Genomic DNA, 72,089 nt, shown 5'->3' with positions numbered 1-72,089 from the left:
GAAATAATCGTAACATATAAGTTTATAAGGAACACAGATGAAGACCAAGTTGTCTAAGTGTTCAGAGGAAGGGGCAAAAAAGAGCAAGAAGAATGGGGAAGAAAGTGATTATTTGAACTCATCTTCGGCCCTGAGGAACAGTTTAGAGCTATGTTTCAAATTGTATAGATATTTAATCAGAGCACAGTTCTATTTGAATCAAGGACAGTGTTCTGAGACTTAAAATAAAGGTACATATTGTTCCCTATATCTTAGACTGAATATAGAAGCAATTTTTCACAGGATACATAATGTGATTCTCACAAAGCTCATTAGAGAATATCTAGAAAGATAAAACAGGGAAATCCAATCATAATCATATTTTTGTTTTATAATGTGTTCTTTATATAAACTTTATGTATTGATAAATGACTACTTATATATAGATTGGAGTTGGAATAAGTGACTACATAATATAAACTCTTTTCTCCTTTTAATGATAAGGATAAAAATATCACCATTAAAAAATAAACTTTTCTTGAACAATAACAAAAAAGGAGCATTAAAAGTTGCACAAATTAGCAGGTCTGGATTATCAGTTTGTCTTTAATATTGACTCTTAAGAACAGCAATTCACAGATCATTCTAATATAGGGATGATTAAATTACTTTGTACTTGTTATTTTCACTTGAAAAGTATAAGTAAATAAGACATTCACTGGTTATGGTGTTTCCATTATGCAGCTGATTTTCAATTTGATGTGTGATTGTGTGATTAATTTATTTAATCTACTGTTTTTATTGTTGTCTAAAAGTGTATTCATAACCTACAGAGATATTCATGTTCTTATCATTATGGACCATAGGTGATAATGTGTATCTACCAAACTTTTAAAAACATATATAAAAATCTCTATCTTTGGTCTGATATTTTTGAGAAAACTTAAACCTTCTCCACAAAGAGAGGAAAAACAAACAAACAAAACACCCAAATACCCAGGCAATATAAGAGATGAATATACAAGTCAATGTGATGAATAGGAGAAGCATTTTGTCTTGGCTGATGTTTTACTAAAGTATAATTCATACATAGATTCAAAAAGAATACCAATACCCAATCTGGAAGCTATGAAGACATGTAATAGTACATAGGTGTTAGCGTTATTGCCAAATACACTTTAGACTCCAACTTTTCTGATAGTTCTGTGCCTTGTAAGGTTGTCTCTGCTAAATACATATATTAATAATACATGTAATATATAAAATATATTAATATTCTCTTAATGCAACCATAAAAAAAGAATTTGCCTATAGCTTATAAAAAAAAACACTGGACTAAATAAAAACTGAGTAAAGAATCTAAAATAAAACTGTTATAAATCTTCATTTTTTCCAATATTTTTCCTAAGAAAAATATTACCTAGTACAGGACCCTATACATAGAGTCACTCAAAAAATGTCTGCTGAATTGAGTTAAATTGGATTGGATTGAATTGAAGAAAATCACTTCTATTTTTTCTAACTTTCATTTGGATTCTGTTGAAAGAACTCCTGCTGGGACTAACAGACCCTCTTTCTAACCACATATTTGCTATTTACCAATTCTTTGTCTTCTTTTAAGCTTTGACAATAAAAAAATAGATAAAGACAGACTGTCAGTGGAATTTACTCATTGAATGAATTTACTCCATTCATTTATTCATTCTTTTATCATTACATTTTCAGTAAAGCACAATGATTCTTTGAAGGGCTTTTGTTTTCGAAAATGTCTCAGGTATTAGTATGTTGTGTTTTTTTTGAGATGGAGTCTCGCTCTGTTACCCAGGCTGGAGTGCAGTGGCGCCATCACAGCTCACTGCAACCTCTGCCTCCTGAGTTCAAGCGATTCTTCTGCCTCAGCCTCCCAAGTAGCTGGGACTACAGGCGTGCACCACTACACCTGGCTAATTTTTGTATTTTTAATAGAGACGGGGTTTCACCATCTTGGCCAGGCTGGTCTTGAACTCCTGACCTCATGATCCTCCCACCTCGGCCTTCCAAACTGCTGGGATTACAGGCGTGAGCCACCGCACCCAGCCAATATCATGTATTTTTGAAATGATTTATCCTATATCTTTTTTTATGATTTTGATTTGTTTCTATAATTATTGTGAAGGCAGGGTAAACTATTCCTATTAAGGCCAAATAATCGGGCCTTAATAGGAACTACATATTGATAATTCCTGTTTGTGTTAAGCACAAGGTGAGGATTCTGCTCTGATTACAGGCAGGAGGTTTCCAATCATGAATGTTGTTTTTAAGAATTCTGACACTACCTTGCCACATCCTATGGCTAAAACATGAGTCTTTGACTTATCATGGGAGGGTTTGGTACTCCAAGCAACTATGTACATAACTGAGAAGACATGGCTGTTACTAGGGTGCTTCTATGTTATATTTCTATGGTATCCTCAAAATATCAGTTGAGCTATCAGAAAAGCTATTACTTCTCTTATCATAAATTTAAATAATGCTGCTCCAATGTGTGTTGCCTGCCCCAATTACACTTGTTTAAAAAACATACTTTTAAAGATTTTAGTTTAGCTTATTACTAATTTCTTAAGTATATTTATCTATATTCATAGGTGACATTTTCATAATTAATCTTTCTAATTTTGTCATGTTTTGTATCAAGATTGAGATAGCCTAAAACAAAACAAAACAAAATCTTGTAGAGTTTTTTCTGTTTCTATTCTTTTCGATAGTTTTGAAAAATCTTTTTTGTAAAAAACAGTTTTGTACAATTTCTTTCCGATGGGTTTTGTAGATTTTACTAGGGATTTATCTAAGTTGGAAGTTTTCTACTGCTTATAGTTTTTCAAGTAAATTTCATTACTTAATAATTATAGGGCTATTCAGATTTAAAATTTTTTAGCAATTTCACCAGTTTATCTAAATTTTTAAACTTATTTACATAAAGCTCATCATGATATAAAGTTTTTGTCTTTAATGTGTGTCTGATTCTTAGTGATGGGCCCCCTTGCATTCTGCTTTTACCCTGTGCTTCCCTGCCTCTCATTCTAAAATTTCAGTTGAAAGTATGCTAGAATTTCTCACTCTTTCTTTTGGGTTTTTATTCTCTCTTACGGTTTTTTTGTATTTTTTTTTCTCTTCATGCTATATTGAAGATATTTTCTTTTGACCTATGTTCCAATTCAGGAATCCTCACTTCAGATCTGTATAATCTGTTTTGAAATCTAACCATCAAGTATATGATTCTGTAATTTCTACTTATTTTATGTTGAAATCTTCAAACATGTATTCTATTTTCTTGAAGATATTAAGCATGTTTAGTTAAAAGTGAGTTGCTAATAACTCCAATTTCTAATACTGTTGTTGATTTGCTCCCGTTGTCTTTTGTGTCTTATATCTTGAGATTCTCAATAACATAGTCATTCTTTATTGCATGTTTGTCCTTTTTTATTGTGGACTGGAAATTATATTTGAAGAAAAAAATGAAAGAATATTGTGGCAAGGATAATGTTATGTTTTTCAAATAGGATTTACAATCCAGTCCTCCATATTGGGTAGAAGTCTTTGGGAAATCCAATTCAATTTTAACCATTGAAATGATTTGAAGATGGGTTTCTTTCCCTAGGAAAGCTGAGCTATTGCTTGTTCACTCTTACATTATGGCAATCCCTTTGGATTCCTGTTTCAAACTCTGGAGAGTTGATCAGCTCCCTCCCCACCTCGGCAGATCTTAGACTTCAAGTTACTCTCCCACCCTTGCAAGAACAGCAACAATTCTGCCTGCCTTATCGCTGTCAGCTTCTGAATTGGCAGCGGCCCCTCAGGAGAAAAATTAAACTGCCTCAAATGTGAGCCTCACGTTTTTAGTATTATTCTCAGTTCTTGGTCCCACAATTCTTCAATGGTAAGTTAGTTCTCTGATGTCTTAAAGCACATAAACTCTCTCTCTCCCTCTATGTTTTCCTGATTTTATAGTAGTTGTTAATTAGAAGATTGGTTTGAATTTCCTTTTCTGCAATTACTGAAACTCACAGTCCCATATATACTTAAATACGTAGTAAACGTTCACCCTTAGGACATGGATTTATATAACATTTTGGGATTTTCAGTGTTTATATTAATGAAAAGTTGCATAAACTTAACAAGTAAAAAACCTAATTAAACAGAATAATAGGTAATAATAATAACTACATTTAATATTTCTTGTGCACTTACTTGTGTCAAGCACTGTTATAAGTTCTTTACAAAGAAACGAATTCTTTCATATACTTACCTATCAGTTACACTGTTAATACCCTCACTATACTGATGAAAACCATAGCCCAGAGAAGTAGAACTAGCATTTGAATTCATCACTTTGGTTCCTAAGGTGTCACACATTATGGTATACTCACAATTTCTGAAACCTATTGACATAAATACAGATCACAGACACATATGATACACACATACACACATGTACATATACATAGCACACACATTATTGTAGTTAAACTGTGCTACAGAGGAAGACTAGCTAGCATTGTACAAGTTTTCCTGGATAAGATCAAAATAAGTTCCTCTAAATTATTCATTGGCAGGAAGGGTTAGTTAAACTAATAGTCACCAAATCCTAACTGTTTTCCCTTAAGTGTCACCTTCTTAAGGTTTATTCACATGGAATACTGCTCTCATCACCCTTTCTTGGCCCCTGGGCTATACTAACCTCCCTTAAAAATATCTGGGCATGGTGGTGTGCACCTATAGTCCTAGCTGCTCTGGAGGCTGAAGTGAAAGGATAACTTGAGCCCAGGAGTTTGAGCTTACAGTGAACTGTGATTTTGTCACTGCACTTCATCCTGGGCAACAGAGCAAGACTCTAAGTTAAAAAAATATTGCAATACCAGTCTATTTATGAAAAAATGCTATTTTTCTTTGTCTTCCATCAGAGGCAAGCTGGCATTTTCAAAAGAATCATGCTAAATATATAAAGGGGACAAGGAGGAATGAATAATGTACAAGAGGCATTAAAAATCACACGGGCTTAGAAAAAACAAGTTTCTGTTTCTGTAACATTTAAGTAACTCACCAGACCAAAAGCCCTTGTTCTATTCCCCAGGAATGTGACACTCCAGCCTCAAATGGCTGGAGCCACTTTGCAGGCAATTTACCTGGCTTCAGGCCCTTCTCCCTCCCAGGTTTTCTCCATAGGGGAGAGCCATCTTATCTGCAGGGAGCTGGTCAATTGCCCAACTTGTTCTCTCCATAATAACTGCAAAAAGAAAACATTCCAAACCTGCTGCTGACCTAGGATGCTCCCACTCAGTTCTAGTTTCACTGTGATTGGCAGGCCTACAGCCTTCATAAAGGGAGTCACATACATACAGTAATAAGAGGATTATTCTTTACTCTTTTATAAGTGAGAGGTTGGGGGTGAGCTATATGAGGCAGTCGACTCTGAATCTATATCACAGCTTCACAGCTATAGGAGAGTGACATTTTCCAATTCACTAGCAATAACTAGGTCCCAGAGAACTGCTATAACCAAATTAATTTTATGAGAAGCTAATTTATAAGCCTTAATTGCAACTGTATAATTTTAGCAGAGAAAAATAACTATGGGATCAAAATGACCATGCTGCCACACTGTTCTCATCATCAACACAATCAAAAATCATCACAAAAATGCAAGTTTTTTTATCATGTCCTTGCATTTTCAGTATACACAGTTTGAAGCTTGTGACTTTTGTACCCTGACAAAATCTTAATATTCTAAGACATTCATTACATAGAACTAACAATTATAATGTATGACCAGATTTAAACTATTTCTATTTTCTTTCTAGGAAATTAAAAACATTATGAGGTCTCCAGTTGTTTTTTTAGAAAAAAACCTTTTTTTTTTTTTTTCAATTAGCAGTATCATAGAAGTCCACTGATTTCACTATTACAAATCCATTCCAAGCTGCTGGCTGGTATGAAAGAAAGGAAAATTTGTCAATTATCCAACTAATTATCTGAGTATATGACAGCCAAATCAAATAATCCCTGTCCCCAGTGAATATTCTCAACTGAATTGTCTAGATAACTACCATGCAGATTTAATAAAATTTTTGAGAATATAAACATTTGTGTATTTCTTTCATTAATTCATGAATGAATATGCCTTCAATTTGTTCATCTCAGGCTTCTAGAATAATGACCACAATAAAAAAAATGAGAGCTAGCATTTATTGACTGCTTAATATGAACCAGGCAGTGTGATAAGTGCTTTCTACGCATTCTCGTTTAATTTTACAACAAGCCTATGAAGGCACTGGTATGCGTACCTGGCACAAAATGAAGCCTGCAGTTCCCAAATATCTCTTTAACTTTATCTGTGTAAACAGCTTAGCACATGTATTACTCAAATAAAGTTTCTGATGTGTAATATGTGACCTCTTTTTGATTTAGTGTTTTCCCTTCTCTCAAAAGCAAATGGATTTCCTTTTAGTCATCTTTTGGGCATTTTTCTGATTCTCATATCCCTTTCTTTCCTCTGATTGCTGTCTTCAGTACAGTGCGTGTCGCTATGTTGAATGATGCTAAGAATTCATGAATTTACCTGTGATATTCAGAATGTTACATAAAATTTCATTCCTTTATGTTTCGTGGAATTGTGATTTCTGTTACCATCTAAAAAAGGAAACAACAAATTATGTACAATAATATCTAGTTTTGATAGATTCTGCACACCTAGATAAAGGTATACAGTTATGGTAGGCAAATGGCTAGATGCTGAAGTAGTGTTAAGTGTTGGCTAAAAATAAATCTCTGAGGAATATAGTTTTCCTACAAGTTAAAAGACACCTAGGCACAGAATCTCAATTTATTAAAATTAATGAGTAACAGAAGACTCTTAAATGACCAAGCAAGTTGTTAATAGAACACTTTTAGAAATGATGTAGTGGAAGTTACATGCCTACTTCAGCCTCTTGGACAGTGGTTATCTTTAACATGTTCCTTTAGTTTAATGGAAAGTTATGAAATATTAAAAAATAAACAGAGCTTGAAATAAGACAACCCTGCATTCAAGCCCTGACTAATGATTATTGGCTTTGTGACCTTGAAAAAAGTGTTTAATCTCTAAGTACAAAATTAACATAATAATGTCTGTCCTCTCCTTGCCATTGTTAATTATTCAGAGAAATCGGTTTACTTCATGGAAAATATTTATTTCTTCTTCCTTAGGTACTGCATTGCTAGCAATAATCTGCTAGCCACATTCTTTCTCTGCCCTGGGCAGTCACTTGAATACCAAAGACTATGAATGTCGCCATACCATATCCCAATATTTACATCATATTCTCTTGTTAATCTGTGACTACATAGTATGTTAAAGTTGTTTGAGTAGAGAAGGGATGGAGAGGTTTATAGCATTTTTCGTTCTCAAGAAATACATTCTAGAACATTGAGAAATCGAATTTATTGTGGAATGAAAGAGTGAGTGGAAACTTTGAAGAGAGGAAAAACATGCAAGTATTAACAGAAGAAATATGGTTCAAATATGGGGCTACAAAGTGTCTTAATCAATAATATTAATATTCAAATCAATGAGTGCTTTTTAAACAAATAGAACTTGGGAAGGGATTGTTTATATTCTCTTCTGTGTTTGGTAAGGACAATTATTATCATTTTTAGAGAAAGACTCAAGTAATTGCTTTCTGTATGAATTCATATAAGTTTTTGTTGCCTTTGCATCCATTTTGAATAAAGTTTAACTTTTTTATACCAGAAGCAGGGTGCAATCACCCTTGACACAGGTTCCAGTTTTATGCCACACCTAAGTGGCTCAAGCCAGTGGATGGAAATGAGAACTTACAGGCATCTCTCCTGCTTAGCCGGCTTGACTCTCTACTTTCCTGCTGCTTCCTGTAAGGCTAACATTCGTATTTGCTTACAAACTTAAAGTGACCCCCACCTTATTCCCTTACGTATTTCTAACTATTATGTGCTTTTGTCTCTCTCTCTGCCTGACTCTTCATTTCTGTCTGTGTGGCCTGAGGATGAAGACAAAGGGCTGCCCTCTTGATGTGTGGTTCCCTCTTTGCCCAGGATCTGTAAGTAAAAACTTTGAACTTATTTCTCATGGTGGTGTGTATTGAATTTGCGCCTTCCATCTGGAAGAACCAGGGACTACCAGAGGCAGGATTTTCTCTGGGATGCCAGGCAGAACCCAAGGTTTTACTTTCAGCCCCACAACGATGTCCAGGCATAAACTGGACACTGGCGAGACAGGAGCCATGAGGCTTTTGGCCAGTATAAGCAGATTTCCTGTGTGAGGAACTTCCCGATTGCGGGTTGGAAAACTTGGTATAGGCCATTCTCCAGGTGAAAGATGTGTCCTGTGAAAGGCATATTCTAAACACCTATCCAGCTCCCCTTCACAATTTCCATTAGCGCAGGGCTGCTAGCTGTTGTAGTACTTGAATCCTAATTTAGCTGGAGGCTCCCAAAACACTTTTGTACTTTTTTAAACAAAGATTTTTAAGGATGTATTTCAAGGAATGTATGTACAAAACAAAGTGAAGAAAGTCAACGAATCCAATAACCAGCAGAACTAACCACACTCCATAAACATCTAAGGAGATAGATGTGCCATATGCCCAGTCTGAATTAAAATAGGAGGCCAGTGTTAACATGTCATAGAGAGTAAGAATGTTTTCGAGATCAAAGTAGCATGAGAGTAAATCATAAAATTAACGTATAAGTAAGTGAGGAGGAAAACATGCACAATTTTTCCTGAAAATGAAAACAAAGAAGGCAACCGAAATTCTGGGTAAAACAACAATATTGAAAGAAGTAGAATTTTTATTTTATTTTTTTGAGACGGAGTCTCGCTCTGTCACCCAGGCTGGAGTGCAGTGGTGCAATCTTGGCTCACTGCAACCTCTGCCTCCGGGGTTCAAGGGATTCTCCTGCCTCAGCCTCCTGAGTAGCTAGGATTACAGGCACTCGCCACCACGCCCGGCTAATTTTTGTATTTTTAGTAGAGACAGGGTTTCACCATGTTGGGCAGGCTGGTCTTGAACTCCTGACCTCATGATCTGCCCGCCTCGGCCTCCCAAAGTGCTGGGATTATAGGCGTGAGCCACCGTGCCCAGCCCCGAAGTACAAAAATTTTATAGTCCGAATATGAAGCAAAGTAATATCGTGTGATTTAAAAACACTAGATAATGGAGACAGTATTCACCACACACTATGTATTCAATATATATCTAATTAATAGAATAATTAATTTATAACATAAAAAGAAAAATGTATTCTACCTATACTTAAAGATCATCCTCTTTGAGTAACACAGGGATTGCAAAATTAGAACCACAGGAAACCATGTATACCCAAATATATAATTGGTTCTGCAATAACAATATTTACATAGTAAAAATACTAATAATGTTCAATGTAAACATTTGAATAAAAATTTACACATAGCATGGAAGATAAACTTTATCTTTAGTTATTGATGAGAATGTAAATATGATTTGTCTTGAAAATATTATACTTTAGGCAAAGACTCAATTATTTTCCCTAGCTTATGTGTGTACAAATGCATATGTAACTGATGTTTAGAACTGGAAGCAGGGAATGTGAAAAATTGTAGGAAATAAATAGGCATGGGAATATTCAAGTTACAAAATTCTTATTGATTAATGCTCCATATTCATGAACATAAGAAATAGACCAAAGAGTAGACTATTAACATTTTAACAGTAATTTACAGAAGAACTAAAATGTCAAGATTTTTTAGGCTGTGCGTGGTGGCTCACACCTGTAATCCCAGCACTTTGGGAGGCCGTGGCGGGAGGATCACTTGAAGCCAGGAGTTGAAGAACAGCCTGGCCAACACGGTGAAACCCTGTCTGTACTAAAAATACAAAAATTAGCCAGGCATGGTGGCCGCACCTGTAATTCCAGCTACTCGGGAGGCTGAGGTGAAAGGATTGCTTGAACCTGAGAGGCAGAGGTTGCAGTGAGCTGAGATTGTGTCCCTGCATTCCAGCCTGGCCAACAGAGTGAGACTCAAAAACAAACAACACAAAAAAGATTTTTTAAAAAATTCACTCTACAGTTGATGATTATTTTACCAATGAGACATATTTATTTAAAAACATATTTAAATAAATGTAATAAAATTAAGGCTCATTGTGGAAATTTTAAAACATATAGAAGAATTTACAGAAAAAAATAAAAAAAATCATTTTGTAAATCCATTAGTCAAAGATTACTATTGGTAATGTTTGGGTGCATTTTCTAATAGTTAAACATAAAAATACATTTTGGCTTTACAAGCTTATGATTGCACTATGTATAGTTTTTTTTAACACCAAAATTACATCAAATTATCTTTCTCCTTTTCACATGTTCTGTTCTGCATTTTAATGGCAACTTAATCACATATTTGTATCAATGATTACTGTCTTTACTTAAAATTATACAAAATGTTCTCTTACATGTACCATAACTTATTGAATTATTGACAAAATAGTATGAAAGTTTGGTTTTCTATCCATGTGGAAGGTTTTCTTTCCTGTAATATGTATAATTAAAAAATAAGAACATGGCCAGGCGTGGTGGCTCATGCCTGTAATCTCAGCACTTTGGGAGGCTGAGGTGGGCGGATCACAAGCTCAAGAGATCAAGACCATCCTGGTTAACACGGTGAAACTCCGCCTCTACTAAAAATACAAAAAATTAGCCGGGCGTGGTGGCAGGCGCCTGTAGTCCCAGCTACTTGGGAGGCTGAGGCAGGAGAATGGCGTGAACCCAGGAGGCGCAGCTGGCAGTGAGCCCAGATCTCGCCACTGCACTCCAGCCCAGGAGACAGAGTTAGACTCAGTTGCAACACACACACACACACACACACACACACACACGTGCTTTTGAGATACCACCTAGCCACGAAAACTTTCATACTGACTTTAGCTGAAATAAATTAATTTACATAGTTTTTGAGTAGCTACATTGTTCTTTCAATATATTGGATGATTAGGTGAGTAAAATTTAAATATTGTGGTGACACAGGAAAGTTATGCATCACATTGACAGACAATACACTTCCTACATGGAAGGGGGACATATTTTTACACCAAACCATCAATGTCCTTTTTGAACACTATGACACTTACAAACACCACACGTTAGAAACTTATCAGATATTTTTTTCCTTCCTGCATAAACCCTAGCCCTTACACACAATATTATGAGTTATATAATTTGTACTTCTTGTACACAATGTCTATCATAGTCTGAGATGCAAACGAAGTAATTAAAAAACACAGGTGGCCTCAACATGAGAGTTTTTCAATAAACAAGGAGCAGTGGTTTCACTACTGAGCTGACAAATGCCTAGATCTTTTACCCATTCCATTATTTTCTCAAGTATTTAAGTGGCTTGAGTGTTTGGCTTTTTAAAAATGCAAAAATGGAGTAAAACTCTTCAGATATTAGAAGTATTCTGTTTCACAGTCAATAAAAAGGTCAGGGGGGCTTTTGTACTAAACAAGTCTCATCAGGGTAGTTCATTAACACAATTAGACAAAATGCGTTCTCCAGTTTCAGCTATCTATTCATTTTAAGGCCCTTTCTGCCTTGCTTAATCAAATTTAACATGGGAGACTTTTCCTGGCTACATAATCAACACGTAAATTAAAATGCACAGGGATCTCCAAAGAAAAAAAAGTTAATTATTTAATCGTTTTTTTTCTCTATGTATTGGGTTGGGGATTTTTAATTAAAAAGAGTAAATGAATCTTTAACATATGTTTATTTCTTTTGTATAAAAATGTGACTATAATTAATAGTAAAATGACAACATGGAATGTTGAATTTATTGCCCAGTTACAATAATGAGGCTTTATATTAATCAAAGGTTGTCATTTTAATTGGAAAACCTCATTCATAGTGATAAATATAATTTGTAATGGTTTCTTCATCCTTAATGATAAATATCTATACTACTTATTTTTAAGAATATGAAATAACACATGTTTTCATAAAATATGATAGTTCTAAGTGATATTTTCTTTTATTTAAAGCAGCCATGCATTTAGCAAGTAGCTTTCCTTTGTGAAAACTAAAAATATTGCTGAGGATTAAAGAGACAAATGAAGAATTCATTTGACATTTTATTAAGAAAGTTTAGGAACAGTCCATTTGGAGTTTAATGTGCCATCCATTGAAGTTTATGATGGAGTGAGCAAAAGGCATGACTATTGATTCTAGGTCTATGCACTTTCTATCTACACAGGATTATTGTAAATGAGTAAGTTCATTTCTAGCCTGATTTTTCTGACTTCCCAATGCCTTTTTTATATTCTGAAAATGTTAAAATGTTGAGTTTAGACAAATGCTAATAATCTTTGGTTTTCATTTTTAGTTTGCATAATCCTGCATAAAACAGACCTTTTTTTTTTTTTAATATGGGAAGCTCTCAGGCCACTTATTTTCCTCGAGTGTGACTGCTTTGATTTAAGCCAGGGAAAATTTATTTCCATTGCATTCAGTTATTTACTTAGTGACGCATTTTTGTTATTTACTCTTAGAAATAATATTGTTAACTTTAGAGATGTCAACTAGTAGGTATTTTACCCAACTTTTAAGAAATAAGCCCTATGCTAATGATTCAGAATGTTTTCAGAGATCCCTAGGTTTTCCTGCCATAAAAATACTCTTACATATTACTTCTCAGAAAATCAATATATGTGTTATATACATACAAATTTTATGATAAGTTAACTTTTCTACATGCTGTATGTATTTTTTTAATGGTCTAAAACAAATACAGCATTTATTTTGTTCATGAAACTACAATTTAGGGAGGGTTTAGTGGGGCAGATTGTCTACTATGTCCTACTCAGTATTAGCTAGGATGGCTCCAAGGCTTGCTAACTTCTCTGTTTGGTAGTTGATGCTAGCTCTTAGCTGGAACCTCCATGGCACTATGTCCAGAATACCAAAATGTGGTCTTTCTATGTGGCTCCCTTACTTGGGGGGGTGGCTAGGTTCCAAGGTTGGGTGCGAGGATAAAGAGCCAGGTGGAAGAAGCTACATCTCTTTTTCTAACCTATCCTCAGAAGTCATACAGTGTCACCTTCATCATATCCTACTGGTTAAAAGCAAGTCACTGAAGACATCCGTATTTAAGGGGAATGAAATTAAGACTCTACCTGTCGATGAGAGGAATGTCAAATAATGTATGGACATGCTTTAAAAGCATAAGAGTTTAAACAAATTTCAAAGAATTGTTTTCAGATCAAATTCTCTGACAACAATGCAATTCAGTTACAAATCACTATAAAAATGATGATACTTTCCTACATTTTCTCCTGGAAGCTTTATATTTTTAACTTTCACATCTAAATCCACAATCATCTTGAATTGATTTTTATGTATGGTGTGAGACTGGGAGTCAAATGTTCTTTCTTTTTTTTTGTAGTCCCAGCTACTCGGGAGGCTGAGGCAGGAGAATGGCGTAAACCAGGAAGGTGGATCTTGTAGTGAGCCGAGATCACGCCACTGCACTCCAGCCTGGGTGACAGAGCGAGACTCCGTCTCAAAAAAAAAAATAAATTTTTCTTTTAGAACTTATGGATATACTATTTTTTTATTATACTTTAAGTTCTGGGATACATGTGCAGAACGTGCAGTTTTGTTACACATATATACACGTGCCAATGTGGTTTGCTGCACCCATCAACCTGTCATCTACATTAGGTATTTCTCCTAACGCTATCCCTCCTCTAGATGCACACCTCCCGACAGGTCCCAGTGTGTGATGTTCCCCTCCCCATGTCCATGTGTTCATTGTTCACCTTCCACTTATGAGTCAGAACATGTGTTGTTTAGTTTTCTGTTCCTGTTCTGTTTGCTGAGAAGGATGGTTTCCAGCTTCATCCATGTCCCTGCAAAGGACATGAACTCATCCTTTTTTATGGCTGCATAGTATTCCATGGTGTATATGTGTCACAGTTTCCTTACCGATGGTGTATATGTGTCACAGTTTCCTTACCGACTTTGGTTGGTTCCAAGTCTTTGCTATTGTGAATAGTGCTACAATAAACATACATGTGCATGTGTCTTTATAGTAGTATCATTTATAATCCTTTGGGTATATACCCAGTAATGGGATTGCTGAGTTAAATGGTATTTCTGGTTCTAGATCCTTGAGGAATTGCCACACTGTCTTCTACCATGGTTGAACTGCTTTACACTCTCAACAACAGCGTAAAAGTGTTCCTATTTCTCCACATCCTCTCCAGCATCTGTTGTTTCCTGACATTTTAATGATCACCATTCTAACTGGTGGTATCAATAAGATGGTATCTTATTGTGGCTTTGATTTGTATTTCTCTAATGAGCAGTGATTATGAGCTTTTTTTCATGTGTTTGTTGTCTGCATAAATGTCTTCTTTTGAGAAGTGTCTGTTCGTATCCTTTGCCCACTTTTGATGGGATTGTTTGTTTTTTTCTTTTAAATTTGTTTAAGTCCTTTGTAGATTCTGGATATTAGCCCTTCGTCATTTAGATAGATTGCAAAAATTTTCTCTCATTTTATAGGTTGCCTGCTCACTCTGATGTTAGTTTCTTTTGCTGTGCAGAAGCTCTTTAGTTTAATTAGATCCCATTGGTCAATTTTGACTTTTCTTGCCATTGCTTTTGGTGTTTTAGATATGAAGTCTTTGCCCATGTCTATGTCCTGAATGGTATTGCCTGGGTTTTCTTCTAGGGTTTTTATGGTTTTCAGTCTTACATTTCAGCCTTTAATCCATCTTGAGTTAGTTTTTGTGTAAGATGTAAGGAAGAAGTCCAGTTCCAGTTTTGTGCATATGGCTAGCCAGTTTTCCCAACACCATTTATTAAATAGGGAATCCTTTCCCCATTTCTTGTTTGTGTCAGGTTTGCCAAAGATCAGATGGTTGTAGATGTGTGGTGTTATTTCCGAGGCCTCTGTTCTGTTCCATTTGTCTATATATCTGTTTTGGTACCATTACCATGCTGTTTTGGTTACTGTATTCTTGTAGTATAGTTTGAACTCAGGTAGCGTGATGCCTCCAGCTTTGTTCTTTTTGCTTAGGATTGTCTTTGCTACATGGGCTCTTTTTTGGTTCCATATGAAATTTAATGTAGTTTTTTTTCTAATTTTGTGAAGAAAGTCAATGGGAGCTTGATGGGGATAGCATTGAATCTGTAAATTACTTTGGACAATATGGCCATTTTTACAATATTGATTTTTCCTATCCATGAGCATGGAATGTTTTTCCATTTGTTTATGTCCTCTCTTATATTTCCTTGAGCAACGGTTTGTAGTTCTCCTTGAAGTGGTCCTCCACATCCCTTGTAAGTTGTATTCCTAGCTATTTTATTCTCTTCGTAGCAATTGTGCATGGGAGTTCACTCATGATTTGGCTCTCTATTATTAGTGTATAGGAATGCTTGTGATTTTTGCACATTGATTTTGTATCCTGAGACTTTGCTGAAGTTGCTTATCAGCTTAAGAATATTTTAGGCTGAGATGATGGGGTTTTGTTAATATACAATTATGTCGACTGCAAACAGAGACAGTTTAACTACCTGTCTTCCTATTTGAATACCCTGTATTTCTTTCTCTTGCCTGACTGCCCTGGCCAGAACTTCCAATACTATGTTTAATAGGAGTGGTGAGAGAGGGCATCTTTATCTGGTACCTTGTTTTCAAACAGAATGCTTCCAGCTTTTGCCCAGTCAGTATGATATTGGCTATAGGTTAAATAAAACCTGATCTTGCTCTTAAATAACTTGAGATTAACAGAGAGAAACAAAATCAAATTACTACAAGGGAACCCACCTTCTGGTATGGTAAGGATTGAAAAAGCTTCAGCATGTTTTGAAATTAATAACATTGGTTACCTAAGAAAAATATTAACATAAATTTTATGGCCATGGCATACAAATTTTAGGTATTCCAAAAAGATAAAATGATGCAATTGCACAGTTAAAATGCATGTATGAGTTTATAATTACTTGTGTATACATATATATACTTGTTTGTTTATATTTAATACATGTAATAAGAACAAATCCCAGGCTGTGATGTTTCCAGAAGGTAACATAGCACACCTATGTAACTGAAATAAATATATATATATAAAACAAACATATATAAACACAAATTATATATATACACACATATATATATACATATACACACACTTATATATATACATATATACATGTATATAAGTGCATACATATATACATGTATATAAGTGCATATATGTGTAGATACATAAGTGAATATATATACATATATGTAGATATATAAGTGTATATATACATGTATATGTGTATATATACATGTAAGTGTATATATACATATACGTGTATATATACATATATACATATACGTGTATATCTACATATATACATATATACATGTGTATATATACATATACGTGTATATATACACGTACATGTGTATATATACATATACGTGTATATCTACATATATACATATACGTGTATATCTACATATATACATATATGTGTAGATATACATATATACATATATGTATGTATACATGTATATAAGTGTATATATACATGTATATAAGTGTATATATGTATATATGTATATATATACACATAGATATACACATATAATATATACATATTTTATATATACATATAATATGGGACTTACTATCTGATATATCAAATTTTTTACCCATAATAACAGTCCTACATAAAACATGATTTTCATTTTTACTGTAAAGGTAATAAAGCAGAAGTACAGAGAGGTTAAGTACCTTAAGTTACTTGTTGTGGTCATACAGTTAATAAACAGAAGAGCTGGTTTGAAACTCAGCAGTCTGGCTCCAGATTTTGTGTTTTAACCTCCTGGGCTAAACTGGCTAATCATTAGTGTTGTTGTCATCCAAGTTGGGATAAATTTGGGGGCATGAATAAAAGAATAAGTGCATAGGAAATACCTGGAAATAGACTTTAGTAGGGAAGAAAGTGATGGTCATGCATTCAGAGGAAATAATATTCACTGATTAGTTATTTTGTGTCCTGTACTCTATATGGTAATTAATATTTCTCTAATTATCTAATTTAGAATTTAAGTATACATGTATACTTTTCTTGTGACATTTTGGTATTTTTCTATTATTTATTTATTTTTAAATAATATAGCTGATGATATCTAAGTTTTCATTTGCATACCAAGAAAACTATATGTTTAACTTCTTCCCTGAACCAAAGAAATTAACTGTTTATGTCACTTCCAATAAACTTACTCAAGAAGCCTAGAACTCTGAGGACCTACAACATTATAACTTTAACTTGTCCAGATTACATCTGGAAATGTCAAAGCACAGTTATTGTTTAGAGAGTAGACTCGGAATACCAGGCAGCATGGTTTGAGTCCTTATTCTGCTTGCCTGGCAACCATGAATACATTATTAACATCTCTGTCCTTCAACTTACTCATCTGTAAAATGGGAATGCAAATAATATCTGACACTTTAGATCAATGGTTTGTAAATGGGGGTGATTTTTCTCCCCAGAAGACATGTGGGAATATCTGGGGACATTTTTCGTTGTCACACCTTGGAGGAGGGTGTTATTGACATTTAGCAGGTAGATGCTGCTAATTACCTACAGTGCACAGGACAGCTCATTACAACGTAAAATTAACTTACTCAAAGTGTCAATAGTACCACGGTTGGGAAACCCTGGCATAGTGCATCAATGAGGTAATATGTACAAATTAATAGAAAAATGTCTGGCATGGAGTAAGTTCTCAATAATTATTAGCCACTATTTTTACTATTATGGAAATAACTATCAAGAAATAAGACTAAAATGTAGACTAGGGACAAATGAATGAAAGCTTTATATGACAGACTGGGGGATAAAATTCTATCTTGCAGGAGAGGGGAGTCATTTACTGCTTCTAAGCAAAAGAGTGATAAATACCCGTGGATATTTTAAAACTTAAGGGCAACTGTTAAGAAAAGGTGAGTTTTTTTCAGCCCCAAAACATATGGTCATAATGACCTTATTTTAAAACATTTAATTATTTTTACTGGGGAGTGGTGTATGGAGTGGGAAATCAATTTTTATTATAAAACATCAAAAAACTAAAGAAAAAATAGACATATAATGACGTTTTTGGTTTCAGCAGACCATTCGTGAATACTTCCAGAGGAAGGAACGTAAGCAGACGAGCAAATGCCATAGAAAGTATTATGGAATTTCAGATTAACATTGAAGTATTGTAGCTTTTTGTGTTGTTATTCATCATTTGTATTTATAAATATTCATGAATTTCTCCAGTTACATACAGAACAAGTGCCACGAAAAAATACTTCTTACTTGGTGATTGACCACGTTTAAAAGTGCAAGAATAGACTGAGCCTATCTTAATGGGATATTTGTGTAGTCCATGCTAACAAACATGTCTATACAAAATATTAACAGCAACTTTCCTTTTTCATTTTTAACAATTATTGTTTATTATTAATTTTAAAATTAATTAATTGTGGGAGAAGGAAGGATGCTTATGTGGGCCTTTACATTTTCAGATCCAGTGTCTAAGGAGTTAATTACTAAAACTTTCCAATTGTACAGTAATCATATAAAAGCCATGGCTTTGTATTATTTACCCAAATAAACAACATTCTTTAGAAGAAAACAGGCAGTTTAACTAATGAGAAATGTAAATTCCAGCTTCATGTGTTATTCATGAATGCTTTGATACCACAATTGTTATTTTCAAGTGTTTAGCTACTGTGAAAAACATCTTCGGCAATGAAGTTGGATGTTGACTGCTGAATGTCAAAAATAATGATCTAGCTGCACTGTAATCTTTGCTGAATGAGGTCTATTATGTATCATATTTAGAAGAATATTTGTGTTGTTGAATGGCTTAAACTAATTATTACTGCTTGTATTTCATAAAATATAGTAATAAGCATATACAAAGTTTCTATTAATACTGCTAAATCCAATTTTGTACATGACATGTGAGAAGTAAACTTAAATTGGCATATTTATCAGAACCCATATAAATTTTTATTGGGATATGGGTACAACATATAAATGTTTTCCTTGCTTCCAAGAGTACTCAATTCAGATTTCCTAGTAAAAAGTATTTTCTTTTATACTGTTACAATGCTTATACTATTTTCATATGAAAACTTAAGTGTAAATAATATACAGTAGCAGAGTTTCTTTAGAACAAGTTACTACTACATTGCCTCTCTCTTCCAGACAAATGACCTATTTAAATTGTGGTCCATTCAGAGACACATAGACACATGCCCATCAGCAAATAATCTTAATAGCTCAATTAAGCCTTCATAAAAGCTTCTTACATTTGCTTAAAATTTTTATCATGGCAGCAAATAAGTATTCAAAAAATTATTTTCTTCTAAGTTTGTTAAAATAAACCAGTTATATGCCCTAATATTTTTGATATTTCAAAAATTATTAATAGATATTTACTACTTTCTTGGTTATTTGACATTTGAGATGGTAAAATAATGAAGGAAAAAATTAAGTTTTGAGATATGCTTTTCTAGAAAAAGAGAATGTGTTTGGGAATGAATGCTTTCTCTTTTCTTGAGAAGGAAATGTGTTTGGGAATGAGTATATTCCTTCTTTTACCTTCTTATGAAGCTAGTATGTGGTATTAGTAGAGGAAAAAAATAGTGTTAGTTAATGGGGAACAGATTTTATTGTTGTACCTTGGAGAATTGGGGATATGAAAATGTGAAAGATGTAAATGCTTTGGTTTGGACTTGGCCAACATGAAATTGTAAGTTGATGATTATAAAAATAAGAGGTCTAGGTACATTGTGCATGTTCTGTGTAACAGGAAATGTTCTTTGATGCAATGCAAGTGTCACTCGGTGGTCTTTTCACACTGGAGCCTCTGCTGCCTCTTTTGAAAATGGCTTTCATTTACCTCTAAGAATCCAGCAGTGATATTTTATAAGTAATCACACATTAATCCATTGCAAAGTCACCCCATTTCTTCTTTCCATTTAGAGTTTCACTGCCCCAGTTCATTTTCCGTAACACTTGAAGAAACCTTAGTGTTGATACTGACAGTCAGGAGAAGGGCAATGCCATGTCAAGGGTTCCATCTCTGGACATGTGCAAATACACTCAGTGGTATCAGAGTAGTGGGGATGAGCAGGGAGAGACATATGACATGTGCACAGGACTGGGAAAGGGCCATACACTCCGCATTATCACCTAAGCTTCTGGGGCAGCTCTACTTGTGTTGAGACTCACAAATTCTCTTTTGTGCGGTATTATCAGTTTTGGTCCTATAAGACATAGAGAAAGATAAATAGCTAAAAGTGTGTGTATGTCTGTGTGTTTGTGAGTGAAAGAGCAAGAATGGCAATGATAGAGAGTGTGTGTGTTTTTGTATATTCTGGGTAATGAGACGGAGGGTAGAGTTCAAAACAAGAAAGAAGACATGTTGTTTACTTCAGTAGTAACTAACACAATTATTAGATTAGCCAAAATTTTCACTCATCAACAGATCATCTTGTTATCTGAGAGGGGGCATCACAAGGAGTCCATTTGTAAAAGCAAATAGAAACAAAAGATGATCTATATTAAGGTTCAGGCAATAATGAAATTATACTTTTATAACCCATTGCCTGATGCCTACATACTATGCAAACAAATACAACATTGCTGTTCTGAGGCCAAGTTATCCACTTTGCATGATTCCATGGATTATGATTATATGCACTGTAGTTTTAACTTTTGGAAGAAGCATGAATGTAATCACCTCAGTAAACCATAGATTCCTCCAACACACACACACACACACACACACACACGACTTTTCTTGTTTGCTTGCTGTATTCAACACTACTCAATAATTCCCCTTAATTATTCTCTGACAACTTTTGGTTTCTAATCTGCATTTAGGGTGAAACAAAACAGTCTATGTAAAACGCAAATTATGTATAATGTACTTATTGTCATATTCATTCAATAATTCTTGAATCTGCATAAACTCCCAACACAGATGTCATAAATGTAAACTAGCTATTCATAGTTAGTTACAACCCTCATTCAATATTAGAAAAGAGACACATCTGAAAGACACAATTTTAGGGAATGTCTACTAACATAGGGCCAACATAGGGGCCATGAAAATACAGATATTTTTACAGATTGTTCTTTAAAAGACCATGCCAATAAACAATTATCGCTGAATCCTAGGATGTCAGCTTTTTAGTCATACAATGACCAACTCATTGATCCAAACAGTAAAATCATGTATGTACCTCATTGTTAGGCCCTTGGAGAACCAACCACTTAATTGGCCAAATTATTTACTTTTAAACAGATGTTTGTTGTCCTAGAAATACAAAATAGCCTGAAATTATTCTTTAGTTTATGCAGCAATGTACCCAAGAAGACTTTTTAGACTTCTAATTAGTTATTAGTTATATAACTATTTTATCTCTGAAGCTGGTAATTAAAAAAATACTTCCCACTAAGCTTTTTATGCTGCATGAAATCTAACTCATGAAAATAATAGAACAAAATTTTCAAATATTTTCCAGCTTTGTATACTTTAGAAATAGCAGAGATTGGCCAATTAAGGCTGAAATGTGGAAAATTTAAATTTTATTCAATTTTGCCCTCTATTTTACTATGTTAGAATATTTCCCATAGATGTAATGGACTGTAATTTATTTAAAGTAAAACTTGCCACATTCATAGTAGCTCTTGTGATGATTAAATTACAATAAATAATAAGCTCAGACTGGAAATATTTTAAGAGTACTATTGATAATGGATTATGTTAAAATCACAGGATAAGACATACTTTTGTCTCAATGAAAGCATGAGAGCTAAGAAGAATGTCATTTTTTTTTTTCCTCAGTGGAAAATCTCAAGAGCTCAGAGGATGATATATAAAATTTATAGTTAGAAAAAAAATGCCCAAATGGAAAATACAAGAGAATAATAAAGGAAGAAAAGCTATTATACAATGATTATTCAAGTTTATGTAAAGAAAAATGCCATAATGAGAAAAACTGGATTCATATTTAAAAACCTTCACCCAAACTGGAAGGGAGCCAAGAGACCAATGAATGACTCAGACAAGTCCAGCTTGGCCAGTAGATGAGTTTATGGTACTTAGTTATGAGGCAGCAGGACAGTTTTAGAGATCCGTGCTGCCTCCCATCCCTAAGCTGCTTTTCAGCTAATTTTCTGGCTCTTGGCCTGCTGTGTGTGTGCAATGGGACTGTTTTCCTTGGTAGGTTCTCAGATACTCTCAGAGATGTTTGTGTTCTTAGGGACACCTGCTCCTCAGCTGGGTACCATGGCCTTGGCTCATTGCCTGGTCTTAGGGCTCAGGCAGTAGACATTATGCCGTTAAGTAGCCTAGTGGGGGACCAGTCACAGCACAAATGCATATAAGATTATCACAAATTTCCATTAAAAGTCCAGTGGTTTAAATTTATTTTCATCTAATTTTAGAAAATGCATGATAGCTACAACAAAGAGTAAATATACGGGTATATATATATATACACACACACACACATATATGCATATATATGCCTACATTCATTATATATATGCATATATATGCATACATTCATTATATATGCATATATTCATTATATATGCATATAAAATATGCATATATATGCATATATTCATTATATATATACGCATATATATGTATATATGCATATGGCACCCATTATTGAAACATTCAGTGGCACCCATTATTGAAACATTCACACATATGTGCATGGCATACACACATGCACACAGACACAATAGTACCCATTATTGAAACATGCACACATATGTACATTGTGTACACACACAGACACACACCTACACACACACCATATCATTAAACTTAAGAGTTGGTAGTTCTCCGGTCTCCAGCTCCCAGCCCCAGCGACACAGAAGACTGGTGATTTCTGCATTTCTGCTTGAGGTACCAGTTTCATCTCACTAGGGAGTGCCTAACAGTGGGTGCAGGACAGACGGTGAAGCGCACTGTGCGCGAGCCGAAGCAGGGCGAGGCATTGCCTCACTCGGGAAGTGCAAGGGGTCAGGGAGTTCCCTTTCCTAGTCAAAGAAAGGGGAAACAGACGGCACCTGGAATATCGGGTCAGTCCCATCCTAATACTGCGCTTCTCCAACGGGCCTGGAAAACGGCACACTAGGAGATTGTGTCCCGCACCTGGCTCGGAGGGTCCTATGCCCACGGAGTCTCGCTGATTGCTAGCACAGCAGTCTGAGATCAAGCTGCAAGGCGGCAGCTAGGCTGGGGGAGGGGCGCCCGCCATTGCCCAGGCTTGCTTAGGTAAACAAAGCAGCCAGGAAGCTCGAACTGGGTGGAGCCCACCATAGCTCAAGGAGGCCTGCCTGCCTCTGTAGGCTCCACCTCTGGGGGCAGGGCACAGACAAACAAAAACTCAGCAAAGAACCTCCACAGACTTAAATGCCCCTGTCTGACTGACAGCTTTGAAGAGAGTAGTGGTTCTCCCAGCACGCAGCTGGAGAGCTGAGAACAGACAGACTGCCTCCTAAAGTGGGTCCCTCACCCCTGAGCAGCCTAACTGGGAGGCACCCCCCCAGTAGGGTCAGACTGACACCTCATTCAACCGGGTACTCCTCTGAGACAAAACTTTCAGAGGAACTATCAGACAGCTGAATATGTGGTCTCACGAAAATCCGCTGTTCTGCAGCCACCGCTGCTGACACCCAGCCAAACAGGGTCTGGAGTGGACCTCTAGTAAACTCCAACAGACCTGCAGCTGAGGGTCCTGTCTGGTAGAAGGAAAACTAACAAACAGAAAGGACTTCAACACCAAAAACCCATCTGTACATCACCATCACCAAAGACAAAAAGTAGATAAAACCACAAAGATGGGGAAAAAACAGAGCAGAAAAACTGGAAACTCTAAACAACAGAGCACCTCTCCTCCTCCAAAGGAACGCAGTTCCTCACCAGCAACGGAACAAAGCTGGATGGAGGATGACTTTGATGAGTTGAGAGAAGAAGGCTTCAGACGATCAAACTACTCTGAGCTACGAGAGGAAATTCAAAACAATAGCAAAGAAGTTAAAAACTTTGAAAAAAAATTAGAAGGATGGATAACTAGAATAACCAATGGAGAGAAGGGCTTAAAGGAGCTGATGGAGCTGAAAGCCAAGTTTCGAGAACTACGCGAAGATTGCAGAAGCCTCAGTAGCAGATGCGATCAACTGGAAGAAAGGGTATCACTGATGGAAGATGAAATGAATGAAATGAAGAGAGAAGGGAAGTTTAGAGAAAAAAGAATAAAAAGAAATGAACAAAGCCTCCAAGAAATTTGGGACTATGTGAAAAGACCAAACCTACGTCTGATTGGTGTACCTGAAAATGATGGGGAGAATGGAACCAAGTTGGAAAACACTCTGCAAGATATTATCCAGGAGAACTTCCCCAATCTAGCAAGGCAGGCCAGCATTCAGATTCAGGAAATACAGAGAACGCCACAAAGATACTCCTCGAGAAGGGCAACTCCAAGACACATAATTGTCAGATTCACCAAAGTTGAAATGAAGGAAAAAATGTTAAGGGCAGCCAGAGAGAAAGGTCGGGTTACCCACAAAGGGAAGCCCATCAGACTAACAGCTGATCTCTCAGCAGAAACTCTACAAGCCAGAAGAGAGTGGGGGCCGATATTCAACATTCTTAAAGAAAAGAATTTTCAACCCAGAATTTGCTATCCCGCCAAACTAAGCTTCATAAGTGAAGGAGAAATAAAATACTTTACAGACAAGCAAACGCTGAGTGATTTTGTCACCACCAGGCCTGCCCTAAAAGAGCTCCTGAAGGAAGCACTAAACATGGAAAGGAACAACCGGTTCCAGCCACTGCAAAAACATGCCAAATTGTAAAGACCATCAAGGCTAGGAAGAAACTATAGCAACTAACGAGCAAAATAACCAACTAACATCATAATGACAGGATCAGATTCACACATAGCAATATTAACGTTAAATGTAAATGGGCTAAATGCTCCAATCAAAAGACACAGACTGGCAAACTGGATAAGGAGTCAGGACCCATCAGTGTGCTGTATTCAGGAAACCCATCTCACGTCCAGAGACACATATAGACTCAAAATAAAGGGATGGAGGAAGATCTATCAAGCAACTGGAAAACAAAAAAAGGCAGGGGTTGCAATCCTAGTCTCTGATAAAATAGACTTTAAACCAACAAAGATCATAAGAGACAAAGAAGGCCATTACATAATGGTAAAGGGATCAATTCAACAAGAAGAGCTAAATATCCTAAATATATATGCACCCAACACAGGAGCACCCAGATTCATAAAGCAAGTCCTCAGTGACCTACAAAGGGACTTAAACTCCCACACAATAATAATGGGAGATTTTAACACCCCACTGTCAGCATTAGACAGATCAACGAGACAGAAAGTTAACAAGGATATCCAGGAATTGAACTCAGCTCTGCACCAAGCAGACCTAATAGACATCTACAGAACTCTCCACCCCAAGTCAACAGAATATACATTTTTTTCAGCACCACACCACACCTATTCCAAAATTGACCACATAGTTGGAAGTAAAGCTCTCCTCAGCAAATGTAAAACAACAGAAATTATAACAAACTGTCTCTCAGACCACAGTGCAATCAAACTAGAACTCAGGATTAAGAAACTCACTCAAAACCGCTCAACTACATGGAAACTGAACAACCTGCTCCTGAATGACTATTGGGTACATAATGAAATGAAGGCAGAAATAAAGATGTTCTTTGAAACCAACGAGAACAAAGACACAACATACCAGAATCTCTGGGACACATTCAAAGCAGTGTGTAGAGGGAAATTTATAGCACTAAATGCCCACAAGAGAAAGCAGGAAAGATCCAAAATTGACACCCTAACATCACAATTAAAAGAACTAGAAAAGCAAGAGCAAACACATTCAAAAGCTAGCAGAAGGCTAGAAATAACTAAAATCAGAGCAGAACTGAAGGAAATAGAGACACAAAAAACCCTTCAAAAAAATTAATGAATCCAGGAGCTGGTTTTTTGAAAAGATCAACAAAATTGATGGACCGCTAGCAAGACTAATAAAGAAGAAAAGAGAGAAGAATCAAATAGATGCAATAAAAAACGAAAAAGGGGATATCACCACCGATCCCACAGAAATACAATCTACCATCAGAGAATACTACAAACACCTCTATGCAAATAAGCTAGAAAATCTAGAAGAAATGGATAAATTCCTCGACAAATACACCCTCCCAAGACTAAACCAGGAAGAAGTTGAATCTCTGAATAGACCAATAACAGCTTCTGAAATTGTGGCAATAATCAATAGCTTACCAACCAAAAAGAGTCCAGGACCTGATGGATTCACAGCTGAATTCTACCAGAGGTACAAGGAGGAACTGGTACCATTCCTTCTGAAACTATTCCAATCAATAGAAAAAGAGGGAATCCTCCCTAACACATTTTATGAAGCCAGCATCATCCTGATACCAAAACCTGGCAGAGACATAACCAAAAAAGAGAATTTCAGACCAATATCCTTGATGAACATTGATGCAAAAATCCTCAATAAAATACTGGCAAACCGAATCCAGCAGCACATCAAAAAGCTTATCCACCATGATCAAGTGGGCTTCATCCCTGGGATGCAAGGCTGGTTCAACATACGCAAATCAATAAATGTAATCCAGCATATAAACAGAACCAAAGACAAAAACCACATGATTATCTCAATAGATGCAGAAAAGGCCTTTGACAAAATTCAACATCTCTTCATGCTAAAAACTCTCAATAAATTAGGTATTGATGGGACGTATCTCAAAATAATAAGAGCTATCTATGACAAACCCACAGCCAATATCATACTGAATGGGCAAAAACTGGAAGCATTCCCTCTGAAAACTGGCACAAGACAGGGATGCCCTCTCTCACCGCTCCTTTTCAACATAGTGCTGGAAGTTCTGGCCAGAGCAATCAGGCAGGAGAAGGAAATAAAGGGTATTCAACTAGGAAAAGAGGAAGTCAAATTGTCCCTGTTTGCAGATGACATGATTGTATATCTAGAAAACCCCATTGTCTCAGCCCGAAATCTCCTTAAGCTGATTAGCAACTTCAGCAAAGTCTCAGGATACAAAATTAATGTACAAAAATCACAAGCATTCTTGTACACCAATAACAGACAAACAGAGAGCCAAATCATGAGCGAACTCCCATTCACAATTGCTTCAAAGAGAATAAAATACCTAGGAATCCAACTTACAAGGGATGTGAAGGACCTCTTCAAGGAGAACTACAAACCACTGCTCAATGAAACAAAAGAGGATACAAACAAATGGAAGAACATTCCATGCTCATGGGTTGGAAGAATCAATATCGTGAAAATGGCCATACTGCCCAAGGTAATTTATAGATTCAATGCCATCCCCATCAAGCTACCAATGACTTTCTTCACAGAATTGGAAAAAACTACTTTAAAGTTCATATGGAACCAAAAAAGAGCCCGCATCGCCAAGTCAATCCTAAGCCAAAAGAACAAAGCTGGAGGCATCACGCTACCTGACTTCAAACTATACTACAAGGCTACAGTAACCAAAACAGCATGGTACTGGTACCACAACAGAGACATAGATCAATGGAACAGAACAGAGCCCTCAGAAATGATGCCGCATAGCTACAACTATCTGATCTTTGACAAACCTGACAAAAACAAGAAATGGGGAAAGGATTCCCTATTTAATAAATGGTGCTGGGAAAACTGGCTAGCCATATGTAGAAAGCTGAAACTGGATCCCTTCCTTACACCTTATACAAAAATTAATTCAAGATGGATTAAAGACTTATATGTTAGACCTAAAACCATTAAAATCCTACAAGAAAACCTAGGCAATACCATTCAGGACATAGGCGTGGGCAAGGACTTCATGTCTAAAACACCAAAAGCAATGGCAACAAAAGCCAAAATCGACAAATGGGATCTCATTAAACTAAAGAGCTTCTGCACAGCAAAAGAAACTATCATCAGAGTGAACAGGCAACCTACAGAATGGGAGAAAATTTTTGCAACCTACTCATCTGACAAAGGGCTAATATCCAGAATCTACAATGAACTCAAACAAATTTACAAGAAAAAAACAAACAACCCCATCAAAAAGTGGGCAGAGGACATGAACAGACACTTCTCAAAAGAAGACATTTATGCAGCCGAAAAACACATGAAGAAATGCTCATCATCACTGGCCATCAGAGAAATGCAAATCAAAACCACAGTGAGATACCATCTTACACCAGTTAGAATGGCCATCATTAAAAAATCAGGAAACAACAGGTGCTGGAGAGGATGTGGAGAAATAGGAACACTTTTACACTGTTGGTGGGACTGTAAACTAGTTCAACCATTGTGGAAGTCAGTGTGGCGATTCCTCAGGGATCTCGAACTAGAAATACCATTTGACCCAGCCATCCCATTACTGGGTATATACCCAAAGGACTATAAATCATGCTGCTATAAAGACACATGCACACGTATGTTTATTGCGGCACTATTCACAATAGCAAAGAGTTGGAACCAACCAAAATGTCCAACACCAAAAGACTGGATTAAGAAAATGGGCCACATATAAACCATGGAATACTATGCAGCCATAAAAAATGATGAGTTCGTGTCCTTGTAGGGACATGGATGAAACTGGAAAACATCATTCTCAGTAAACTATCGCAAGGACAAAAAACCAAACACCGCATGTTCTCACTCATAGGTGGGAATTGAACAATGAGAACTCATGGACACAGGAAGGGGAACATCACACTCCGGGGACTGTTGTGGGGTGGGGGGAGGGGGGAGGGACAGCATTAGGAGATACACCTAATGCTAAAGGACGAGTTAATGGGTGCAGGAAATGAACATGGCACATGGATACATATGTAACAAACCTGCACATTGTCACATTGTGCACATGTACCCTAAAACCCTAAAGTATAATAAAAAAGAAAAAAAAAAAAAAAAAAAGAGTTGGTAGTTCATTAACTCAACAAGCAACTCAAGGACATACTGGTCATCCATTCTATACCAGAAATCCTTTCATGTGCTAGAAATAGATAGGATTAAATTATATTGCCTACTCGTGTCCTAGAAATAGATAGGATTAAATTATATTCCTTACTCTGCAGTGACTGCCATTGGCGTCAAGAAGAAAGGCACACAAAATCAACTATATAGTGTAGCAAGTGCTAGAGGAGAATTAAGTTCAAACCATTATGAGGACACAAGAGCATGAGCAATTAATTCCGCCTGGTCCTTGTCATCACCCTTGAGTGTATCACCTCTGAGTTTATACATATTGCAGACCACAATATGACCATAGCCTTAAACAATTTTCACTTTCTTACCAGAATCCTTTCAAAATGCCTGGTCTGTGAACTCGTTGATACCTCTACAGTAAATCCTCACGTAAAGACATTGATAGATTCTTAGAAACTGTGACTTTAAGCAAAATGATCTACAACAAGACCAATGTTACTGTAGGCTAACTGACATAAACAAGATATATGTCCCTATGGCATACTTCTGGTCATTGAAAACATATACAAACTTCCAAATACCAAAATACCAGGGCAACACACACACACACACACACACACACACACACCCTAACTCACACTGGGAGTATACAGACATGCCAATGAACCAAATGTGCATATCTTTGAGATGTGGGAGGAAACCAGAGTGCCTGGAGAAACCCACAGAGACGTGGGGAGAACCTGTACCCTCCACACAGATGCTGGCCCTAGCCAGGAATTGCTTTTCTTATTTTCCTCCTCAACCATTATAACAAAATAACATTTAACAAAATGATGTTGAAGGAGAGGACATTATTCAAGGTCTTGCTGCACTTTCCTGTTCTAACAAGTCCATTTTCACCTTGTTCTCTAAAAAGCTAAATAGCTCACCCGGGCGCAGTTGCTCACATCTGTAATCTCAGCACTTTGGGAGGCCGAGGTGGATGGATTACAAGGTCAGGAGGTAGAGACCATCCTGGCCAACATGATGAAACCCCATCTCTACTAAAAACACAAAAACTAACTGGACTTGGTGGTGCTTGTCTATAATCCCAGCTACTCGGGAGGCTGAGGCAGGAGAGTCGCTTGAACTAGGGAGGTGGAGGTTGCAGTGAGCTGAGATCCCACCACTGCACTCCAGCCTGATGACAGAGCAAGACTCGATCTCAAAAAAAAAAAAGCTAAATACCTCAATATCACTATCACTCCTCTCTCCGTATTGATTCTTTGCATCATTTTCACAGGAACTACCTGGGAAAAATCTAACTCTAGCTTAAACTCTAGCTTAATCCATCTGTTTAATTTGTTGACTGTAGGCTGTGAAGTATTACTAAAGAAATGGATGAGTGAAACATAAATCTATGGTCTTTATGCTCAACTTAGTCCTCAATATAAGCCTGGACATTTTATCCATTCTAAGAACTTCAATTGTCATGGACATGTTTATGATTCTGAGAACTGTATTTCTAAATGAGATTATTTCATTTGGCCCTTTAGTTATTTACTGGACATCTCCACTTACATCTTCCATAGCCACCTCATAGTATTGTATTCAAAACAGAGGTCTTCCTTTACTTAAATGACTAATCAATTGTTAGTGGTCAGGTCAGTTAGGGGAGTGGTACCAGCATGTTTATTGAATATGTAAGCCTTTCTTTACAATAAAGCTTCTATAAGAAAGCACATTTGGAAATATCGCCTCTGGAGACCCAAGTTTCAAACGTTAGTGGAAAAAAAATCCCATGGAAAAATGAATGAAAGTTTGATTTATAACCCAGTGAACATGTACTTTAACATTTCCAAGATCGTCTCATTTAAGTCTTAAGAAATTTGAAATTCAAATGTCAGAAGCATTCTCTAGATTGGGTGTATTATCTTAATCAAAGGATTATTAATCAAATTGATTAGTAGTTTAGACAGCAGGAAATTTCAGTTTACTAGACAGAGATTGACCCATCTTGCTTTTTGTGTCATAATGATTTGGAAACTATTACCAATAGTTAATTTTTGATTTGACATTTATTTAAAACTCTTAATCATTCAAATTGTATAGGAGTATATTTTGTGTGTGTGCAGTGATTAACAAGAATCATAAGCATCTGTTCAAGTCAGAGTTTGAGAAGAAACTGGAAGCAAAATGATGGTGGAGTGTGGTTAGTATTCTCATACTGATTGATCTTATTCATCAGAATGTCAATATGAGGTCATAAAAATGCATGATCTATTAATAGTAACAAAAATCATAATTATGTGTATTTTTCTAAGGCTGTTATTTTTTCTTATTATCTCCAAAACTACATTGGGTAGGACAATGCTTAATTTTCTGTACTGTTGGAGTGAAGTCACTTTATCTAATTTGTTAAGTAATGGATATCTTTTGAAGGTAACAAAGGAAAGATAATATTTAAAAAAATCTAAAAATTCCAGTGATATCACTATATAGGAACAAATTCCTTAGGCTTTCAACGCAGTACTTAGCTCTTATTGAGTTGCCTGAATTTAGTAATAATGTCTGAAGATGAAAGGAGAGGCATTCTCTTAACTTTGCCTTTGGAAGAGGAAAACAGTTTTTGTCATTATGGAAAGGCCCCATTGTAATGTAGTGTTGTCTTAGCATGGCCTAAATTAAGTAGTAGCTTTGCTACTGGTAGTAGAGTTTATTGCTAGTTTATTATGTGTATTGCCACTTGAGAAAAGAAGATGTGCTTTAGAAAAATCTAATTACATGTACTTTAGGTTAAGAATTGTATAAGGTCAGAAGCACAATTCTTCAATATTTAATATGTGATCAGAATAAATATAGTTTAAACATAGCAGGGTCAGCAGGGATTGTGCACATATTAAAAGGATGAGTCATTGGGAGAGTATCAAGTGCTTTATGTAAGCAATAGGAAAACCTTATAATTCAGCCACAATCAAAGCCACAAGTGAGTTATAAAGGTCTTTGCTTTCAAGTGAAATAAATTACAACATAGCTACACATGCTTGCTATGTACTGGCTTCATTCCAGTAAGAAGGCAAAAAGGTTTTCTTTTCTTTCATAATGGACAGTGTAAATAGTTTATTTGCTCTGGGTTCATTGTGTATCAGCTATTTTGTAATCTTCCAACTAATCTAAAAATTGCTATGAAAACCTCTCTCCATACTACTCCCTTTATCCTTTAAGTAAATATTGAATTTGAAAACAGCATAAAATTTTATATATTGCTATTTTGCCCAACCTGAGTTTACTTAAAGGTTTAAAGAGCCCAAAGTTCAGAGGTTTTTTTGAAGTGGGTGAAATACTCTATTTCTAGTAAACAATCCACATGTGTTTCATGATACTTGACTCAAAATGTGAAAACAAAAACAAAATGAAGAATACCACAAAAGAACTTTTGAAAAATAATGGTCCAGAAATGAAATATTTACTTTAGAATGTCATAAAGATAAAAAGATATAAACTCTTTAAAGACAGAGAATTTTAATGTTTTGTTCACTATTTTTTTTTTTTTTTTTTTGAAATGGAGTCTTGCTCTGTTGCCCAGGCTGGAGTGCAGTGGCACGATCTCAGCTCACTGCAACGTCCGCCTCCTGAGTTCAAGGGATTCTCCCTGCCTCAGCCTCCTGAGCAGCTGGGATTACAGGCGCCCACCATAATGCCCAGCTACTTTTTGTATTTTTTAGTAGAGATGGAGTTTTGCTATGTTGGCCAGGCTGGTTTTGAACTCCTGACCCCAGATGATTTGCCCGCCTCGGCCTCCCAGAGTGCTGGGATTACAGGTGTGAGCCACTGCACTCAGCCCAGTAACATATTCTGAGGGCCTAGAATTGTGCTGGCCACACTTTAGATAATTTTTTAAAAGACAGATGGAGTGATGAAACCATGTTCTGAATTAAATGGAACTGTGAATTATTTCAATTTTTCTATTTCCTGTGAAGTGCATTTGATTTCATCAAATTACCAGCCTGATATCACTCTTAAAGAAAAAAATCTGGGTAGAATAAAAACACATATAGTATCTATAGTAGTTTGAAATTCTCTTGATTAGTAGACTAGGGAAGAGAATCAGAATTAATATGTTCTTCTGGTGATTATCGCACCCTCAAGGACTCATTAGAGTTTAAAGAAAATCCTCAGACTCACTGTTATATGAATAAAAAATATTAGAATAATGTTTCAAGTTTTTGATTAGCGCAGGTATTTAATATAGGAGAGAGAAATCCAAGTGTTAAATATGACTATAGGAAGGTAATCATCAAAAAGTGGTGAGAAACTCATAAGTGTATTCGTGTGGATCACAGAATCCTTAGAATTGGAATTAGAAAGTTAGAGGTCATTTACTCTAATCTCATATCAGAGGAAATGGTTTTTACTTCATTGCAATACACAGAATTACAGTACATTTTCATTTATCTGGAGTTTGAGTTACTGGAAAGCTCAACTCACTAATTTATTTTCCCCCTTGACTTTTATGAGAAAGAAAGAAATGACAAATCATAGGAAAGATAATTAACACATTTGAAGATGACTCTGTGGTGCTTCGAGACCATGAAGTATCTTTTCAGTCATCAGAAAAAGACACAATTATCATCGGTATCCTTTCTGTGTTCACTCTGGCTTTGTGAACAGGCATGAAACCTTTACCTCATATGGGTACTCTCCACTCCCGGATTTGCGAGTGTTAGATAAATAGGGAAAGACACAGAACTAAAATATTGCTGAAGGCAAGAGAAGAGAGGCACCACAGAGAAGGCAGTAAGCAGAAGCATGGAGGTTGTGAGGAATACAGGAGAGCAGCAAAAAGAAAACAACAACAACTACAAAAAGCAAATTTGAGGGCCGGGTGCGGTGGCTCACTCTTGTAATCCCAGCACTTCGGGAGGCCGAGGCGGGAGGATCACGAGATCAGGAGATCAAGACCATCCTGGCCAACATGGTGAAACCTCATCTCTACTAAAAATACAAAAATTAGCAAGGCATGGTGGCGGGTGCCTGTAGTCCCAGCTACTCGGGAGGCTGAGGCAGGAGAATTGCTTGAACCCAGGAGGCGGAGGTTTCAGTAAACTGAGATCGTGCCACTGCACTCCAGCCTGGCGACAGAGTGAGACTCCGTCTCAAACGAACAAACAAAAAATACAAAAACAAACAAACAAAAAAACTAATTTGAAGAAGCAGATAAGGTAAGAGACAAAAGAAGGGACTCACAAATTCCTGTTTCTGTCAAATTGTCTTCCCGTCTCTGAGACACTGCATTGTACAAGTACTAAGACCCTTCCTTTTAACAATACACCCTAGTCCCCAACATAATCTTAAAAGCATCCTTGTGACTCAAAATCTAAGTTATTTAATGAAAAGCATGCTGAGTAAACAGCTGGCTATCACAGAATTGTTAGAGAACATCTCTTGGTCTGAGAATCACATCATTGCTGACCTGTGAAATTATTAGCTTCTGCTTTAATTCATTCCAGTGATAAAAGTGCCTTCATGACCCAGAACTTTTTCAAAAAGTGCTCATAAATGTTTTGTTCTTTAAAGGATTAAGAGGTTTAGAACCTTTCCTATCTCTTTCTCTCCTGCTTTCCCTTTCTTTTTCACCAGTGCCTGACCCATCTACCTTCTCAACCCTTCCTGCCTGTTCTTGCTGTCCATCTTTTTCTTCTGACTGCTTCTTCCTGCTGACCCTCTACCTCCTTCCTCTCTCACTTTCTCAATTTATAATTTGTTTAAATACAACGCAAAAGTATATACTAGACTGTGCCGATGTGTTAAATGTTAGTTGTAGAGGCTCCCTATGTGTCACAATAATTATTCAGTACATGTAGTTAATGCATTCTTAAACAGTAATTATTACTACTTGCTAAGAACAGGTAAAGCTATTAAGAGGGTCTCAAAACACAATAACCTTTAACAGATCTGAGCAATGAAAGAGTTTGTAGTAGACTTTATGAGGTTTCTAACCCCAAACCCTCATTTTGGAAAAGAGCCATTTGGGTGGTATTTTCTACCCTCAAAGGACTGACTATTGCTATTGCCATATTTCACTGTTACTTGAATTGCTGCTACAAAATGGTTAGTTGAAATGAACTGGAGTAGCATAGCGAATATGTTTTCTAAATTTTCTTGACTGAAGTCATGCTTATGAGCCAAAGTGCTTTTTATAAGTCATTTCTAAATGTGACATAGTAGAAAACTGTGTGGGCTTTGATTGCAGCTCAAACTCTGATTTGACACCCTATGTTGTCCCTATGTTGTCACTTATAATCAGGTGACTTCATCTCCTTGACTATAATTTTCTCATCTGTAAAATTGAATAGTGAAACTTATCTTGCATGGTTATGGGTATGTAAAGACGGGTATATTTTAAATGCAGTATATAGGTTCATTAATATGAGAGTTAATTAAAAATACCTCATTTTATTCTACCCATAACCACGTAGACAACCAGGTGTCATCATTATTTATCCTCTGATAAAACTGTGCTGCTTTTTTTCTTCTTATTGCCTGAACTTGTCTTATTTACATTCAATTTTATTTTCAAATTTCTCAGTTTGAAAATATTGAAGGCCCCCAAGAAATATAAAAATTTTTACAGATAAACTAAATCATACAGAATGCTTATTAATTAATAATTAGTCCAGGATGCACCTCCCCGATCCTCTCCTTCCTCAGATTCTACAAATTCTATTGGTTCAACAGGAAGAATTTTTCTTGATAACACAAATGGGGCCCTTACTCTCACCACACACTGATTCAACTTGATATCGAATGCCCTTATATTTTCACTTGTGTGGTGTATTTTGCAAGATAGATATGCTGGGACCAAGGAGGCATGTAAATACACACATAAAAAAAACTGGATAGCAAGATTTCTTCGTCCTTTAAGACTTGCAGTCATTCATTCAAACACCATTTATTGACCATTTATGGTCAAAATATATTGGGCGTTACAGAGAAGAGAGCTTTTCTACTCCCAAAGAGCTCAAGATTAAAGTACCTAAGCCTGCTTCACAATGGACTGAGTTTAACAAGTATTTGCTGAAGGGCCAGTGTGTACAAAGAAACACTGAGTATTGTAGTAAAGACATAAAGATTAAAACAATAGAATGCTTCCTTCTAAGAGCCTTGTATAATTGCCAGGTACATTACCTGTAAGTAAACAGTACATCCAAGACAGTACATTCCAATAACAGTGACAGTGATTTCTAACATTGTAGAGCACTTAGATTGCACCAAACATGCTTCTAGGTATGTATGTGTATTATCAATTTAATTATCTTATGTACTGTCTGTATGAGATATTGTTATCCTGATTTACACATGAGGAAATTGAAGTACAGATGTTAGATAACTTTTCAAAATCATATAGCTACTAATTTTAGCATCCTTGATTTGAATGCCTATGGTTGAATTAAGTTGGTTAAGACCCCAAGTTAACCATACTGATATATTTCCTCTTTTAACTGATATATATGTGAAAAAAAGAAATCTAATATATATGATATATCTAAAACAATTAGAATTAGTTGTAGGCTCTTCATAGTTTTTTTTTTTTAAGGTGGCTTATGGATTAAATTTTGAATAAGATTTCAGTGGGCTGATATGGAGGGTGGATTTGGAATGCAATGGAACTCTTCCAGTCTGAGGAGACAACATGAACAGGGGTGCTGCAGTAATATGCTGTGGAAGTGACCTACAAACAGTGACAAATTCTGTTTGGATGAGAAAAAGGCCATAAGATGAGAGGAGTGGGAATTAAAGCTAGAAGTTGTGAGGGGAGAAGTGCTACAGCAATGAGAACACTTTAAATCTTTGAAAAGGATAAAACCCTAAAAGCTTAGACCACCTGACAAGGTGTGACAGCCTAATCTTTGTGAGGTATTTGAAGAGGTCACCATAGCTGTCTGAACTCAAAGAACTGTGACTCTCCCCTCCCTGAAACAATCCCTGCTGAGTTCCAGGCAGCCAAGGGAGGTTCTGCTTAAATGACTGCATAAAATCATCCTTAGCATATGGGGCTTGAAAGTAGTGCTGCGTGTTGTCAGATACCACCAGTTATAACTGTCTCCAAGAGCAAAGGTAAGAGCGTGAGCTATGCCATATATCGTGGCTTCTTTCTGGTCCTGTCGCCATCAAGATCCATTCAGAAGCTTCTGGACAAAATGGTTGACTTGAGTACCTTCATCCTTGAGAATGTGAAGCAGATGAAATTCATTTCTTAATTTGTGGCAGAGAAAAGGAGAGGTGAGGTTGGAGTGTCCATTTAAACAAGACAGTCTCTTATGCGCTTCTGAGAGATCAGCAATCAAATGGCTGTATTAAAACTGACACACACTGTATCCAAAAAGTAAAATGATAGTTTTTAAGAAGAAAAACTATCCCAAAAGTTAGGCAGAATTATGTCCTTGGCCTTCAGAAAAACACCGCAGCCAAGACAGAATCGCTTCATGTTCCTCTGCTCTTTTCTTCCCTGTGTTCTGCATTATTACTTGCTAAATCAATTGCAGCTGCTTACCTTGGTCCAGTGCATTTAAGCCCTTTCTTGGGGCCTTTTTAGTGCCCTTTGAGAATTTCACCCATAACTCCTTATCAATTCCCTAAGCTGTCTTGACTTCTCTACCAGAAAATTGTTATTGTATTTATAACAGCATTTTGAGAATATTTCACCAAACTGCTAACAAACCCTGTTTTATACAACCAATACATTATGTCTTCAATGCCTTTTTCTCTCTGCATGATGTCCTAGATTAATGCACTATATAATATTTGTAAATACAGCCATGTTTCTTCTTTAAAAGTCATTAAGAGGGTTTTAATAAACATTGAAATGATCAATGTGTTAATTGGCTCCAGATAATGTTTATCAAATATTTAGGAAGAGAAAATAAAGTACTGTATGGCAAATAATCCAATTCAAGAAAGTAGTTTTAGTGGAAGAGATTTGTTTAATAGGGATAGAATTTCAACAAGAAAAGCTTTTTTAAATACAAATGGGAAAAAGAGGTAAGAATTAGCTTAAGTAAAAGTTAATGCAACATTAGGTTTGCAAATTTAATTGAACAAAGTCAGAAAATTTGAAGTTTACATTACAAGAACAAGTTCAAATTCTGTTTGTTGGTTATGTGTCATGGAACACATAGATTTTACATTTATTAGTATTATTTGTCGATAATAATATTCTACATTGCAAAACTAATGACCTACAAAAATACTTTATCCTATTTCCATATCTGAGGGCCCGTCTAGTCAAAGGGAGGAAAGAGCTATGCAATACAGGTAAAATTCGATGTAATTATCCTTTATACGTCTATCACTTCTTTAAATTGTGGAATACAAATAAAGATATAAATATAATTTATCTATACCTCTATCTATCATCTCTCTATCTATATGTAGGTATTTTTGTCCTTTTACATTGTCTAGCTAAGGTATTTCAAATTGTTATTATAAATTTAAATTTCATGCAATAAAAATTAATGAGTAAAAGAAAGACACATTAAATTTTTCCCTTGAAGCTTACCCTAAAAACAGCACAAAGGATAAGCTTGTTGAAGGATGACAGGGGCACAGATGTTGACTGTGCTAAAAATCTAAAAGAGAAGAAAAGCAAAATCCAAGGGCTAGGGAATAATAAAAGGTCCAGGATCTCCTTTTACTTACCCACAAGTGCCACAAGATTTCTCATACTAAGAGAAATGCTTATGCTGCCAAGAAAACAGTGACATCTCCGAGTCTTTACTTGCTTCATGGCAAACAAATAACTATTCCAGTTTATTAGAAAAACTGGGCTTAATCTCTGCTGAACATTTATTTCTAGCTTTCTGGCATTGTTTTTCATTGTGGATTAATGGAGGCAGAGAATCTTAGTGCTTTCTGCCCTGGGACCTAAAGCTTTTCTACTGTATGCACACTTTTATTTCACATTTTTATAAAGTAATTAAACTGATACCCCAACATTGATGTTAAACAAAACTTAGAATGGGGATTTTTTTTTTTCATGAAGTCTATTATTGTTACTGAAGAATTTCAAATTAAAGAGACATAGGGAGCAGGATATGCAACAAAAAATAAAATTTATATAAGGTAAGTCGTAATTTTTTAAAATGTGAAATTAACAGAATAACATGAAGAGGAATTCTACATTTAAGACTTGAAGATTTATGGAACTTTAAGGAAATGTATGTTCTGAGGGATGCAAGAAAATAAAAATGAGAAAAACTAAATAAGTCAGAAATAGATACCACGGAAATTCTATGTCTTGTTACATAAATTCTTACTGAATTTTCTGGGATAAGATATATTCAGAAAATACATAATATTCAGTTCATAGAAATTTGTGATGATTCTTTTAAGTGAAATATTACTGTTTAAGGTTATACTTATTTTCAACATTGTTATACATTTAAAAAATAATTTGAGTTTATGATGCAAATGAAAGTTGTTGGTATCTTATTCACAGACTAATAGGCAGTCTATTTATTTGGGTTATTAGATGTGTTTTTTGTTTATATTGTACTAAAATCACCTGCAATACTAAGCAATACCCTGCTTCTCTAATCTATTATAATAATTCATTCAGCATGATATTGAACAGCTTCAACAAAATGAGTAAATAATTTAAGAAAATCTCACTTTTGTTAGAAAGCTAGCTACATAATTGTACTGTTACATTATTATTATTATTTTATTTTATTTCTTTATTTTTATTTTTATTTTTTGAGATGGAGTCTCGCTCTGTCGCCCAGGCTGGAGTGCAGTGGCACGATCTGGGCTCACTGCAAGCTCCACCTCCCGGATTCAAGCCATTCTCCTGCCTCAGCCTCCAGAGTAGCTGGGACTACAGGCGCCCGCCACCATGCCTGGCTAATTTTTTTTTTTTGTATTTTTAGTAGAGACGGGGATTCTCCGTGTTAGCCAGGATGGTATCCATCTCCTGACCTCGTGATCAGCCCACCTCAGCCTCCCAAAGTGCTGAGATTACAGGCGTGAACCACGGCATCTGGCCACATTATTTTTAATATAATGCTAAAAACATGATGCAGTTACATAATTTTTGTACTTTAAAATGAGGTTCAGTATGATTTATTATTTCTGCTTTCAGTGAAGGAAATGAGCAAGACTCCTGTGCCTTGCACTTCTCAATCAATATAATGACTATTTACATTGTATTAGGTATTATAATAATCTAGAGATAATTTAAAGGTACTGGAGGATGTGTGCATAGTGTATGCAAATGCTATACTATTTTATACAAGAACTCCTGAGCATTCTTGGATTTTGGTATCTGCAGAGGTCCTGGAATCAATAGAGTGGAACAACTGTATTTTAATTAGTATTGAAATTTTAAAATGTTTATTGTTTCATTTGTTATTTTTTGCTTTACTTACGTTATGTCATTTTTAATTGATGATTTATACATGTATACATTTATGGAGTATAAAGTAGTATTATGATATTTAATACAGTATAAAATGGTTACTCAAGCTAATTAAAGTATCATCTCAACGATTTAACAACTTTTTTATAAGAACACATGAAATTTACTCTCAGCCTAATTTAAACATATAGTACTCAATTATTAGCTATATTCACCATACTATGTAATTGACCTCAAAAAATGTTTTTTAAATCATCCTTATTCCTTCTACCTAACTGAGGTTTTTACCCTTTGACTATCACCTCCCCCATTTCCCCCACACTCCTAGCCTCTGGTAACTACCTTTGTACTCCTTGGTTCCATGAGTTCAAGCATTTTAGATGCCAAATTTAAATGAGAACATGTGGTATTTGTCTGTCTTTGGTTTATTTTACTGAACATAAACTTCCTCAATTCCGTTCATGTTTTCACTAATGATAGATTTTTTTTTCTGTTTAAAAGGTAAATAGTATTCTATTGTGTATATACACCACTTTTCTTTATCCTTTCTCCCTTGATGGACAGACACCTAGGCTGATTCCATAACTTGGCTATTGTGAATAGTACCACAATGAACATGAGAGTACAGATATCTCTTCAACATAATGATTTTTAATCTTTGGGCAAATACCCAAAGGTGGAACTGCTGGGACATATGGTACTTCTATTTCTAGTTTTGTGAGGAAACTTCATACTGTTTTTCATAATGGTTGTGGTAATTAACATTCTTAACAACACTGTATAAGGGCCCCCTTTTCTCCACATCCTCGCCAGCACTTGCTATCCTTTGCCTTTTTGATGCCATTCTAACAGGTGTGAGGTGTTACCTCATCGTGGTTTTCTTTTACATCTAATGACTAGTGATAATAAGTAGTTTTTCATGTATCTGTTGGTCATTAATATGTCTTCTTTTGACAAATGTCTATCCAGATACCTTGCCCATTTCTTAAAGAGATTATTTATTTTCCTTCTATAGAGTTTGACTTAACTATATAATATTGTGGATATTAATCCTTTATTAGATGTATGGCTTGCAAATATTTTCTCCAAATTGGTGGGTTGGCCTTTTCACTCTTTTAGTTGTTTCCTTTGTTGTGTAGAAACTTTTAATTTCATTGTAATTCTATTTGTCTATTTTTGCTTTTATTGACATGCTTTTGGGGTCAAAGCTAAAACATCATTGCTCATGTAGATTTTCCCCTATATTTTCTTCCAGTAGTTTTACAATTTCAAGTCTTTAAGTCCTTCTTTAATCCATTTTTAGTTGATTTTTGTACATAATAAAAGAGTCCAATTTCATTCTTTTTCATCTGGATATATAGTTTTCCCAAGCATTGAAGAGAATATTATTTTTCTATTGTATATTCTTTGTAGCTTTGTCAAAGATCAATTGACCATAGATGTGTGGGTTCTTTTTAAGGGTCTCTATTTGGCTCTATTGGTTAATGTATCTATATTTATGCCAGTACCATGCTATTTTAATTACTATAATTTTGTCGAATAGTTTGAAAATAGGTAGTGATATCTCCATCTTTGTTCCCTTTGCTCATGATTGCATAAACTTCAGGCTTTTTTGTGGGTCCATATGAATTTTGGAATTTTTTCTATATCTATGAGAAATGACATTAAAATTTTTTATAGGCATGTCATCAAATCTGTAGATTGCTTTGGATAGAATGGACATTTTAACAATATTAATTCGTCCAGTCCATGAACATGGGATGTCTTTCCATTTAATTGTGTCTTATTCAATGTCTTTCATTAACTTTGTATAGTTTTCAGTGTACAATATTTCACAGCCTTGAATAAATTTATCCCTAAATATTTTTATAGCTATTGTATATAAAATTATTCTTCATATTGAGAAAGTGTGTATATATACACACACACACACACATATATATATATACACACATATATATATATATATAAGTTTTATATTTAGGCCTATTTAAGAGAGCACAGACTATAGTGTTGTTATTATTATTATATTGTTACAGTTATGGTTTTTATTTTTATGTAAGCCAATAGCAGAGACAACTTGCCTAATAGGTCCCTGCCTGTAAAAGAGTTTGTTAAAATTTAACTCAAATGTAACCAAAAGGGTTATTTTTTCTTATATAGCCTGCTAAGCTTTCTTAGTTACCCACTGATGACTGCAAGCCTACTGTAAAGTACACAAAGAGATGGACTTTCATAATTACTATAACTGCTACTCATAGATCACATCATTTAATCCTCACAATAGCTAATAAATACGTTGTCAACATCAAACCAGAATTGGCAGAGTGAGGACCAGAACTCAGGTCCTAAGTTTCTGGTTTTTTTTTTCACTCCAAAATCTCCTCATTGCTTTATATTGCTGGGACTCACTAATGTCTTATGTATGAATGGATATCTTTTGTAAAGACAGTGAAAGTGATATGCTAGTCTCTGAATTGTAACTGTATTATAAATAGAGACAACAGATGCATCTATATGAGCAGATTTTCACTGGCAACATTGGTCTTAAAGCTAAGACTAGCTGACTCAGATCAGAATACAAGATGAATTGTGGTGCAATTCATACAAAATGAATTGTGGTGTGTGATGAATTCAGTGCACACTGTTCAAGACTCCTGAAGGAACAGTCAAATTGGAATCCACAGGATATAATCTTGACTCACGTCCTAGAGATGTGCATTGATTTGGAATTTCATGGAGGCTACTGGTGCCACAAATCTGCTTATTTCCAAAAACACTGTGAGTGAGGATTAATTATTATAAGGCAGTGTTTGCAATCCTAAAAGTAAAGGCAAAACTCTGTTTATAATAAAGTCAATTTCCTTTCAATATCTGCAACAGAAAATAGCAACATTATGTGTTATTGTTGAAAGTTTAGGCAGCAGTTAATTGTTTTAACTGAAAAACTTTTTAATATTAGTGACATTTCACAAATATAATGGCATTCAAGTTCATAAGCCTTTGAAATATTTTCAATAGTTAAACTTCATACTGTAAATGCTTATTAATTACATATGTGTACATTAGTGGATTGATATATATATAATGTTTACCAAACTTATTATAAAAATAAATGTGGAATTACTTCGGAACTTTAATAAATTATCCATCTAAACTTTATTTGAAATGAAAACACAAACCAACAAAATTCCATCTACCACCAAATGATGAAATAATGTATGTGTGTGTATATATAATGTATAAATATTTAATATTATAGGACATCAAAACAAGTATACATATATTTGATTCTCTTCAAACCATATGGAAAAGTTTCTAACAGTTAGGGAGAGTAAAATCAATTGTTTTTAACTATTGTGAGAAAATGTCTCAAGAAATCACTTTTTTGCTGGAAATGTCTGTTGCTATTGTTATCTCACTACTTTTAATATTATTTCATCCAACAAACAGACAGCTGTTCACTTTATTCTGCAGTAGCAAATTGCAGATGCCACCAATTAGGAAATGTACAGCATACTTTCTTTCAATTTTTTAGTTTTTCTTTATTTTTATGTAGTTTTAGTACAAACTTCAGCCTGTTCTGCATCAGTAGAATGCATTTGTTTAGAATTGCAAAGTTTCTTCATAACCTTTTTATATCTGAAAAATAATTTAATTATAACTAAATCAACATTTCAATTTAATCATGAATTGCAATGTATGTAGGTATCACTGTAATCATGATATGTCCAAAAATATTTAAAAAACACATTACAGTGTTATATCTATGCATTAAAAAATAGAGCTGAATTAATTTGTTGACATTTACCAAATTGGTAGTATATTTATGTGTAATAATAGAAACAATGCTTGTGTTCAGCTTGAGGCCTACAGTAGAATAATGCTATCTTATACAATAATGATTAAAGTGAAATGTAATCCTATCAAAGCAGCGAAGTTTATGGAATGCAAACATATTTACAGTGCTTCAGTTTTTAACCTTAGATGAAAAGAAAATTAATTAAATTAAAAATTTCACTTCCTTAGTTGCACTTGCCACACTAACAGTGCTCAATAGCTACATAAATCAACCTAGTTCTAAGTGGTCCTATTCTATTCTTTAAGGTTGGTAATTTCAGTGTAATACAAAAGTTGCTAAAATGACAAAAATACCCAAATGTATTTGTTGCATATATAGGTTCAATTCAACTGTTGTTGCTAACCTCACATAAAAAGAAACTATAAAATAAATTGCTTGTTCAAGGACTTCGAGTAAATGGAAAATTTTAAATTACTTTCTTCCACACCTTGTTTCTTCTTTCTTTGTCATTTTATTTCACTTTTATATTAATTGTTAGTGCTTATTTTATGCATTCTGAAATCCATCTTACCCTTCACTTCTTTCTGTTTCCCTTTTTTTTCTGTAAGTATAAATTTATTTTTTTCCACTTTTTATATGTCATATACCCCTCCTTTGTTTTTTTTCCTTTCCTAGTTCCTTTGGAAACTGCAAACATTTGAGTATTACAATCACATCTACTTCAGTGTAGCATCTTGCATAAAATGTCTTACCCAGAGTGATCAAAAAGTATTATGACGTGCATCTACAGGAAGCTCTCAACATGCATCAACAGACTTCTCTTCCAGCTGCCTTTGTCACTGAAATGTGAATTTTGCATAAGGACATCATAGAAGGCTATAAGGTCAAAAGTGAAATATATTATTTTTCAGATGAAACACTGTAATGTGAGTGCTGATTATAATTAGCCTTCCAAATAAGGATATTTCAGAATGCCACAGAAATACGTTCTTTATCCTATTCTCTTTAAAAATCTTTCCTCTCGTTTGTGTGGTGAAAACACTAAAAGCAATTAAGACCTTTGCCTTCTTTTCTATAGAAGTAATGTAAACAATTCTATGCTGGCTAAAATATCTCAGAGTAAAGAGGTCTTTTAATTGCAAGCTAGTGTAGGCATTTTTGCTATATTCAATTTAAGTCATGCCAAATAATTCCCTATGGAAAATAACAAAAATCACATCCTAGCTACCAATTTTTCTCTTAATCTGTTATGGTAAACAGGATAGAAGGAAATATAGTTATCTCTGTCAAAAAATAAACCATTTTTATCTATAGAACAGAAATGGGGAAGAATGCAAAAGATAGAATAAAAGCCTGAAACCAAATGTATCAGCTAGTATGTGGAAATGAACCTACAGTGTGGATTGCATTTACATATGATAGTCCAATCAGGTAAGTTTCTCATTTACAGGTGTTTCATTTCTCCTTAAAACATATGGATCAGGCGTGGTGGCTCACACCTGTAATCCCAGCACTTTGGGAGGCCGAGGTGGGCGGATCACCTGAGGTCAGGAGTTCAAGACCAGCCTGGCCAACATAGTAAAACTCTGTCTCTACAAAAATACAAAAATTAGCTGGGCATGGTGGTGGGTTCCTGTAATCCCAGCTACTCAGGAGGCTGAGGTGGGAGAATTGCTTGAGCCTGGGAGGCAGAGGTTGTAGTGAGCCTCCATTGCACCACTGCACTCCAGCCTGGGTGACACAGCAAGACTCCATCTCATAAAAAAAAAAAAAAAGTAATATTCTAGAATCTGGTGATTGGGTTTTCTGTTCTTTTGGACTCATTTGGACTCACTGTCTTATCAGGAGACTTCTTTTGTCACGTCTTACATCTTACCGGCTGCATCATCCTGTGTAGGGTATAGACATATTTATTTCAAGAATACAAATTAGGAGTAGGCAAACTACAATTTTTTGGACAAGTAAGACCCTTGGTCTATTTTTGTATGCTGTACACCCAGCTAGGAAACATTTTTAAACTGAAAAATTATTTTTTTTTTTTAAAAAAAAAGAAAAGAAAAAAAATAGTGTGGAGTGGAGACCAAAAGTGGCCTGTAACCCTAAATTATTTGCTCTCTGACCATCCACAGAAAAGTTTGCCAACCCCTGTGTTATGGGAAAAAAGTCTTTCTATGTTATTGACATTATTTTGGGGTACAGTGCTCATGTTAGCCCTCTTAGCAAATGCACTTATTGTTTTATTATGAATTTCCAAATTTTTAAAATAAAAACACTAATTTATTTTTTTACTTAATCATTATTTCTGCTTATTTTCTTAAACTTCTCAATTTCTTGTGTGTGCATATGTAGGATGGTCTTGTTATTCATCAATTTTTCAGAAACTGGCTCCTTATCCCCCTTTATTCCATCAGGACTGACTTCCCTCAATATTCAAAATAATTTCTTATTTATTAAATCTACTAAAATAACATGCATTTGCTCATATAGCATCACTGCTTGTGTATCATTCTTCAGACTATAATTAGAAATATCTGTTAAATAATTTATGTTTGGCCATTTTCCTTTCAGCCTACAAAGTGGTATTTCCATTTGTGAACTATTATCTTCTTGCACCAATAATCTATAAAATGGCATCTTGTTTTAAACTCCTTATCAAAGTGTGGATAAGCTCTGATACTTAAAAAATACCAAATTGGTTCTTGAAGCATTAACTCATTATCTGAATAAATATGGTTTATTATTTTCTTATCACTGACCTGCAGTAGCACCTGATCTTCAGGAAAGTCACGTTATATGAAATGACAGCCTTGACCTTACAACCTCTCTTCTGTCATGCATGTCACTGTGCTTAAATGAGAAGGCTGTTGCATGTTTAATATATCTTATTCTTAACATATATGACTAAGAATTTATAATAATTAGGATCATTTTTGCATCAAATATTGAAGTTGTATATAGCCTTGGTTCTGCTTTAATAATTGAGCAAAATTTAACTTGATGAATTATTTCACTCAGCAATGTTTTGTAGAATAACATTTTCTCCCCAACACCTGTAGTCCTCTTTAATTCTGTTTCCACTACATTTAAATGTTGTAAAGATTCTGTATCTCTGTATATTTATTTTCATTTGTTTTTATTACATTAACAATTAACCAACCTAAGGACACAGCACTAATTACCTCAAATAACCATGCCTTAGGAAAAGGGCTATTTAGAAATAAGAAGTTCATTTCTATAATCCCTCAAGTACAAACAAACAAAAAAAATTGTTGAAGTTTAAATTTCAGAATTTCGGATTCCAAAGGTCTTCAGAGGTCCTAATGCTATCTTTTTCATGAGATTATGACGTTGTTATTAAAAAAATGAGACATAGTGAAATCTCTGAGAGCTTGTCAGGACTTCAGCTACCCAAAGTTTTCTAGAAAGTTTTAGCTCCAGAGCAGTGATTCCAGGATATCCCATCAACTAGGTCAATCTTTCTTCTTCTTTATTCAAACTGACATTTCCCTGCTCCCAAAGAGAAATATAAAAATTCTATTTTATTATTATTATTTTTTTGAGACGAAGTCTTGCTCTGTTGCCCAGGCTGGAGTGCAGTGGTGCGATCTCGGCTCACTGCAATCTCCGCCTCCCGGGTTCAAGCAATTCTCCTATCTCACCCTCCTGAAAAATTGTATTTTAATGCTCATTCTTTCATGTTTTCAAATGAATTTCTTTAAGACTTCTGAGTATTTATCCCTGACTTTTAAAGTTATCACCTAATGATATTTGCTATGTCAGAATCCTCCTCCACACAATAACCCAACATGAGATGATTATTTTTATTAAAGTAGAAAACCGAGACTTGAAATGATAGTCTAAAATCACACACTTAATCCTCTACAGAATTGGCACTTTATTCCAAATGCTTCTAAAATCAGTGGCCATAAATTTGTTCACCAGTTTACACTAAAATCTATTAATGGACATGATATTTAGACAAAAGACCATAAGGCTTATATTCTTATGTCAGCTTGGCTCTTCCAAGGAGCAACATTAAAATGGATTAGATATGGAGAAGATAGATTGGCTGAAATGCCTGTAAAGCATAAAGGGGAAAGGAGCTGGGCGAGCTTTCGATCTGTTGCATGTCTGACACCTCAGAAGGAGAGAGGAAAAGAAGAGGACTGTTTATTAAGAGTCTCAGCTTGCAGCATATTTCCAAGAAAGGTTCACTGAGGCAGACAGATGAGTGAATACTTGAGCCAAAGTTGCCTCCCCTTGCTAGAATGGAGCTGCCAAACTCAGTCCTGGCTGAGAGCAAGTTGCAGGAACAGGGCCTCAGCTTAAAAACGGTGGGGCTGTCAACTATGCTTCTCACTGCAGATCTAAGTGGTGCTGCAAAGTCTTCAAATTATGAAAGATCATATGTTTTAAATAAAAATCCAAGACAATGTGATAGCTGTGAACATGCATGTGAATTACTTCTATTTATAGCCTTAATTGGTGCATAGGGATGTGTGAGTGGTGGATAGAAGGCTAAGCATGGAATTCAAGAGGAGCACACTGATGAAAGTTTCTCAGAACAGAGGTTAGAAGAGCAAATATCTGTTGATCAGCTCTGTAAGTGCTAGTGCTGTTCAAATGAGTGGAAAAAAAAAATCAGAATTCAAGGAGGGAAGAGTAGTGGAAAGAGACAGTAAAGTCTAAAATATTTTCATAAACTACAAGAGGATTGAGACAGAAACTGGTCGTAAGAGAGAGACTGAAGCAAGATGATTCTAAGACCCAGGAGCAATGGGTCCATTGGGTGAGTGGGGCAACACTAGTAAACCAGGATAATGGGGCACAGAGAGCTTTAGGTCTTGCAGGCCACCTGCATGTAAAGAGGGAAGGACATGATTAAAAGAAGAAATGAAAGAGACCATGTAAATCTTTATTGGCTTTGGGAAAATCTGGGATGATTGGTGAAAATAACATTTTCAACGTTTGTGACTCAAACTAACCTTTAGTAATTAAATGTTAAAAACTTGCAGTTACTTTCATCATATTAATAATATGTAAATATAAGCTCACTGTGTAAGTATTGTGTGTGTATATATATATATATATACACATAGATATTGGGTATGTGTATATATTTATATACAGAAATATAAAAGGAAGGAAATATATATATATAGATGTTTATATATGTATTTCAAGTAGTAACTTCTCTTATGAACTTCTCTTCCCTCCACCCCAGTTTGTGTCTTCCTAAAGTCACTGATTTTCTTTAGCCCCAATCTAACCCTTTACCAAGTGTTCTTTTGACAGGGATTTAGTATTAACCAAGGAAAGAGAAGATGAACAATGTTTTATGTTGATATTCTTTCAAGGGGACTGCATTTTACTAGGCTATGTTTTAACACTTTCTTGATATTTTATTTTATTTTTAAAATTTAATATAATTTATTTAAATTGATAAATAATAGTTGTACATATATCTGGGGTATATAGTGATGTTTCAATACATACAATGTATAGTCATCAGGATAATTAGCATGTTCATCATCTAATATATTTGTCACTTCTTTGTGTTGGGAACATTCGATATCTTCCTTGTAGCTATGTGAAACTATATATTATTGTTAACTATAGTCATCCTGTAGTGGTATAGAACACTAGAAGTTATTCCTTCTATCTAGCTGTAATTTTATATTCTTTAACCAATCTCTTCTTATCCATTCCTCTTTCCTCCCCTTCTCAGTCTGTAGTATTATTAGGATAATTTTGAAATCTCAAAAAAAACCCTTAAATTTTAAGGAAAGACACTCAAATGAGCAATTGAGCTCTGATTATTACCCACTGCGAACAATGTTAGATTAAGTTGTGATTAGAAACTACTGCTTATTTGTACTGTTAACAAGCCTGAAGTATTTTTTGAAAAAATAACATGTAAATAAAATTTTGAGCCACATATAGTTAAAAGTAAATGCATTAAAATTCAATATTAAAACCTGAACAACTTAAATAACAAAATGCTGCTGTTACAGATACACACTTCGCCTGATTTTTGACCTAGATTCTTAGTTTGAAAGTCACTCAGTCTGGTTATTTGTCTCCACAGTGTTTTTGATGTGCACTGCTTTACAATCACATACTCTCATTTGCATTCTTCCATGTCCGGTGCACAGTTCAGCTAATCTTCTACTGTCAGTTATTTTTTTTCTCTTAAACAATTGTCTAAATGTCAGGCATCATAGAAGTGGTTTCAAAAATTTAAAATCACAATTTCTAAATCTCAATCAAAATTATTAAAGGACTTCAGGAGATGACTTATATTAATTATCTTCTAGATTCCTTTCTATTTTTAATTGCTGGCTATAGTTGTAAGGAGTAAAGAGGCATTTAAAATTTTTTTTTCTTTTTATAGCCTTCTTCCTCCTCAGGGCCTAATTTATTCTTTGAGTTAGCAGGCCCAGGTGTTTGCCAAAAGCCCTCCCTTTCTAAATTCCAATTTGCAAGAGAAGGAAAAAAAATCAGTATTAAAAAAATACTTATTTCTTAATTGTGACCTTTTATGGCAACATGGACATTTGTCATTTCTTTCACACTGTAAATCAAACTTACAGGTGAGCAATGAGACCAGCTGACACTGAAAATGGATTTTTGAAACCTTTGAGTAATTTAGAATGTTTTCCTGTCCCTGAATATAAAGTCAGGTATATTTTACTGACTGATTCATTTAAATCCTACTTCTTTTACAGTCAGATTCCCTATATAAATTTCTACTCTCCAAGATATATTGTCTGTATAGACATAATCATAAAATTTTGTTTTAGTCTTAAATTTGCATTGTTTTGCTCTTTTATTTAACTAACATTTATATTCTCTTTATAACTGTATTTTTTCTTTATTAGCTGTTTATTTTTATAAGTTATACAATATTTAAATTACATAAGCCATTAGTAATCAACTTAACCCATAACGCATTCCATCTTTCTTTTCTCTCTAAGGTAATAACAGGTCTAAGCTAAACTTTAATATCCTCGTATGATATCAAGTTATAGTATTACAAAAGATGTTTCAGGTTGTTGTAAGGGAATCTCTCCTTCAAAATTTTTAAATGGACTTATATAGGACAGACAGGACACAGCTGCATTAACCAGTGAGTTGAGAAAAATATGTCACCCTGTATTCCACATAGTGTACATTTTTCATTCACACACTCATCTGCCAGAACTTATGACTGTGAATTATGTTAACAATTTTGGTTTAGGTCAGTGCACACAATTTAAACACCTACACAATAGCCTGTGTTTTCATTCTCTTATTGAAAGTCTCTATTCAGCAGGGTAGATACATTTAAACAGCCAAAAAAGAGAAGTAAGTCTATGAGCAGTCTTCCTTAGTTATTTTCATTTGAGCTCACCATACTCTCTGACCTATTTTACTGATGTTGCAGAAACATTATGAGAAATCCTATTAAATCTTCAAAGAGCAGCTGCAAAAAATATGTAGTATACACATACAGACACATAGAAATGGCTGAAGTGCCGAGTAGCATACATTTCTTTGCTAATTTCTAAAGTAGGGACATATACACATAAAAATTATTGGCAATCCTAAAAATATCAAGGACTCCTTAGCTATAAAAAGTAATATATGGTGTATGGAATGCATTGAGTCGAATTCACTGCTTTTCAGGGAAACATTCCCATTTTGACCCCTGAATAAATCAGTTAATGTCCTAAAAGCTAAAATTGAATTCTCTTTCCTTAGCTTAAGTATAAATCTAATAATTAGTGTAGAAATTATCAGACTCAATATTCCCTAGGTTTGGGGAATTCTATAGGTTGATGTTAGGTGAACACATATATATTTACATGCTTTTGAAATAAATGTGTCAATGATTTAAGAAAGTGTTCTGTTTTTTAAAGCAAGTACTAAAAATGTGATGCCTTTCACAGAAATACTCACTTTATATTCTGATTAATATGAGGTTTTTTAAAATTGAATTTATACTTTTATGTGTTATATTTTTACTTAGGAGGTACTGTAGTCTTGTATTTTTGCTTTCTCCAATAAATATGGAATAACCCACAATAGGCTTAGTAGGATTTTATATGCAAAGTATAATTGTTTTACTATTTTAAGCTTCAACAGGTAAAAAAGCTTGAGAGTCATTATTCTCATCTTTAAAACAAGCAATAAAAGTGTTAGATAAACACATCATCAATGATTTTTCTTCTACCGTTAGAGAACTGAGGTCACAAGGCAAACTGCCACCCCGAAATTTGGAGAGACAGACTTATCCGCTGAAAGAAAACCTAATCTGCTAATCTGGTACAAAAGTCCCTGGAGAGCTAAAGTGATTGAAACACTTGAATTAGGTAAATTTTGCCTAATTGCTGTAAACTGAGTGTGGACTAGCCTGAAAGTGGGAGGGTGCTGGGAACTATAGTCCTACTTGTGTGGGTTTTAATTCCAGGAATCATACCAGGTTCTCACGGTAAATATCCAAGAAAGATTCCCTCATGACTGTACCAGGGGAAAAGGGAAAATAAACCATTGTGAAATACACCCAAATGATTTTCAGTAACACATTTTACTCCCCGAGGGAAAGGAGTTTGCCTCAGTTTTATTTCAGGTAGAGGAAGAGAATTCCTACCACTCCAGTTGCCTCCAGGCTTCCTGTCTTACTTGAGTGGAGAATAACAATAACAACAACAACAAAATTAAGCATGGTCCACAGAGGTCATAGGTTAAAGGAAGTAGATTGGGAATACCTAAGCCAGGGAAGGGAATAGGGAACAGGAGGATAAAGCTATAATACTGGAGAAACACTGGGGAGGTTACAGCCCACGAACACGTCCCTTGTAAAGACCAAGATTTAATCAGATTGTAGAATGTCCCTGGTTTCCCATACCTTAGCACTACACCAACAGGGCTTCAGTAGAGTTGATAGATGCAGAAGGCAGGTAAGGAAGTGTCCCTAGAGAATCTCTGACCTACTCCACAAGTGTTTACATCATATGCTTTTGTGCAGATGAGGGAACTTACCTAGGACCTTGTCTGGACACACCTGCAATGGACTGGGGGCCTGCCTGCGCACTAGGAATTCACGCCTTATGCAGTAAGGAGAAGTCTGGCCATTTCAGCTCATTTGTGGTGGCCTAGTGTTCGTTCTGTGAGGTGGAAGCCTGTTGGCAGGACCCTCTCCTTTTTGATGAGAGCTTTCTTTTAATAAATTTTACTCTTCTTATCTTTCAATGTGTCCATGTGCTTAATTTTTTCTGGTCGAGAGACAAGAACCCAGATTTTAGCTGAGCTAAGGAGCAAAAAATTCTGCATCATAGTCGTGGGTTATATAAAATATACCAGATCACTGGGTTATATTTGAAAGTGCCACAACTTATATTTTGTCTCTATAACTTGTAACACTTTCAAGTTGCAAACCTGAGGAGGAGAACTTAGGGAAACCTAAAGTCAACAGAGTAGACACAAACAGGAAGAGTAAAGGAGTGTGCCTGTAATCCAGCAGATTGGGAGGCTGAGACAGGCAGGTCACTTGAAGTCAGGAGTTTGAGACCAGCCTGGCCAACATGGCGAAACCCTGTCTCTACTAAAAATACAAATATTAGCTGGGCATGGTGATGCATGCCTGTAATCCCAGCCACTCAGGAGGCTGAGACGGGAGAATCGCTTGAACCTGGGAGGCGGAGGTTGCAGTGAACTGAGATCGCACCACTGCCCTCCAGCCTGGGCAACAGAACAAGACTCCATCTCAACAAGAAAAGAAGAAAAAAGAAAAAGGAGTGTGAAGCCTCTGTCACCTACAGCTATAGCAAACATTATACAAAGCTCAACTCCTAGCCACATTAACATAAAATCTCACAATAAAGACCTAAGTACTTCACTCATATTAACTGATAAAACATGTCTGGCTTCCAGTGAAATAATTACAAGGCATGTCAAAAGGCAAAAATGCAAATAAAGTCTGAAAAGAAAAAGAAATCATCATAACCAAACCTAGATCTAACATAGATGTTGGAATTATCACACAAGGAATTTAAAATAATTATGATGACGATTAATATTTGAAAGGCTCATTGTAAACAGTAGCTATCACACAAGAACGGATGGACAATTGAAGCAGGTGCATGATGAGTCTAATAAAGAATAAAAAGAAAATGCTAGAAATAAAAAAAAAACACTAACAAAAATGAGGACTATTTTTGATGGACTCATCAGTAGACACATCATAGATGAAGAAAAAAATCAGTAAGCGTAAAGACAGGTCAATTGAAATGGAATGAAAAAATAATTTAAAAAATTCAGCAGTATATAAAATAACTGTGAGACAATTAAAAATACGTAAAATATGCTTAATTGGGACACCAGGAGCAGAAGATAACCCAGAATGAATATTTAAAGTAGTAAGGGCAGAGAATTTTCCAGAATTACCTACAGATTCCCCAAATCACTGAGTCCAAAGGCTAAAAGAACACCAGCAGGATAAACGCAAAATACACAAATAGCAACAACACATCTAGGAATATCATATTTAAAATGCAAACAAAGATAATCTTCAAAAAAGCCAGTGGAAAAATATACCTTCTCAATAGAGGAGCAAGGGCAAAAATTATAGCTGACCTCTTGTCAAATGCCTTCTTTTCCATACAAACAGGAAAAGAATGGAGCAAAAAAATTTAAAGTTTTGGGGAGAAACAGTAACACCAACCAAATGAAAAGAAAATCTGTGATTCGGAGAAAATATCTGCAAGGCAAATATCTGTTAAGCGGTTAGTATCCACAATATATAAGGAACTCAAACTACTCTATGCAAAGAAAATAGATAATCCTAATAGAAAATGGGAAAAGGACTTGAATAGATATTTCCCAAAACATAAGAATGGCCAACAGATATTATCAGAAAGTGCTCAACATAACTAAACATTTGGGAAATGCAGATTAAAACTACAATGGTATATTACCGCACATCTGTCAGAAAGGTTAACTAAAAGACAAAAGACAAGTGTTGGTGAGGATGGAGAGAAAACAGAAACCTTGTACACTATGATGGAGAATGTAGATTAATACAGTTATTATGAAAAACAGTACGGAAGTTTCTCAAAAAACTAAAAGTAGAAGTATCATATGACCCAGCCATCCCATCTCTGGATATTTACCCTAAAGACTTTAAATCAGTGTATCAAAGAGATGTCTGTACTCCTACATTCATTGTATCCCTATTGACAGTAGCCAAGTTATGGATTTAACCTAAATGTCTATAAAGGGATAAATGGATAAAGAAAAGTGGTGTATGTACACCATGGAGTACTATTCAGCTATAAAGAAAAAATTCTGTCATTTTGACATGAACAGAACTGGAGAATATTATGCTGAATGAATTAAGCCAGGCACAAAAAGACAAATGCTGCATGTTCTCACTTACATGTAGACTCTAAAATAATCAAGAAACCAAGAGTAGAATGGTGGTTACAGAGGCTGGGGAACTTGGGGAAAGGGAGAGATGATGCTCAAAGGTCCAAAGCCTCAAATACACAGAAAGAATCAGTTTTTATAAAGAATCTATTGCACAGCATGATGAGTACAGCTAACTGTGTACTCCAGAATCTCTAAGTAAATTTTAAATGTCTTCACCACAAAATTGATAAGTATTTGAGATGGCTACGTTAATTAGCGTGATTTAATTATTATACATTGTATCATAAATAATATCACTTCATAATCCGTAAATACATACAACTATAATTTTTCAATGTACAATACAAAATAAATTTAAAAAAAGAAGGTCTTGAAGCAGAAAGAAGCGTCAAAAAATGGCCAAAAACTTGGATTTACAGAAAGAATGAATATCAAAGAATGAGAAAATGAAGGGAAAACAAAGTCATTTGTTTTTCTCATTCTTAATTGACAGGAAAGACAATACTTTAAAACAGTAATAGTAATATTAACAGTGTATTCAGTGATTAGAACACATCAATCAGCAAAATGAATGACATTAGTGTCATAAGGGATAGGAAGGAGGAATTGGGGAATCCTCTGTTATGAAGTGTGTGTTCTACGGGCACAGTAGTATAGTGCTATATGAAGGTGGATTAGGTTCAGTTAAAAATGTATATTGTAAACTCTAGGGCAATCACTAAAATATTTTAAAAGTGTAATTATGCTAAGAAAGGAGATACAATAGCATTATATAAAATTCTCAATCAAAACTGGAGAAGGCCGAAACCAAGTGGGAAATAAAGAAACAAAGAACAAACGTAATGACTAGAAAAAAGTTACAAGCGTGGTACATATTAATCCAATCATGTTAATAAGCATTTTATATGTGAAGGCCTAAATATACCAATTAAAAAACAGAGCTTGTCTGAGTGGATTAAAAAAAAGAAAAAAAAACCCAGCTGTCTGTTGTATACAAGATACACAGTTATATACAAAGACTCTCAATAAAAGTAAAGGGATAGTCCACAGGACTTAAGACAAAAGAAGCCATACATGAGCTTTGTACTCTAGTTGCTGAGGTGTTTTTCCACGAGTATGTAGGTTTACAACTCTGTAACCAATACACACGTAAAAAGAATTAAACAGGCCGGGCGCGGTGGCTCACGCCTGTAATCCCAGCACTTTGGGAGGCCGAGGTGGGCACAGCACCTGAGGTCAGGAGTTCCAGACCAGCCTGGCCAACATGGCAAAACCCCATCTCTACTAAAAGTACCAAAAAATAAAAAAAATTAGCCAGTGTGGTGTTGGGTGCCTGTAATCCCAGCTACTCAGGAGCCTGAGGCAGGAGAATCACTTGAACTCGGGAGGTGAAGGTTGCAGTGAGCCGAGATCATGCCACTGCACTCCAGCCTGGGTGACAAGAGTAAGACTCCATGTCAAAAAAAAAAAACAACAAAAAAGAATTAAACAAATAATTAAATGGATGGAAAATGGTGAGAGCCAGAATGGAGGTCAAGGAAAGTTACAAATAAGAAAGCAGAAGACACAAGAATGATCCATGTGGTAATGGATTAGAGATGGAGAGATAAGTAAAACTTGTAGAGTTGGTAATGGATCAGAGATGGAGAGATAAGTAAAAATGTAGTTTACTGTAGATACAAATGATCACATGTATACCTATTTATAGGTGTGTGTAAAGATGTGAGTATACAAACATGTATTTCTTTGCTCTGTAAGCTAAGAGGTACTAGAATCAACCATACCAAAGTAGCAAAGAGCAAACTTAGCATTCAATTCTTGGTTTCTAATAACATTTTACAATTAAAGAAAGAAAAGATTCCTGAAGAAATGGCTGATTTTAGGACTAGAGCAAGAAATACATAAAATGAGCCTGGAATTTTCTGTAGTGTCAGAAAGTAAGGAAGTGCTCAAGTGTACACACGTACAATTGGAAATGCGGGTGGGAGGGAGTGCTTACAAGTACCCAAAGGTTAAAGCTGAAAAAAAAATCATCACAAAATAAAGTAATACTGAATTATAACCCAAAATATAAAGTTAACACTCATGAGATTATACTCATATAAAAAAGATTGAATAAATACATCAGAAGAGACAAATTTCCCTTGGGGAATAATTCCGGATAATTTATGCAGATACTCCACTCTCACACAAGTGGGATGTTACGCCCAGTTTCTTAAGTGTGGGTTGCTCATAGTGATTTCCTTCCACAGAGTGCGTTGAGTAAAGGAGGAAAAAGGCAACTTTACAGTGAAGAAACCTGACAAACATTACCTTAGCCAGATGATCCAAGATTACATGGACTGTGAGGAGTCATGTGCTCTTGATATAAGGTGATGGAAATGGCATTTTACTGTGGTGTTTTTCCTCCCCCAAACCATAATTCCAGTCCAATCATGAGAAAAACATTCAAGAAATCTAAAATGAGGAAAATTCTGCAAAATATCTAATCAGTACCCCTAAAAATGTCCAGGACATCAAAAACAAGGTAAGCCTGAGAAACTGCTACAGCCAGAAGGAGTCTAAGTTAGACATCATGACTGAAAGTTGTAAAGGTATCCTGGGTGAGATCCCGAAACAGAAAAAGGACATTAGGTGAAAACTAAGAGAATATGAACAAGAGTATAGTCTGGTTAATAATAATGTATCAATATTTTATAAACTGACACTAGCATAAGATGTTACTAATAGGGAAAACTGGTAGTGACATTTATGGGAAATATCAATTGTCTTCACAACTTTTCCGCAAATCTGAAATTACTTCAAAATAAAATATTTAAAAATTAAAATATGTAAGCCAGGCTTGGTGACTCATGCCTGTAATCCCTGTACTTTGGGAAGCTGAGACAGATGGATCAGTTGAGGCCTGGAGTTTGAGAGCAGCCTGGCCAACATGGTGAAACCCTATCTCTACTAAAAATACAAAAATTAGATACACCACTGTAATCCCAGCTACTCAGGAGGTTAAGGCACGAGAATTGCTTGAACATGGGAGGCAGAGGTGCAGTGAGCCAAGATACGTCACTGCACTCCACCCTGGGCGACAGAGTGAGACTGTCTCAAAAAAGAAAAAAAGGAAATAAACAAATATATTTTTTAAAAATTCACCTTACATTTGATGATTATTTTACCAAAGAGATGCATTGATTTAAAAACATATATTTAAATAGATGTAATAAAGACACATTGTAGAAATTTCAGAATATATAGAAGAAAAAAATACAGTATGTGAGAAGTGCTTGGCATTTAATATATGATAAATAGGTAAACATTTAAAATGATTATTTAACATTTTCCTGTAAAATTATATATAACATTCAACAAATCGATATCTCATCAACAAACCTCTGCCTCATTTTATTGTAAAATAAGGCCAAATAAAACAACCTAATGTGTATAATTAATAAGCCAATCTTAACAGTAAAAAAAGCCTATCTAAACAGAAATGTCATTTTACTTTAGACTGATGATATGACCCAAAAAGCTTAAAAACCTTTTTTTTTTTTTTTTCTTTTGAGACAGTCTCGCTCTGTCACTCAGGCTGGAGTGCAGTCGTGCAACCTCGGCTCACTGCCATCTCCGCCTCCCGGGTTCCAGCGATTCTCCTGCCTCAGCCTCTCAAGTAGCTGTGACTACAAGTGCGCCACCGCGCCCAGCTAATTTTTGTAATTTTAGTAGAGATGGGGTTTCACCAGGTTGGAAGGATGGGCTCTATCTCTTGATCTCCTGATCCGCCCGCCTCGGCCTCCCAAAGTAATGGGATTACAGACATGAGCCACCCCGCCCGGCCTCGTCTAATCTTTTCTTAAACGTCCCACTTCTTCACAGTATCATATTGGAAACAACTGAATTTTGGAGGGGATTACGTTTCAACATCAAATTTGTAGGGAACAAAAACATTCAAATCATATAAATATCTTAATTGTTTTTAAGAAATTACTTCCAACATAAAGTTAAAATATAATTTAAAATATATTGAGTCAATCTTCAAAAGCAGGGCCAATATACAGGAAACACGGTAAACATTTTAAATAACCATTGTCAAATACCTTTAAAAATATTTGGAACATTTCTGAAACTGCTCAAATTCCAGTAACTGTAAGCTTACCCATCTTTTTTTTTTTTATGGTCTTTAAGATCAGACCAATGGTGCAATTATGATGAGTGGACTCTTTGAAGAAATATCTATTCAAAGCAGAAATAAAGTTTTTAAAAAACCAACAAAAAGTATTCTGTTACATTTCTTGGGCTCCACATAGGTCTGGGAAGAAATAAGTAGACATTAATTTTAAGTCCTTCATGTCACTTCTATCTCATAGACAGGCAACTTGGCCAAAATTGGTAAAATTCAAGTAAAGCCTGTTGAAAAGTTTACTGATTTGAATTGATTAAAAATATATTTAAATGGATCATTTTGCCCTTCATATTAATTTCAATATTTCTTGTGTTGAAACCAGGTGTGAAAAATGTCCACTTAATGGGCAAGATTAAGATTGATTTGAAGTTGATAAAAAAATTGGGAGTCAGTAGATTTCTAATGAATCTTTAAAATCCTAGTCTTGAAAATGCCTGACAGGTCATTTCAGATGCCTCTAGGTAAGAATGGGCAGCATGTACAATTTTAGAAAAATGTATTTATGACTAGACCACAAATACAAAATTCTGCTTTTGTTTGCTTTGTTTTACTCTAAGTTATTCTAGACAGAGGAGTTAAGAGCATTGTTTAGCACATCATTATATTTCTAACCCTTTACTTATGTTTGTTACTAATTTGTCTCATTCTCATTAACTGCAAAAATAAATAAATAATTAAATAAGGTCTTGTGTTTAAGCTTAATAACCTGGCCATACGTGGAGTTCAAAATTATTTCCTCAGAAAAGCAGCAAACCCCTATACATATTTGGGGCCACAAACATGAAAAGAACAACTTATTTAGGTTTTAAAAATAATTATTTACTCTTGCACTAATCTTAACGTGTTTATGCAATTTCCTTTAGGAAGGTTGTAAGATTGTACAATCTGCATACAAGGGATTTAAAGAGAGTCAGAAGCTGGTGGTGTTCATGTTCTATCAGGCTCATACTTTTGTTTTTGTTTTTGTGTTTTTGTTCATACAGATGTGTCTTTATTTTAGTTACCAACATTTAAAAATCATGATGCTTCATATAAAAATATGGATTTTCAGCTCCTTTGGAATAAAAAATACACTGGTCAGTGTAATTCTCCCCGGGGCCTGAAAGCTTAAGGAGATGAGTAACTCCTCCCTTCTCAGGCCCAGTCCCAAGGTGCAACTTGTGTCAGCAGAGTGCGCCAGCAAGATAGCAGGATGTCACTCCTAGGTGGGAGCTGAACAATGAGAACACTTGGACACAGGAAGGGGATCATCACACCCCCGGGCCTGTTGTGGGGTGGGGGAAGGGGGAGGGATAGCATTAGGAGATATACCTAATGTAAATGACGAATTAATGGGTGCAGCACACCAACATGGCACATGTATACATATGTAACAAACCTGCACGTTGTACACGTGTACCCTAAAACTTAAAGTATAATTTAAAAAAAAAAAAGATACCAGAAGCAGGAAGAGAGCCGACCGGAAGACACCTACCATGGCCGGAAGACACGTATCCCTGAAGATTGAGAACGAGGCCATCCAGGTACAACGTAGCAGTTACCTCAGACTGTGTCCGGAATTGGTGGGTTCTTGGTCTCACTGACTTCAAGAATGAAGCCGCGGACCCTCGCGCTGAGTGTTACAGTTCTAAAGGCGGCCTGTCCGGAGTTTGTTCCTTCTGATGTTCGGATGTGTTCGGAGTTTCTTCCTTCTGGTGGGTTCGTGGTCTCGCTGGCTCAGGAGTGAAGCTGCAGACCTTCGCGGTGAGTGTTACAGCTTTTCAGGCAGCGCGTCTGGAGTTGTTTGTTCCTCCTGGTGGGCTCGTGGTCTCGCTGGCTTCAGGAGTGAAGCTGCAGACCTTTGCGGTGAGTGTTACAGCTTATAAAAGCAGTGTGGACCCAAAGAGTGAGCACTCCTCAGCCCTTGGGTGGTCGATGGGACTGGGCGCCGTTGAGCAGGGGTTGGCGCTCGTTGGGGAGGCTCGAGCCGCACAGGAGCCCGTGGAGGGGGTGGGAGGCTCAGGCTTGGCGGGCTGCAGGTCCCGAGCCCTGCCCCGCGGGAAGGCACCTAAGGTCCAGTGAGAAATCCAGCGCAGTGCTGGTGGGTCGGCACTGCTGGGGGACCCAGTACACCCTCCGCAGCTGCTGGCCCGGGTGCTAAGCCCTTCATTGCCCAGGGCCGGCAGGGCCGGCCGGCTGCTCTGAGTAGGGGGCCTGCCAAGCTCACGCCCACCCGGAACTCCAGCTGGCCCGCAAGCGTGGCGCGCAGCCCCGGTTCCCCCTCGCGCCTCCCCCTCCACACCTCCCTGCAAACTGAGGGAGCCGGCTCTGGCCTTGGCCAGCCCAGAAAGGGCTCCCACAGTGCAGTGGTGGGCTGAAGGGCTCCTCAAGTGCCGCCAAAGTGGAAGCCCAGGCAGAGGGGGCGCCAAGAGCAAGTGAGGGCTGTGAGGACTGCCAGCATGCTGTCACCTCTCAAGACGAGGACACTTCCTGTTTAGAGGAGACTATAAAACCTTTGCCCCGTCCTTACTTGGGGCCGATGCCATTTTAGGCCTTAGCCCGCCTGCACCCAGGTGCTCATTAAGACAGCATTTGCTATTCCACACCGCCTCGTGTTGTCTGTTGGCGAGCTTTCGGGGTTCCAACCCATAAAAGAACCTTCCATCCAGCAGCACTGTTTCTCTGAAACAGGATGTTGAAGCTTCCTGATTCTAGTACCATTTTGTAAGTCAATTTAGGCGATTAGGAAACCACCTCCAAAAAAGCGTTCTTTGAAACTTATGAATATTGATTTTCTGTACATGTTTAAGGAAAAAGAGTCCATAGTTTTCATGTTATGAATTAATGCTTTAGAGAGAAATCACACCACTCTGAATCTATTGTTCATGTTAAAAATCAAGTTTATTGACGTAGACAGATTCATTTTATCTTTTCCTTACAATCTGTCATCCCCATAGCTCCTGATTCTAAAATCCAAAAATGTTTTTACAGCAAATCAATAAGTATTTAAAAGTCTCAACTCACAAATTGTTACACTGCCCTTAATTTTTCTCCTGCCACACGGAAATATTAATTTAACCTAATATTTAAGGAGTTTTCTTATATTAACTTTGTCTCTCTTCTGTTTGAACTATAGCTATATCATTACATTAATATGTACCATAAACATCACATGGTTTTAAGATTCTATTGCAGAATTGCAGTTTTCCTATTCTTTGTCAGGTGTGACTTTTTTTTAAAAGTCACTAACAGAGGCCGGGCGCGGTGGCTCACGCTTGTAATCCCTGCACTTTGGGAGGCCGAGGCGGGCGGATCACGAGGTCAGGAGATCGAGACCACAGTGAAACCCCGTCTCTACTAAAAATACAAAAAAATTAGCCGGGCGTGGTGGCGGGCGCCTGTAGTCCCAGCTACTCGGAGAGGCTGAGGCAGGAGAATGGCGTGAACCCGGGAGGCGGAGCTTGCAGTGAGCCGAGATTGCACCACTGCACTCCAGCCTGGGTGACAGAGCGAGACTCCGTATCAAAAAAAAAAAAAAAAAAAAAAAAGTCACTAACAGAAATAAGTGAAGTATCAAAAACAGACACAGATATGAGTGATTCTTTAGTTCAAAGGCCTAAAATATATAGTTTTAAAAATTTAGTTGCAAAAAAAAAGTTATTAGATAAGATCAGATAGATTAATTCATATTTAATTTTTCTTCCTTCTCTTTATTGCCTAACATTTCCCTGCAGTTCATTTACACAGTTTGAACTTTGAGTGTGAGTTCTTTAGTCTATTTTCCATATAAAAAGACAGAAATGTTTCCTTATGTCAGTAGGCTTGACCTAATTTAACAAATTGTCAGTGAGAAGTTGTGAAAAAAATAAAGTTTTATTGTTCACTAAAATTTTGGATTCATATTGAATAATCCCATTTATTCATGTTTCAATTGGCATTAAAATAGTTATTTCTAATTTGATTATAAATTTCGTGTAGACACTTCTTTGGTAGATAAGCTGAAACTTAATGTAAAATCACTTGAAATCAACTCAAAATATGCTATTAAGTTACAGCAATTTAACATGTAAAAAATAATAAAGTGATATTATTACTGATGTGTGTGTTCCAGTTATCTCAAACTTTTAAAACTTTAATTTGGCTGTGGAAAAGAGTATTTGAAGGACATCACACATAAATGCCTATTTTAAAAAGTAGACAAGACTGGAGCTGCTCAGACTCAAAGGCTGTAAGATGATATCACCAAATGATTATCACTGATTTGCTTCCTTCCCTATCACAGTGAACCCTCCCTCAATGACCCAAAGTGGGCTATGTAACCAGCAGAACTTGAGGAATTCAATTTCAAAAAAAATGGAGCTAAATAAGAGTGTTTCTTTGGCCAAAAATAAATAAATAAATGAAATAAAAAGAATTATTATTTTATTAAGACATTTTTAATAAATGTTATTAATTTCATTGTCGCTTATTGAATTAATTTTATGAATACCTTTTGAGGATTTTTATACTCTGAGGACATTGCTAGAACTTGAGTAAATGCCTCAATGAAAATAACAAGAGCTCATGACCTTTTTTCATTATTTAAGAATTTTTCTTTTTTTTTTATTATAATTTAGGTTTTAGGGTACATGTGCACAATGTGCAGGTTTGTTACATATGTATCCATGTGCCATGTTGATTTCCTGTACCCATTAACTTGTCATTTAGCATTAGGTATATCTCCTAATGCTGTCCCTCCCCCCTCCCCCCACCCCACAACAGTCCCCGGAGTGTGATGTTCCCCTTCCTGTGTCCATGAGTTCTCATTGTTCAATTGCCACCTATGAGTGAGAACATGCGGTGTTTGGTTTTTTGTCCTTGCGATAGTTTACCGAGAATGATGTTTTCCAGTTTCATCCATGTCCCTACAAAGGACACAAACTCATCATTTTTTATGGCTGCATAGTATTCCATGGTGTATATGTGCCACATTTTCTTAATCCAGTCTATCGTTGTTGGACATTTGGGTTGGTTCCAACTCTTTGCTATTGTGAATAGTGCCGCAATAAACCTACGTGTGCATGTGTCTTTATAGTAGCATGATTTATAGTCCTTTGGGTATATACCCAGTAATGGGATGGCTGGGTCAAATGGTATTTCTAGTTCTAGATCCCTGAGGAATCGCCACACTGACTTCCACAATGGTTGAACTAGTTTACAGTCCCACCAACAGTGTAAAAGTGTTCCTATTTCTCCACATCCTCTCCAGCACCTGTTGTTTTCTGATTTTTTAATGATGGCCATTCTAACTGGTGTGAGATGGTATCTCACTGTGGTTTTGATTTGCATTTCTCTGATGGCCAGTGATGATGAGCATTTCTTCATGTGTTTTTTGGCTGCATAAATGTCTTCTTTTGAGAAGTGTCTGTTCATGTCCTCTGCCCACTTTTTGATGGGGTTGTTTGTTTTTTTCTTGTAAATTTGTTTGAGTTCATTGTAGATTCTGGATATTAGCCCTTTGTCAGATGAGTAGGTTGCAAAAATTTTCTCCCATTCTGTAGGTTGCCTGTTCACTCTGATGGTAGTTTCTTTTGCTGTGCAGAAGCTCTTTAGTTTAATGAGATTCCATTTGTCAATTTTGGCTTTTGTTGCCATTGCTTTTGGTGTTTTAGACATGAAGTCCTTGCCCACGCTATGTAAAAAAAAAAAAAAAAAAAAAAAAAAAGAATTTTTCATTTCTCATTATTTACAAATAATTTTTCTAACTATTATCTTATTTAATTCCTACAATAACTAGGTTACAGAGATATACTCTCTGCCTATTGTAGAATGGGAAACATATTCAGAGTAGTTATGCCATGTGCCTAATTTCTCATTAAGAGAGTTAGAATAACAGTTTAGTTTTAATACTTATTTTTTATTTAAAAAGTTGTTCATTGATCATCTGTCATTTATCAGTTTTTCTAAGTTCTGGGAGATAGAAAAATGAGTAAAGATAGTGACTCTGACCTCAATGAGCCCACAACTTTATAAGAGAGACTGATATTCTAACTGTAGCATAAATGGGAATAGGATATGTGCTATACTAACATCATCTGCAAAGCAATGAGGAGCTGGAAAGCTGGCTCTCTGGCAGGGTGAGGGAAAGAGCCCGGATTTGTCCATTTCTATGTTGTAAATATTTCCACCATGGCTGATTTCCAGCTCCTACCAGTTTAAAAATTGGCTTGAAATTCCTGGATATTTAAAAATCAGCCCTCACAAGTGGGTTTAAGTTGACCTCCAACTCACCTCTGATAGTGTAATGGAAGCATAAAAAAGGCAGCAATGAATTCTGCCTGGAGACGGATTGGGAAAAGATTCAGAGCAGAGAGAATTTAAGCTAAGCCTTGATGATGAAAAAAGTTGGAGGACAGAGAACAGGGTAGTAGAATGGGTCACGCAGTGGGAACATTATATGCAAATTTAAGAAGGCTGAGAATTCTTGGTCTTCTGGGGCATGTGTGAGCAGATAGCTGAGGTAGGGCCTCTAGAAGCTGTATAATTGGGACCAGACTGTTAAAAACTTTGAAGGCATTAGGAGTTTTGATTTGTTTGCATAGGATACAGGCATCTCTGGAGGGGGTCTCATAAAACCTCCCTCCAGAGATACCTGTATCCTATACAGAGAAATCATTTGAAGAACAAAACAGCCCAGGCAGGGATGGATTCTACCAAATGCCCAAACCTTTGCAAAGATTGAGGCAAGATTACAAGGAGGGAAGAGGAATATTCATATTTGGAGTCAAAGTGGATTTTTAGTTGGTTTCATGATTATACCTGTACTAAAAGTTTCAAAAGTGATGATTTTATATATACTTTTCCATCTGGAAAATGTACAACTCCATAACCCATTATAACAAAACCAACTGCATTTTAGTAACAATTTAATTGATCTTTTTTTTTTCTCTTTGTTAATATGGTAAGAAAAAGAAAAACATATTGTCCCAAAGACTTACAAATAAAATTTCAATATGGGAAACAATTTTTTTACTTGGCAAAGTCTAAATTTGTATTAAAGAATTTATAATACAGGATCAGGCTCTCAGAATTTTTACCCCTGGGCAAAACATTTCGTCTGTGGTGAAATGTCCTACTGAATATCACTAAAAATATTTCACCTGATATCATTTAAGTAAGATTTTATGAGGTTGATTTTTTTTAAGTGGAATTAAATTAACTCCATAAGAAAAGTATACTCAGGATTAAGTAAAGACCATTAGACCATCAAGGATTATCTTCCTTTCAATACTATGGTCCCTCCAGACAATGTCTGTTTTCCCAATGGCTCAATATTCCCCTCCTCATCTTACTGGTTGGCTGGCCTAAGGATATGTAGTCTACTTCCAAAGTCTACTTCTTATGTGTTTTGTGAATTTTCATTTTCTATCTTTTTATTTATGCTTTTATCTTGTACATTTGGCACTACTTTGGAGTTTAATTGCAATAATTGCAAAGATGACTGTCGATAAACATGTTTTAAGGTAAATGTAATTACAAAGCTACATATATATATTTCCTATGGAAGCAATTGTAACATCTCATTTATTAAGTCATATTGTAGCTCATTTTTATTTCAATAAACACAAATGCATCAAAGCTTATTTAAATTCACAGAATGAAACATGAATGATTAGAAAGTTCTACAAATAAACCAGTTAGCTTCTCCAAAAAATGGGTCTTGGGCAGAGCTCATAGTCATTTTTCCTTAGTAAATTATTGATCACATGTTCCCAATGTTTGCCAAAATGTGAAACAAATATTAAGACTTAATGATGGGATGATATATGCAACTATCTTCAGCTAAGGGATTCAGTTCAAGATCTTCACATTATTGCATTTGGAAGTTAAACAAGGAGCATATTTACTTTTATTTTACCTGTTGTGGAATGTTACACTGAGAGATGTCTTCTGAATGGCTTACTTTTTTTTCTCCCTAAGCATCCAAATCTTCTAATTTTATCTGTTTATTATTGAAATGCCGAAATATTTGCTTCTAGATACCCTGTGTGAACATTCATCTCCTAAGGGTCTCCTAGTAAGTGAGAAGTCAGTGGTTTGGGATATACAGGTCTTTTCGATCATAGAACTAAGTATTTGTATGGGCTATTTTCTGAAAATGGAGTTAGGTTTAATCTTTTATTCTCATTTTCATTCAAAATTAGGCAGCTATTTGACAAATTTTCTATTAAGCCAAACACTTTCTATTAAAGAAGTGTGCTAAAGATCATCTTGGGAAAAAAGTTTTAATATCTGTTCAGATTAGAGTTCTAATCTTACAGCTAAATGTTTCTTAAGGTTTTTTTTTTTTCAAAAAGAGACCACTTTTTTATGAGTGTAACTTTTTATTAAGATAGAATTATTTTCATTAAAGACGTGTATGAAAATGGTTAAGTAAAATCAAATGGCTCCAAAAGTCTCACAGTGAAAACAACAGTCCGGCCGGTTGTTCTTTCCAGAGGCAAGCACTTTTCATTCTCTTAGTTTTTCCTTCTGGTAGTTACCTTCAAGGGTTTTTCAAGTAAATGCATACATTAATACATGTAATTTTTAAAAGCCTCTTCAGCTTATAATGCATCATAATAGTACCCTGCCCCATCCCTCCTAATTCTCCAGAGCAATGACTTTTAACTCTTTTAGCAATGTCTTCTATTTTTTTCCTTATATTACTACTTAGTCATTTCTTGATTATTTTATACATTGTATAGTGATTTCTTGATATGACAGTTGAGGATTTAGCTCTTATACCATCACTATCTTCACTTTTCCTCCCATATTGTCCCAAAGTAGTTACCAGATTTAGGAGCTAAGCAGTCACCACATCATTATGACAATGTACACATTGCTTATTGTTCAGGAAAACAGCATATTATGCTCTTACTTCCTATCCTGTACTTCTTTCTGCCCTAAAATTAATGATTGCCTAACCAACCTTTCCCCCTTGTTTTTTTTTTTTTATTTCTGCTTTATCTTCAGTGAACTTCTTTCTAAATGCCCCCAATCTGGCAATAACCCATTATTATTTTTAAGAGAAGGATCTCACTATGGTGGCCAGGCTGGTCTGGAGGTCTTGGGCTCAAGCCATCCTCTTGCTTAGCCCCCTGAGAAGCTGGGAACTACAGGCATGGGCCACTCCACCCAGCTAACCTGTTAATATTTTTAGTGTTTCTTTTCAAAGCCAGCTCCATAACTGGAATATTGCCTGTGTTGGATCCTATTTGCTGGATCCATGTCATTCTCTGGTTTGTGTACTCCTTCATTTTGCTGGAGTATTTTCTCCAATAGCTTCCCAAGAAAGGGTACATGGAGGTAATCCCTGAGTCTTTGCCTGTCTAAAAATGTATTATTTTACCTTCACCCTTGATTATTTGGCTGAATACAGATTTATATGAAAATTATCAATATATAAACTTCTGACTTTTTTCATTCCTTTATTTCCTGCAATTCCAGTAAACAGCTATGCAAGTTATTTTTTCACTTAAAAATTTGGCAAGTCATCAAATCCAAAATGTTAAGCATACATTTACATGATTTTTATAACTTTTCCCAATAATTAAAATAAATATCAAAATTATGAAGCTGTTTTCAACTGTCCTTGTATATGAATGCATGTATAAGAGAGGAAATGAGAGAAAAATGATAGAGAGACACTGAGGTGACAAATAAATTATCCTTTAAAATATGACCCACATTTAAAATATTTAATAAAGATGCAAATCAAATCAGGCAATATAATATATTTGTTTCAAAGGATTTATCTATATTTTGCCACTCTACACTAGATGTACCTAAGGCACTTCATGAGAAACCTTAGCTATTGAATTACGACGTTAGAGTAGCATGTGTAAGCTATTGCTATAGTATAATTGCCTGGTATGGAAAAAAATGAGAGATTTTTTTTCTAGTTTTGAGTTTCCTGTTTTTTTAGTGTTTCTTTTTTTATTTCTCATTACTAATACCATTATTTGGAAAATTCTCATGTGTCAAGTACTAATAGCTGTTGAGGACCTAGGATGCATATGCACAAATTCTGTGAATATTTTTATGTGATTAAATTTTTGGTGCTGACAAATTGTCAGGGAGTTTTGTATTTTTTTTTGTAAGCCCAAGAATGTGATTTGGTGCCGTGGATCTTGAAGAGTTTAGAATCAATAGGCTTGCATTCAGATTTAAGCTCAGCTATTTTCTAGTAATAAAAGCTTTATCAATTAAAAAATGTTGTATTCAGATATAATACATATATGTAACAATAATGCAGGTATATTAGCTGTAATACATGAAAATATATAATACATTTATCCACACATCGTTCACATGCCATAAAAATCAACCTTTTGAAGAATGCAGTTTAGTGCAACCGCTCCTATTATTTACTGTTAGAACATTTTCATCATCCATAAAGGAAAACTCAAACCCATTTGCAGTTAATCCCTATTTTTCATCGAAATTCCTAACCCTTGGAAATCACTAATCTACTTTCTGTCTCCAAGGTTTTGCTTATTCTGAACACTGTATGTAAATACAATCACATAATGTGTTGTCCTTTGCGAATGGCTTCACTCACTTAGCATGATGCTTTCAAGGTTCATTCATGTTCTAGCATGTACTTCTTTTCTTTTATGGAAGGATAATATTCCATTGTATGGACAGGGTACTTTTGTTCATTAATTCATCAACTGATGAATATTCGGTTGTTTTCCTCCACTTTTTGGCTACTATAAATAATGTGACTTCTACAAATATTTATGTACAAGTTTTGTGATGATAAATGTTTTTATTTTTCCTGAGTATACACTTAGTAGTGGAATTGTTGTGTCATATAGTAACTGCCTAAGTGTTTGAGAAAATGACAGTTTTCTAATATGTCTACATCATTTTACATTCCCACAGTTGTTTTTGAATATTAAAACCATTCCACATTTGCCAGTACATTCTGGTAGATGTGAAGTAGGATATCATTGTAGTTTTAATTTGCATTTCCCTAATGATGAATGATGTTAAACATCATTTATATTGGCCACTGTATAACATAGCATATTGACCTTTTCAGTATTTATTTGGAGAAATATTTATTCAAATCTTTTGAAAAATTTTAATTGGATTTTCTTTTTATTATGAAGATTTAAGTTTTTTATGTATTTTGGATACCAGTTTGGATACCTTTATCAATACATGATTTTAAATATTTATATTATTTTGTTATTTTTCATTTTCTGGATGTTGTCCTTTGAAGTAAAATTTTGTAATAAAATCCAAGCTTTATTTGTTTTCTTTTATGATTTGTGCTTTTAGTGTCATATCTAAGAAACCATTGGCTAATGCATGGTAAGAATAATGTACTACTATGTACTTTTTAAAGAGTTTTGTACTTTTAATTTTTACATTTAGGTCTTTAGCATTTTGAGTTAATTCTCATATATGGTGTGAGAGAAATGTCCACTTTTATTCTTTTGCATGTGGATATTCAGTTGTCCTAGCACCATTTGTTGAAAAGACTATCTAGTTAATTGTCTAGATATTCTCATTGAAAATTAATTGACCATAAGATTTAAGGTTGTATTTTTCTGAGTTTTCAATTTTATTTCATCAATTTATATGTCTGTTGTTTTGCAGATTTCACAATATGTTGATTGTCCTGGCTTTGCAGTAAATTTTTAAATAGGAAAGTCTGTCTTCCAACTTTGACTTCTTATTGTAGATTATTTTGTCTATTCTGGGTTTCTTGAAATTCCATATGAATTTTAGAGTAATCTTGTCAATTTCTGGGAAAAAAGGCAGTTGGAATTTTCATAGGGATTGTGTTGAATTTGTAGATAAGATTGCAGAGTATTACTCCTCTGACTTGAATGTTTGTCTCGCTCCAAAATTTATTTGTTGAAACCTAATCCCCAGTGCAACATTGTTAGGACATGGGGACTTATGGTAGGTGATTAGGTCATGAGGCTCAACCTTGACAAATGGGACTGGTACCCTTATAGAAGATGCCTTAGGGACCCTGTTCATCCCCCTTTATCCTGTGAGAACACATTGCATTTGGAAGTTAAAAAGAGAAGTTGCCATCTGTGAGTCAGAAAACAGGCCCTCACCAGACACAAAATCTGATGTCTTGGTATTGGACTTCACAGCCTCCAAAACTGTAAGAAATAAATTTCTGTTGTTTACAAGATATTCAGTTATGGTATTTTGTTATAACAGCCAAAGCAAATTAAGACAACTGC

At 35.5% G+C, this 72,089-nt stretch overlaps 1 long non-coding RNA gene across 1 annotated transcript; it reads left to right on the top strand.

Moving 5' to 3' along the window:
- Positions 1-37,079: 37,079 nt before the first annotated feature.
- On the top strand, positions 37,080-53,522 carry LOC131381680 (uncharacterized). Its single transcript, XR_009210564.1, has 5 exons — positions 37,080-37,188; positions 44,964-45,171; positions 45,603-45,719; positions 52,510-52,642; positions 53,299-53,522. It is a non-coding gene; the product is annotated as an uncharacterized LOC131381680 (long non-coding RNA).
- Positions 53,523-72,089: the final 18,567 nt, after the last annotated feature.

The sequence above is a fragment of the Hylobates moloch genome, unplaced genomic scaffold, assembly GCF_009828535.3.
Source record: "Hylobates moloch isolate HMO894 unplaced genomic scaffold, HMol_V3 SCAFFOLD_17, whole genome shotgun sequence".
NCBI lineage: Eukaryota > Metazoa > Chordata > Mammalia > Primates > Hylobatidae > Hylobates > Hylobates moloch.
The sequence above is the reverse complement of the archived record's forward strand: the minus strand, read 5'-3'. Positions and strand labels throughout refer to the sequence as shown.